The 72,089-nt window shown below is 32.3% G+C and overlaps 4 protein-coding genes and 1 long non-coding RNA gene across 10 annotated transcripts; 1 reads left to right on the top strand and 4 right to left on the bottom strand.

Annotated features, from left to right (window-relative positions):
- Window positions 1-24,874: 24,874 nt before the first annotated feature.
- On the bottom strand, window positions 24,875-25,525 carry LOC107914496 (signaling peptide TAXIMIN 1). The gene is made up of 2 exons (XM_016843428.2): window positions 25,266-25,525; window positions 24,875-25,148 (listed from the first exon to the last, which is right to left on the bottom strand). The coding sequence occupies exons 1-2, from the start codon at window positions 25,370-25,372 to the stop codon at window positions 25,025-25,027; spliced, it is 231 nt and encodes a 76-aa protein (XP_016698917.2). The 5' UTR covers window positions 25,373-25,525; the 3' UTR covers window positions 24,875-25,024.
- Window positions 25,526-33,443: 7,918 nt separating this feature from the next.
- LOC107914954 (protein LIGHT-DEPENDENT SHORT HYPOCOTYLS 10) lies at window positions 33,444-34,448 on the top strand. The gene has a single exon (XM_016844025.2). The coding sequence runs from the start codon at window positions 33,593-33,595 to the stop codon at window positions 34,205-34,207; it is 615 nt and encodes a 204-aa protein (XP_016699514.1). The 5' UTR covers window positions 33,444-33,592; the 3' UTR covers window positions 34,208-34,448.
- A 5,554-nt stretch (window positions 34,449-40,002) lies between these two features.
- Window positions 40,003-44,614, bottom strand: LOC107914495 (L10-interacting MYB domain-containing protein). Of its 6 annotated transcripts, none has more exons than XR_005919218.1 (5): window positions 44,153-44,513; window positions 42,509-42,847; window positions 42,325-42,418; window positions 40,987-41,532; window positions 40,682-40,901 (listed from the first exon to the last, which is right to left on the bottom strand). XR_005919218.1 is itself a non-coding variant. In XM_016843425.2 (4 exons), the coding sequence occupies exons 2-4, from the start codon at window positions 41,527-41,529 to the stop codon at window positions 40,529-40,531; spliced, it is 801 nt and encodes a 266-aa protein (XP_016698914.1). In that variant the 5' UTR covers window positions 41,530-41,532; window positions 44,153-44,614; the 3' UTR covers window positions 40,003-40,528. The 6 variants fall into 6 exon arrangements, 3 of the variants coding, with proteins under 3 accessions (XP_016698914.1, XP_016698915.1, XP_040958083.1); XR_005919220.1 differs by having other exon boundaries at window positions 41,355-41,532; window positions 44,153-44,474; XM_016843425.2 differs by lacking the exons at window positions 42,325-42,418; window positions 42,509-42,847 and adding an exon at window positions 40,003-40,567 and having other exon boundaries at window positions 40,683-40,901; window positions 44,153-44,614.
- Window positions 44,615-59,278: 14,664 nt separating this feature from the next.
- On the bottom strand, window positions 59,279-61,474 carry LOC107914494 (uncharacterized). Its single transcript, XR_005919217.1, has 2 exons — window positions 60,825-61,474; window positions 59,279-60,685 (listed from the first exon to the last, which is right to left on the bottom strand). It is a non-coding gene; the product is annotated as an uncharacterized lncRNA (long non-coding RNA).
- Window positions 61,475-62,171: 697 nt separating this feature from the next.
- LOC107914493 (phospholipase A1-IIdelta) lies at window positions 62,172-63,959 on the bottom strand. The gene has a single exon (XM_016843423.2). The coding sequence runs from the start codon at window positions 63,693-63,695 to the stop codon at window positions 62,439-62,441; it is 1,257 nt and encodes a 418-aa protein (XP_016698912.1). The 5' UTR covers window positions 63,696-63,959; the 3' UTR covers window positions 62,172-62,438.
- Window positions 63,960-72,089: the final 8,130 nt, after the last annotated feature.

The following is a 72,089-nucleotide window of genomic DNA, read 5'->3' as shown; positions in this document are numbered from 1 at the left end:
AGATTTTGACCATCTTTATCTTGAAATTATTAGCATTAGTCGCCGATTGTTCTATGCTTCCTTGTCCACATCTAATGTTAGTAGGGCGTACTAGTGCAACGTCCGTTGACCCGTTGGGACTTCTTCCCAATTATTACCTTGTTGTTCTTATAGAGCTTCAAATAACAAATTCCCTGTGGTAAATTAATTACCGTGGATAGATCAATCTTCATGGCTGGATGGTTACTTTTGAGTAGTTGCTCCGGACTTGGGTAAGGTTCAACTGGAGTACTAGAGCGTCAGGTCATACACGACCTAAAAAAATTAAAAATGAAAATAAAAAAAATTAAAAATTGTATCTCGCTTATCTCCTAACCTCACTTTCTCAATTAGGATAAATTAAGATTTACTCGATTTGACTTGTAACAGTCCATTTTTCAATGGTATTGGAAATAGTGGTTTCGAGACCACAAATCTGATGAGTAAGCCCGTATTGTTATTTAATATTTATGAGTCGATTACAATATTATATTGAATTCTGTTTTAATAAATTTTATAAATTGAACAATAAATAAGTATAAATGGTTCAGTCCGAAAATTCAAGTGGTTTTTGAAAATGAGGTATTGAGACCTCGTTTTCATAATTTAATACCGTAAATATTTTTATTAAATATTTACAGAGTCGTGTTATAGGTGAATTGGAGTTTGGTTCGATAATTTTGACGATTGATTGCTTAATTAAGGTAAAAAGATTAAATTGTAAAAGAGGTAAAAGTTAATCGCTATAGATTTAAAATACTAAAGGAACCAAAATGGTGATTAAACTGTGGTCGAAAAGTCCATGCGGTGGTGGATATGATTAATCCTCTAGCTTTTGGGTTATTTCCTTTTTAAGTTTGTTTAATTGTGTAATTGGAATAACCCAAATTAAACAAACTTTATTTCAATTATATTAAACTCAAATTAAACAAACTTTATTTCAATTGTGTAATTGGACTTTCCTTAAATGACCAAACAGTAAGAATGATGGAGAATTCTCTAGTTTTGTGGTTAAATGCTATTAGATCCTTATTAATTAGTAATTAAATAAAAAGAGCTAAATTGTAAAAATTGTAAAGTCAATCACCATTAGTGTAAAAAAGGTTAATAAAGGGGGTTTAAAGGGCAATTAGCCCATTGTGCTTTATGTGGGACAGTTGATGCCATTAATTTAGTAAATTATTAATGTATATTAAAGGTTAAAGTAGTAAATTGCTAAATTAAGTTAATAAATAAAAACAATAAAAAAAATAAAAGATATCATCTTCATGAATTTTCTTTCAAAAGCCGAAACACCATAGCTAAGGGGAGAGCAAGCTTCGGCCTAGCTAGGATCTCATATATGGTATGTGTTTGATGCCAATTTTTAGTAATTCTTATGTTTTTGAGTTCGTTTTAGCTTGATCTAGTTAACCTGGGGACTAATTTTTAAAACTTTCAAATGTTGTGGATTATGCCATTGATGATTTTTGGATATTCTTGAAGTTTCAAATGAGGCATAGAGAAGTTTGAAAACAGACTTAACTGTTGGAATTAGTTAATTGAATTAAATTATTATTTTACATCAAGAATGGGTTGAAAATTGAGGCATAGAGAAGTTTCTGAATAGTCCCTGTACCTTTGTCATTGCTGCAGTTTAGTTTGGTAAGTTCGTTCGGTTCGATTTTAATACATTTTAAATGTATATTATATGAACTTAATTGTATAATTATGGATAATACTAATGCATGTATTTGGGAATGGAAATAATTAATAGATATGGTATTGATCATTGATTGGAATATTCTGAGCCGATGAACGTAGGATAGAGTACGATTGGCATGCCAGTATGTTGTTTTGTGTATGGTACGGAATTGGTATGAGATGTGATGATGATTCCTGTATATCTTCTACTCACTGAATATACTGAGGTCTTACATATGTTTGTGGACTATCGTGTTATATTACAGTGTTTTTTTGGTGTGTTACGGGGACGGATGATAGCCTACGGGCTAGGCACTTAGTGCCGAGGTGTGTTATCGGTTGGATTAGCTCATACGAGCATCTGGTGTGTTCTAGATGGTTAACCATGTACTCATATCCATATATCATTCATCTGGCAATGTTTTATTGATCGTTGAATGTTATTGAAATGTGAGAAATTGATTTGTACTATTGTTTGAGCATTACTCACTTGTTATGAGTTGTGATTGATAGGAATTGTGAAATTGATTTGTACTATTTTTTGAGCATTACTCACCTGTTATGAGCTTTGATTGACAAGAACTGTGAAATTGATTTGTACTATTGTTTGAGCATTACTCACCTATTGTAAGCTGTGGTTGACAGGAACTGTGAAATTGGTTTGTATTATTGTTTGAGCATTACTCACCTGTTGTGAGCTGTAATTGACAGGAACTCTATTAGTAACATTGTTATTTGAATTATTATTTTAATTCGGCAAGCTTTATTATTTAATCGATGAGCTTACTAAGCTTTATGTAAGCTTACTCGTGTCATTGTATTTTTCTTTGTAGATTACATTTTTGTGGAAATCGAGAGATCAGATCAACTCGAAGAATCACACTATCGGAGAATCTTTTGGTAGACTTTGACTATAACGTTGGATCATGTGGAAGGTAATAGGCTAATAGTGGATGTTTTGTGATGGTCTTAAGCACATATGTGGTAGCTTGATGTACTTGTATTTTTTTTCTGTCAAGCAACTATTTGAGGCATGTATGCTTGATTCTAGTGAAGACATGAATGGTTGATGCTAATCCAGGATGAATTCGTAAGTTTTTTTATTTGAGGTGGTGTAACACCCCTAACCCGTACCCATCGCTGGAATAGGGTTACAGAGCATTACCGTAAATGCTTAACTCAAATCTTTCATTTCTAACACTTCATAATCATTGCAAACTCCAACCAAACACCTGCATAACGTCCCTAATTCAAGCCCTCGAGTCCTAAGAAACACTTTAGAAAAATGATTCAGGACTAAATTGAAAACATTTAAAAACTTCATGGAAAAAGATAGAAAAATTCACATTGCAGGGGGTCATACGGCCGTGTGGCCAGGCCGTGTTACTCACACGGCTGAGACACATGTCCATGTCTTAGACCATGTGGACATTCGAAGTAAGGACACACGACCTCGTTCTAGCCCGTGTAACACTCTTGGGTCACACGGCCAAGCCACACACCTTTGTGCCAAGCTGTGTAACCTTCGAAAATAAACCATTAAAACCTACAGGGGACAACGATCATGTCACGTGGTTGTGTGTCACACACGGCTGAGACACAGGCCCGTGTCTTAGGTCGTGTTGATAAGAAATAGGCCAATTTGAAGCCATTCCATTTACCCATTTCAAGCTCACATCTACAAGACATTTGCACATACAATCTAGCTTTCAAAAATTCCTAATATATGCATAAGAAGGCTAATTCAATATGGCATCTATCCATACAACCAATATGCCAAAAGACACATCAATCACAACAATCAAACATACCTAAATTTGTATACATTTATCATTTATCAACTAATTTGTTTCCATGCCAAAACATAACACAATTGATACATATCAACCATAGCATTTCCAAATGGTACCAAACAACCGACATTTATATACCATATTTACAACATGCACCTCTAGGCAAAAACTTTCTAAAGCATACTATAACTTGACCATGATGAGGTCAATTCATCACCTAACATACTTAACTAAATTCCATATCAAAACATGCTCTAAATGATCACTTTGCAAACATGCCAACACTTACCACTTTGGCCATAAAACCATGCATCAATTTGATCACATAAACACCAACCATTAACCAGCAAAGTGCCGAAAGCACACCAACCATCAAGGCATCAAAATAATATAAGTTTCACAAATTCAAAGCAACATTACATGCAAAAATCAATAACTTAACAATAGACATAAGTCCACCTATACATGTCATTATAACCACGACCAAAGTATCAAAATCTACCAATAAAATTGATGGATAGTGTGATGGATCTCTGACTAGCTTCCAACCCGATCGAGCTTCCGATAATCTGTAAAGTAGAGGAAAATAACTACGTAGGCAATATATGCTTAGTAAGCTCGTATAAAATTTAAGCATAAAATTCCATTTCAATAATAAACTATATACAATAAACATAAACCTAGATTCATAAATCTATATGATCACCAACTCACGAATGAGTAAGTTCATTAATGTCGCATATATTTATCATTTATAACATGATAGGATTTTATGGGACGTAATATATAATCATCAACCTTTCTATAAGATTATACACCTTTCAATTTACTTACTTTCCATTCCGTTCCCAATGCTTATCATAAGCCTAAACGACATTATCAATTCTTGACTTAGTGTATTTATCCATGATATATGTATATTCATCCATGGCGTACGTAAATTTCTCACATACAAGTACATCTTTCAAACTCATTATTCCCTTTTCATCAAATTTCATTTCAACTATAAATTTATCATTTCATTATCTTTCCTCACCCGTTTCATATGCATAACACACAAGATATACGCATAATTTCAACCACGACTACAAGATAGTGCATTTAAACATAGCTATTTTAGAATCAATTACATGATAAACCATTTCATAAGAAATTACATACTTTGATTATACCACCTTTTCATGAACATAAGCACGTTACCAATTAAACACTTACCATTTCAATATATTTCATTAAGATTAAGCATGATATAATCCAATCATAAACTTGGCATAAGCCTAAGAACCACCAACAACACATGTTAGCATACTTGAACATAAATCATGTGAACTTAACATAGATAACCGTTATACTTGAGCATGGTCCAACTAGATTTATCATCATTCATAACATATCATGTCTTGGTTCTTATTGAACACTTACCATTTCATTTGCATAATACATAAGACATAAACATAACATTAACTATAGCCACAAGTTAGTGATTGAACATATAACTTAGAAATATCATCACATGGTAAGATTGGTACATAGACATAGCATCACTTAAATCATACTTTTTATAATCATGAATGTTCATACTTTGATCATCGATACATCATACATTTCCATAATATCATAGTGAAATCAATCGGAACCCTTACCAGCTCATCCCTTTTCATGCCCGTTGAACCACTTAGAGTAATATCGGATACGCGGGAAAGCTCACACAAAGTGTAATAAACAATGGTTGAAACCATTCCTTTTCCTTTTCCTCTTTCTTTCCATAGACGTTCACACGAGCCATAAATAAGTCTGCTCACACAAGCTGTCGGTCGAAACGTAGCTACACAGTGCTGCTCACACAAATGCCAAAACTCAGCCACCGGTAGGACATTCAAGACCAACACCCAAAACATGGTAACCCTCATGACATGTTATTTATATCATATATATTCCTAAGGTTCAAACGGGGCTCAATAATCGTTGCACGTCGTTGAATTTCCATAAATTCTTTGCATGATAAATTTCATAATAACACATATATATTGATTCATTATCAATGGAACCATACATTAACATTCAGTTATATCAACCATTAAATGATAGTAGTTCATACGAACTTACCTAGCTAAATTTCAGAAATAACAAAGTACATGGGCTTTTTGGTAATTTTCTATTCTCCTCGATTTTCCACTCGATCTTGATCTGGTTTTGTCAAATCCTCAGGATAGTCTGGTATCAGAGCCAATGAGGAACAAGTATTTCTAATTTTTGAAAATATTAAATTTTTTTTCAATATTTCTGAGTTTTGGTTTAACTGTCTAAATTAATGTATTATTATTTTGTTGAGAATTGATACAGTGTCCAGTTAGCCATGGGTTAGGCATGTCAAGGACAAAGTATCCTTGTAGGCAACTTTAATAATCCAGAAATCTAGATAGTAGAACCCCTTGTAGGAAATAAGAAAACAAATAAAGTTTCCTTTCCTCAGAAGAACCAATTATTCTGCAAGCTTTGTTTCCAATTAATCCCAAGAATCCGACCAGACCTCAAACAACATTGTTAATAAACAAGAAGAAAATTATGAAAATATTCCCCAAAGATTTGATAATTAGACTCTTTCAAGAGTCCCAACAAACCAAGTCTACAAGAAAATAACTTTTGAAAATTTAAATGTTTTTTGCAGTTACGTTATAAAAACAAAAGAAAGGAGTTTACCTATTCAAAAAGAATATGAAACAATCTAATTATTAGATAGATTCGTCATTAATAAACTCAAAGAACAAAGATACAAATATGTCCATTTTGGACTAGTCCAGGTTGGTGTCAAACCTCTTAGTGTTGAAGCTACTAAAAATACCTCAATTTTAGTTGTCTTAAGAGACCAAAGACACATCATGTTTAATGACTCATTATTAGAAACTATAGAAACAAGCCTATGTACAAGCCCGATACATTTTAATTGTTATCCAAATTTTATGGTTTCTTTGACTGACAAAAATATTTTACACTCTTTGACCCTCCAAATACATACCCATAACTACAAAATGCTTCCTGGTACGGAAGTATTAACATTAGTCTATAGACTCCATTTCAAAGCTTGTTAATACCAAGGTTTTACTCCAAAGCCCACAAGGAGAAACCCTCTTCATAGAGACAGATACCACAAGATCTCATACGACAATTCCAAGAACAATACAATGGCATGAGAAAAACCTTCTTGATAAGTGGAAACTTGAGGGTGCTACAGACCCTGTGGCACCAACTCCCATAAGAAACACTTCATTAAGTGAAATTTCTCAGCACCAAGATGGCACAGTTGAATTAAAATTCAACATGCCACAAAGAATGCCTCCAAGATATTCCTTCGAAATAGGAAGTACTAGTACAACTTTTAGGAGGTCAAATTTAGAAGAAGAGTCAAATCCAGAAAAACAAATATTAAATTTTAAGACAGCCAGAGCCTCTGTCTCTTCTATCCCAACAACATTTAGAACCAATTTATAAGGAATATATAATTCCTTAAATATAACTCAACCTATCTATGCTAGACAGGAAGAGAGTCCCCAAAATTTACCTAATATGTCACCAACATATTCATCAATGACTAATAATGCAAGACAAGGAGAAAATTCAAAAAAATTTGTTTTAGAAAAAAACTTTTGAGATAAACAAAGAATGGTGCAGAAAGCAGCACTTCTATTCAAACAAAAATAAGCAAAAAAGAGAAGATTATTGTAAAAATTATAATGATAAAAAAGAAAGCATTCTTTAAGAATATTATGAATTTATGAATACCCATAAAATGCATATAAAGTTCTTTGAATGGTTTGAAGAATATTATTCGGAATCTGTTAATACAATAAAACATAATACTAGATGGCAGACTAATAAAGGAGAAGTTGAATCTCGACATCCCCCTTTAATGGAGGTTCAATATCTTCACAAAAATACTGGAATAAAAGCAAATCCTTTAAGAATGAGAGCTCTTGATGCAGGAGAAAAAATCTCATCAAAAGATATTAAAATGATAGTAGAACAAAACAATTATACAAATATCAATCTCCATACAATAGGAAAACAATTAGATTATATTGAGAATTTGGTAGAAAGTTAACCGGTCAGGAAAGAACCAGTAAAAAAGATAACGAAAAAGTTCTAAATAACCAATATTCACACCTTATGAGATTCCAAAATTTTTCCAAAAATCCAAAATAGACTTGATGCTTTGGAAAGTTACAAGTCTGAATTAATTGCCCCTGATACCCCAATACAAGCCCAACTTTCGGTAAATACATTACACAATTCCTCCCAATCTGACTCTGACCAGTCAGATGAACAACAAATTAACAAGATGGCTTGAAAAGAACCAAAAAGATTATATTATCCAAAAACCACTGCAGCTGATCTTAACATAGAAGAAAAACTTGTTTTCCAGAATAAATACAATGCTAATACAATTTATGAATGGAATATAGATGGAATGTCTGAATACAATATTCTTAGTTTATTACAACAAATTACAATGGTTTCAAATGTTTATAAAACCCAAAATCAAAATGGATTAATCAGTGATCATGCTATAGCTAATCTTTTAGTTGCTGGATTTACTGGCCAATTAAAAGGATGGTGGGATCATGCACTCACTAAAACCCAATAGGAAGAAATTTTAAAAGCAATAAAAAAGGATGACCAAGGAAGAATTATTTTAGATGAACAAGGAAGAGAAATCCAAGATGCAGTAGCAACTTTAATTTTCTCAATCTCTAAACAGTTTATAGGAGATCCTTCTCATCTTAAAGATAGAAATTCAGAACTATTATCAAATTTAAAATGCAAAAAATTAACCGCTTTTAAATGGTATAAAGATGTCTTTATGACTAGAGTTATGCAAAGATCTGATAACCAACTACCATTTTGGAAAGAAAAGTTTCTAGCAGGACTTCCCATTTTATTAGGAGAAAAAGTTAGAAATCAAATAAGAGAAAATTACAGAGGTATTATTCCATATGAAAAGCTTACATATGGTGAACTAATTAGTTTCACCCAAAAAGTACGATTAAAAATTTGTCAAGATTTAAAATTACAAAAACAACTTAAGAAAGAATGATATCAATGTAGAAAGGAATTAGGATCATTCTGCCACCAATTTGACATTAGGAATGAACCTTATTCTTCAAAAACATGTTGCCTTGTAAAACCGAAAAATAGGAAAAATAATATTTCAGAATATTATAAAAAAACCCAAATATAGAAAATACAGAAAAGGAAAGAAACAACAAAAAATAGAAAACAAAATTGATAAACCAATAAAATGTTATAGATGTGGAAAACCATGACATATCTCAAAATATTGTAAAATTAAAAGAAAAATCAATAATTTAAATCTAGATGAAGAAATAGAACAAAAGTTAAATGAGATTCTATTAGAAACAACTTTTTCTGAAAATAATACATCTACCGAAACAGATGAATTACAAATAGACGAATTACATACAGCATCCCAGTCTTCTGGTGATGAAAATGAACCCTTAATTAATATGTTAACCAAAGATCAAGAATTTATGATTGAAGTTATTGATAAAATTCAAGACCCAGAACTTAAAAGAGAATACATTTTGAAATTAAAATCCTCATTAAAAGATAAACCAGAAAAAGAAAAAGAAATTATTTCTAGTCAATCACAAATGTATAATATACAAGATATAATATTTAATAAATATGAAAAAATAAAACCAAGACAAATTACAAATTCTGAATTACAGTTGGAAATAAAACAAATTAAATTATAACTTTCTCAGCTTAAAATAGAACAACAAGAAATGAAAGAACAGATGCAGACCTTAAAACAGGAAACCTCAGAAAAAAGTTCATCAGAAATTGAACGTAAACCTGAAGAAAATACACAAGAATATATGATCGCTCTAATTGAAGTATCTATTCAAAGATATTTAATAAAAATAAATGTTTTCATACACAATGAATTTTAATTAGAAACAATAGCCCTTTTGATACAAGAGCGGACCAAAACTGCATTAGAGAAGGGATAATTCCAACAAAATATTATAACAAAACACCAGAATCTTTTAAAGCTGTAAATGGTAAAAAACTAAAAATTACTTACAAAATTCCCAATGCAGAAATATCTAACAAATGTATAAAATATCAAACATGTTTTTTAATGGTAAAAGATATTACCCAAGATGTCATATTAGGAACCCCGTTCATATCCTTACTCAAACCTTATAAAGTAACAAATAATTCTATCTCCACCAAAGTTTTAAACACTGAAGTAGAATTTCCTTTTGTAGAATAACCAAAAATAAGAAATTTCAACTTATTAAAATCTTTATCCATCCATAATGGGCAAATTAATAATTTAATTAATCATAAATAGAAGCAAATCTCTTTTCTAAAAGAAGAAATATGTTTTAAAAAATTGACTGAACAATTAGGAAAAAGAGAAGTACAAAAAATGATAAATCAAATCAAAGAAGAAATAGAATCATCAATTTGTTCTGACATTCCGAATGCCTTTTGGAATAGGAAAAAACACGAAGTAACATTACCATATGAAAACAATTTTGATGAAAGACAAATACCCACAAAAGCAAGACCCATACAAATGAACAAAGAAATGGAAGAATTTTGTAAAAAGGAAATACAAGACCTTCTTAATAAAAATTTAATTAGGAAAAATAGTTCTCTTAGAGTTGTTCAGCATTCTATCTAATAAAAAATGCATAACTCGAAAGAGGAACGCCAAGATTTGTAATTAATTACAAACCTCTCAATCAAGCCTTAAAATGGATTAGATACCCAATACCAAATAAGAAAGATTTGCTACAGAAGCTTTGTAATGCAAATATTTTCTCAAAATTTGTCATGAAATCTGGATTTTGGCAAATCCAAATAAAAGAAGAAGAAAGATATAAAGCGACATTTACTATACCATTTGGACAATATGAATGTAATGTAATGCCCTTTGGGTTAAAAAATGCTCCATCTGAGTTTCAAAGAATAACGAATGATATTTTTTACCAATATTCTCAATTCACAATAGTACTTTAAACATTTATCGATCTTTATAAAAGTCATAAAAAATAATGGTTTAGTAGTTTCTAAATCCAAGGTAAGTTTGTTCCAAACCTTAGGTCATTACATTACCCAAGGAACCATTACCCCAATAGAACGGTCTATAGAGTTTGCTAGCGAATTCCCAGACTAAATCCTTGATAAAGTCCAATTACTAAGATTCTTAGAAAGCCTCAATTATGTCATAGAATTTTATCCAGGTCTTAGCAAATTATGTAAACCGTTATATGATAGGCTCAAAAAGAATCCACAACCTTGGACAAATAACCACACCGATATTATCACCCAAATCAAAAAATAAATCACTAAGCTTCCTTGTTTATATTTAGTCAATCCAAATGCCCCCAAGATTGTAGAAACAGATGCTTCTGAAATAAGATACGGTGAGATCCTAAAACAGGTTAAAGGAGGAAAATAGCAAATAGTCCAGTTTACTTCTAGACACTGGAATCCTACTTAGCAAAATTATAGTACTATTAAAAAAGAAATTTTATCAATTGTTTTGTATTAAATCAAAAATTTCTTTTACGAATCGATTGCAAATCAGCAAAAGAAGTTTTACAAAAAGATGTTCAAAATATTGCCTCACAATACATTTTTGCAATATGGCAGGCAATTTTGAGCATATTTGATTTTGATATTGAATACATTAAAGGAGAAACTAATTCTTTGTCTGATTTTCTCACCAGAGAGTTTCTTCAAAAATGCCACCCAAACTTCGAGACAAAGGAAAAGGGAAAATAGGAGAGTCATGGTATGAAATTTGCCATGAAGAAGAAAATGAGAAATCATCATCATCATCAAAATCCTCTAAAAATACAATAATTCAAGATGCGCAAGATCCAAATGAAATTGGTTCTCAAATTAAAAAATGGATTGAGTCCCTCTCTCAATCCCCAAAAGTAGCATTGGCCTTTTCATAAATGAAAGAGGAAACTCCTCTCAAACAAATTGCTGTTGAAGCAGCAAAGATTTAAAAAAATAAAGAGATTGTTTTACACAAACCAAAATCTCTCAAAAATGTTTTAAAATAGGCTTCTCTCCAAGATGTTTTTCCAAAAGAGATAGCAGTGTCTTCACAGACTGTTACATGAAATTCTTCATAATATTTTACAAACAAATATTTTGAAAAAACTCTTGTTATGGAGGAAGAATTTTCAGAAAAACCTCCACATGTACTTGCAAAAGAACTTTTAAATGGATGGCATTTCAAACCATTGGATTCTCAAAAACCCCAACAATATTATGAAAACATACTGGTTCAAATTGGATCAGTATTGTTCAAACATTACACAGGCCCAAAGATCCAAATTTTATTACCTATTCAACAGCCCAAATACTAAAAATTCTTCGACCAAGAGATTGGAGTGAAAACCCAAATTCTCCAAAGAAATTTCGAGCTAAATTTACCACCAAAATAGACCACTACCCATATTTTACATATTGGGATTACCAAAAGGCATGGTACAATGCCTTCTTAATGAACAACCAACACATGAGACACTCTTGGCTCATATATTTCAAATACGGCACCCAATTCAAATTCCCAAACTGGTTCCAAGAATGGTGGCATCCTTTGAGATATTATCAGAAAAAATTCAAAACTTATGGCCCAAATTCTTTGACAAATTTCAGCCTGAACCAGACCAAAAACACATTTACAGGACAATCCATTTTTTTTCAAAACTGTGCATTTCTTGGATTGTTTCATGGAATTATTTTTATGAGGAAGATCAATATACTGGAATTCCATTACTAGTTCGGAACTACAAGACTAAATGGTGGGAAAAATTTAATGATGAAAAATATGATTCAAAATATTTGGATAATTTTTCAACAAGATTCCAAGATTATGTAAGTCCACAGCCCCGGATCAAACCACATCAAAATTCCTTCAAGCAAAGTCGACAGTTAGTGCGATGTTAGCTCAAGCCAAGACCAAAAAGGAATACAAAAAACTCATGGTTGAAATGCTCAGCTCATTGGATTCCGAATCCGAAGATGAGAAATCTTCAGCATCCTCAATCAAGACGGTGGATCTTGCAGATGATACCACTTCAGTGACCATCACTAGGATCAAGAAAAAATGATGCAAGAAAAGACAAGTGAACAGGAAATATTCTTTGACGAAATATTCCCTGCAAGAAAAGATAAGTGAACAGGAAATATTCTCTAAAAATAGTAAATATTCCTTACAAGAAAAGACGAGTGAACAGGAAATATTCTCTGATGAAAATAGTAAAAATTCCCTGCAAGAAAAAACGAGTGAACAGGAAATCTTCTCTGTAATTTGTATTTTTGTAATCAGAGAATATATTTTTTGAAAAGTTTTAATCAAAGTCTAAAATGTTATGATGAAAGGGAAAATTTCTCGGTTCAAATGATGTAAAAAGATAATAGCCCTCTATAACAGGCTATCAGATTCAAAATGAAAGGCAGGACTGGAAATACCCATTTTAGAAATCAAAACTCGTTTCTCTAAAGTTTCAAAGTTTCTCCAAATTTTTAAGTTTTCAAAATTTAAGTTTTAAAATTTATATTGCAAATTTCAAATTACGATTACCTCATTCCAAACCCGATGAAATTATTAATTTAGATAGTAAAAAAATTTATTTTATGCAATTTAGTCATTTTGACATTTTTACAAAATTGCCCCTAACATTTTACATTTATTCAATTTAGTCTCTGAGCTTAAAACATGAAAATTAACCATTTTTATTACAATTTACCACTAGCCGAATATTCATAGCCTCCATTCCAGCCCATTTTTGCAATAATTAACATCAAATCATTGTACTTTTATTATTTTAATAATTTAGTCCCTAATCGATAAATTCATCAAAAATCACTTAACAAAATACTTTTAAATAACAACTAATATCTCAAAATCATCATTTAACATAAAAAAATCACTAGATTCATCAATGGCAACATTCAAAATCTTTAACAGTTTTAGAATCGAAGGTACGAGCTTGCTGGACCTAGTTGTAACGATATCAAAAACATCAAAATTACTAAAAACGGGCAAGAATTACTTACCATGCATGAGGAAACCACCATGGCCGAACCTAGCTTAAACCTTCCATGGACATTCAATTGAAAAAAAAAAAGAGAAAAGAAGATGACAACCATTCATCTTTTACTTATGTTTTTGTTTAATTTAATTAATTTATCAAATTACCATTTTAACTTTTGTTAAGAACTAATTAAAACATCAAATCGATGTCCATATTAGTCCACTAACTCATTAAATGGTTTAATTACCATTTAAGTCCTTTTTCCTTTATTCAGTAAACCATTTAATCACTCAAATCAAATAGTGATCAAATTTTACATCTTTTATGATGTAGTCCTTTTTGCTAAATTAACTATCGAAACATCAAAATTTCTTAATGAAACTTTAATACAACCTTAATGACACTCTTTAAATATTTATTAAAATATTTACGACTTGGTTTATAGAAACGAGGTCTCGATACCTCATTTTCTAAAACCACTTGACTTAGGGTCTTATCACTTGAACTTAGTAAATCGTTTATAAGACATAAATTACTTAATCAAAAACCTTTTTAAAACTATAATTGACTCGTAAATATTAAATAATAACATTTATGAGCTTACTCGTCAAATTTGTGGCCCCAAAACCACTGTTTTTGACACCACTGGAAAACAGGCTATTACAGGTGGTATGCATGGATGGCTTGAAAGTTTAGCTTGATAATGGTTTTTTATGTGATTGAAATGTGGTGTCAATGGTGGCACATTGGTTAGGCACATCGGATGGTTGATTAACTTAATTTGAGTGGTTTAAAATGCATTCCAAAGTCTTGTGATCATGTGTGTAAGTGTATAATTAGTTACCTAAGCATTCGGATGCGAAATGAGCATATTTTGGAATATTTTTGGGTACACATGGGCTGTTACATGGTCGTGTGTCACTCGCGGGAACCCTACACGAGCGTGTGCCTTAGATGTGTTAGGTGCAGGTCTTACACGGGATGGCAAACAGCTTGTGACATGGTCGTGTGGCCCAAGTCAATGAGTTACTCGGGTAAACACAAGGGCTGGGACACAACCATTTGAGCCAAGTCAGTGAGCTCCACGACCTAAGCACACGGGCGTGTGATGTGGCACACGAGTGTGTGATGTAGCACACGGGCGTGAGGGATAGCCACACGACCATGTTTGGAGCCACACGGTCTAGGCTCTGTCAATGACTTGGACTCACGGCTGTGTGACCCTAAATTTGAAAATTTTTACATTTGCCCCAAATCTTCTATTTTATCTTGAATTGGTCCCTGATTGTTCCTAAACTATTTTAAATGCCTTGTAGGCTCGATTTGAGGCCCATAAGTGTAGGTTCTACTTAGATCTGAATTATTTATGAAATTTCGTTAATTAATTTGGTAACTTGATGCTATCTATTATGGATTATTATGAATTGTCTGGTAATACTCCGTAACCCTAATCTGACGACAAAAATGGGTTATGAGTGTTTCATGACTTATCTCTCGACCTCTTCTAGCCTATTATCGACTTCCTAAGGCTGTCAATCCTAGTGGTTTAAGCACATGTAATTCATACCAACTAATCCCTCTCAAGAAACCTTAAATCCTCCATTAATCACATTCCTATGCACTCGTTAATCTTCCCTAAGGGATTTAGCTACTCATGTTATTCATCATCTCGATCTCAATTGAATAAATTATGTGAAGAACACGATCGATTTAGAAGAGAAAAGAAATTTGAATAATGGATTGAATATCAAATGGGAACGAAATAGCAAATCGATTAATTGGAATAAAGAAATAAATCAAATGCAAGAACAAGTAAACTAAAATAATTCAAATAAATAAATAAACTCTTGGATCAAAACTGATTCCAAGAGGAAAAACAAAAGAGTTATTAAAAATCTGAAAGAAAATTATCTATTCCTACTCCTAAACTACTAAGGTTTTTTGAAGGCGTTTAAGATGATTTAAATAAACCCCTAATTTCATATTTATAGAAGTGTTGGCAACCAAAATTAGAACCGCTAATGTCATATTTATTAAAACACTGTTAATGAAGTTACGAAATAAAACCATGGCAATTTGGCTATTTATTTACCAAATACGAATAAATTATGAAGTTATACTATTTGATTATTAAATTTCTCTAGCATGTTTCTATGTTCAATCAACTTAAAATTTTCATAAGCAGACATCATAAAAGGATTATGCAAGGTAACAGTATTGTTTAAAATTATTACTAATTTAATCATTATATGATCAAACATGGACCATCCAAATATTATGTTAATTAATTACAATTTTTTGGATTAAATAATTAATTCAATCGCTACCCTACATTCATAATGTATAAATAGCATGTTCATATTTTTATTTGAATGCATAAACAACCAAAACAAATAACATCATTAACAACATGATAACAATCTAATCTAAGAGAATGCAAACAATCTAACAGTAGCAAAATTAAGTCATTTTAATTAAATTAAAAGTAGAAAAATACTTAGCAACCATGTTCATGAAATTAATACAAAATAAAAATATTTAAGGGAAAGAAACTAGAAGACAAATCTAGTGTTTCTCCGTATCTCAACTTGTGTTTCCTTTCCTCATCTGTATAATTTCTCTTTAAGGTGTTGAATTTTACTACTAAAAAACACTTCTAAAATGCTCCTCTCAAACTCTTGTGTTGCTCTCTCAAATGAGAAGTTAAAGAATGAAAAATGGGAGAAAAGATTATGAATGAGGGATGAGTGAAATAAATGAATAACTAGCCCTTATTTATACTTGTAGAGGCCGACTATTTTTAGCAAATGGGAGCCTTGGAATTCTCTTCATATGTGGCCGACCCTTGCCTTAAGGAAAGTGAGTGGATGGCTTTGAAAGTTCCCTTGATTCATGCTTGATCCGTGGGAGAGAAAGCTTGAAATGAGGAAGGGAGGTGGATGGCCACATGTGTGGATTTTTTAAGCTAATTTTCAATGTTTACCAAGTCTTGGATGGATGATTTGGGCACCTCTTTGGATGGTTGGGCCTTCTCCTCCTTAGAGGATGAATTGGGCTTCTATCTCCTTAGTAGGCTGTCCATTTTTACTAGCCCAATTCTTGAGTTAGGCCATCAATGTTGCCAAAGTCCAACAACCCTTATTTGGGCATCAAAAGGTGACCATATACCAACCCTTTTCTACATGGCTTAAAGGCTGATTTCAGTTTTCTTCTTGTATGAACGGGGAAAAGAAAACGTCATAAGATAAAGTATTGTGTTTGGTTACTGATCTATTCCCAACTTTTTTTTTGTTTGTGCAAGATCATGTTGGAAAAATCTAGTTTAATAAAGCGGCTTTCTGTCACATAGAAAACAAGCTCCACTTTTCAACCTACACTCACCCCCATGATTTCTTTCACAATGTCCGTAGACTAGTCTATCCCCATTATGAACACTTTTAATACTAGCTACCGACGTAGTTTGGGTCGTAGAATACTCGATCTCGGTCCATTTCTCTTAAAAATCCCTGACGGAGTAGAGAAATGACTTTGAACATCTTTCAAAATTTTAGATTTAGGAGTCCAGAAAGATCTAGTTATACTCTATTTTTTGGAATCTCGAATCTTAGATTTGGCTTGCTTTTTCTCATTATGCATATCCTCCATTTTCTAAGCCCTCTCAGATAGAACAACAAACTCTTTTAATTCTAGAGTTCCCACCGACATACGTATATCCTAGTTCAGTCCCCACTCAACATGAGTACACATTTTAGCTTTCGTAGATACAAGCTCTCTAGCATATTTACTGAGGAAGATAAATTCTCATTAATATTCAGCTACTGGCATATCTCTTTATTTTAGTTCCATAAAATCATTCTTTTTCTTCTCAAGATATAACCAGTTGACATATTTCTTTTTAAATTCAATTTGGAAGAACTCCCTATTTATTCGATCTTTTAGAAAAATAGACATCAAATTTGTCCACCACTGATAGGCTTCCTCTTTTAGCAGAAATACTGAATATCTTAAGCAGACTTCCGCTGTACACATCAATTCATCAAAGACTCGAAATGTATGTTCTAGTCAATACTCGGCTTTCGTAGGGTTGTCGTCTTTCTTTTCTTTGGATTCCTCTACCCTAAATTTGTAGATTTTATCAATCAGAGGACAATTAATGGTTATCGAATTAGGACCTTGAGGAAGAAGGGGTGCCAAAGGAGGCATAAAAGAGGGAGGAGGGTGCATTTGAGGTTGTAGAGCTTAAGAGGTAGCTCCTATAAATTGAGTGAACCATCGGTTCATCATCTGTAAGAAGGCATCTTTTACCTTACTCCCTAGCCCTTACTGAATGGGCAAACTATGGGCAGCTCCTTATTTGGAAGTAAGAACATGACTTTCTACTTCATCAGATATGGTTTGATTGGATTCGGTCGACATTGTTTATCTATATGAAAGACAGAGACAATTCAAATCAGAAGACATCATACTATCATAGTTTATTGTGGCATGGATTTCTAGACTGAAAACACACTACATTTCAGTCCTAGAATCGACTAAACCGCAGCTTTGATACCACTAAATGTAACACCCTTTGCCCGACCTGATTGTCGGGTTCGAGCTACATTATGCTACTTTTGTTTCCATAGTAACTACAGTCAATTTATAGCAAATATTCATACGCACATGTAATTTAATGTCAAATACATTTATTTAGGGTTAAAAAATCAAAACTAAGTCTTAATCGAGTTTACAAAAGCTCTTTTAAGAATCCGAGCATGAAATACAACCAAATTGTAAAGTTTTAAAATTTTAGGGTCAACATCGTGGCGTCACCTTCTCCATGTCGTAACATCGCCAAATACTTTGTCACATCTTGACCTCAGGCCACTCCATGTCATGATGTGACTTGCTATTGGTTGACATTGTGACGAGGTAGGTTGCTCTTCAGGATATGGACTCTATTTTTAGTAAAAATGAATCATTTGGTACCTACTTCAAAGCTTTCAAACATACCTATCAATAAGTTCAAAAATTACCAATTTAAATTGAATCAAAACACAATTGAAACATACCAAAACACCTAACATTTCATACCAAAACAAGTCATATAACTATTTTCATTCAAGCAAATTAACATAGGTTCAACCTATTACCAACTATTCATTTCAATACATTCCATCAAATTTCATTCCAAATAAACCAACCAACCATTCAATTATCAATATTTACCTAAACCAATTTATATAGAACCATGCCATTTCATTTCCATTTCAAGAACTTAAGCATATATGTACATCTTTTCGTTCAACTTACCATTTCTTCAATACTGAACTCTTAGCATATCTAATGTCATATTCAAGTTTACAATCATCAACTAAACCACATCAAGCATTAGCTAATTCATATACCATGTAGTACATACCAACTTTTCAACAACTCAATATTTGCCACAATTATCAAACATACCAAGTGATCAAGATAGTGACCATTTTCTTAACATCTTAGAAACACTAAAATATAGACTTTTTTAGCACATTTTGAGCACTAATTCATGCAATTTCTAAGTAATTGCTATCAAATTTTATACTCTTTTTTTCATCTAATTAATTTTAGCTTAATTTATAAAATATTTTTAACTTTAGTTATTTTTTATAATATTTTTTATAATTTGGGTTATTTTTGGCAGTTTTGTACAAAAGGTGAAAAATCAGTTCGACAATCAGCTTGAAAGAATTAATTGATGAGGCAACTTGAGGGCTCAAGATGATGAATTGACAACCATGGAGGAATTAAATTTATGCTCTTAGACTTCCTCGAATTAGATGGCCCAATTAAATTTTTATCTAAGAAAAACAGACAGCTTGAAGTAGAGAAAAGGGCCTGAATTTAGCAAATAAAGAGGGAGGATGGACAAGACCAAGAGAGTAGCCCAAACTGTCCAATCTAGCTGATCCGATCAGCAAATTTTGGCTGATTTTAACACTTACAAATCAACCCTTGGATTCTTCCTAAATGTCGTTCAAATCCCTTATCTTTATGTGCGTTTATTTTCTAGCCACAAGCTAAAAATAACAAAACCAATTCAACCTCTCATTCCACCTAGCATGGTCGGCCATAAGAAGGGGGATTTGGTGCTATTTTTAGCTAATGCATGTTGTCGTCTCCCACTATAAACACCTCTCCTCACCTTTTCATTTATCATCAGCTCACACACCTCTCATTATTCAATCATCTCTTATTTCATTTCGCTCTTTCATTCATGTTTCTCTTCCCATTTTTTCTTCTTTCCCTTGCCTATTTCTCCTCTTGAAAAAGAGCTAGCACACCCTTTGGAGCAACAACAATCAAGTATTCGTGAAGGACTTGGATCGACAGAACGAGCAGAGAAGAGGAGAAGCGCACTAGTCTGGCTTCAAAACATCACCGAGATTTGTTTTCTTGTTACCTTCTCTTAATCTTTTTTTAGTTTATGTTGTGATCATGTCTATAAATACTTGTTGTGTTGATGTTCTTAAATTAATTAAAATGACTTAAATTTTATTCATGTTAGATTAATTGCATTCTATCCACTTAATTTGTTAAAATCATGTTTGTGTTGTTATAGGCATTCGTAGTTTGTTTAGTTAAATAAAATCATGTCTATGTTATGCTTACATTTTAATTGTAAGGTAACGAAAAAATTAATTATTAATCAAATTGAAATTATAATTAATTGATACAGTATTTAATTTGTACATGTTTAATCTTCTAAGGTAGTTGAGGGTTAAATTAGTGATGGTATTAAACAATACTTTAGCCCTGCATAACTTGTAAGATTATTGTGATTAAATTGTTTCAATATAGGAATATATTGTTACCTCACTTTATCTTATACTTGCTTATGAAAATTGATTAATTGTTTGAATTGGCATAAAAATTTCTTTAAGAGATTAATTGATTTAGTAAGTATGTATATGCATTAGTTAACAAAAGAACAAGTTGCCATGAAATTATTCATAACAACATAAAGATAGTTTTGATAATTCTAAGTCAAAGAATGAAATTGATCTAACACATTTATGTGATATTGATTAAAACCATTTTTTAGAAATCGCGCATTCGGAACTTTATTTTTTTAGTTAATTTTTAGTTTTTATATATCACCAATTTCAAATCAATATATTTTTCCCCCACCAAATTGTTTAATTTTACATTTCATAAATATTTCCTTATACAGTCCTTATGGGTACAATAAATCGACATGCTTGTCACTTTATTACTTGATACAATTGTGTACGCTTGCACATTTCCATCATTCCACATCTAATCCCTATATACATGCCATAATCCAAAAACTAAAAATAATCACAAGGTTACCAAATTCGATGATAGGATAGTGTGAGCTTTGAAACAATTCGACTTGACGTGTTTCGCAAGGTGACAATCTACAAGGAAAAGGAAAATTAAATGAGTAAACATATAAAATGCTTAGTAAGCTCATATGGAAACTAAAAATTACCTTGATCATTTAAGGATAAACAAGTATTCTATTAGATACCAAATTAACTTTCTTTGGCACTTGAATACTTATCTATACATACAACATCACCACAAATTGAATACGTTAGTTACGTTCTCGAACTGTATACCGTCACCACTTAAACATAATCACATAACAATCAATATGTCAAGTATCATCAATTCCATTTCATTTTCAATTCACGATTTAAATTACATTTTCAATCAATTGAACATTTCCTAATGGAACTATAGTAAAACAGACTTGAATACATGGGAATGAAATGCTCACACAAGCTGACAATATTCAGGATTGCTCACACAAGCTGACAGTATTTTAAGATTGCTCACACAAGCTGACATTTTAACAGAATTGCTCATATAAAGTTACATCATATCGAGGTTACTTGTCTGGGCTAAACTAATGATACATATAATTCGAGAATTTGTAAAAAAATGTTAGATCTCGTAACATCATGTAAATCCCTGTTTGATCGCGCGTATAACCCTAATGGCATGTCATACGTATCCTAACCTTTTACTAAGTTCACTCGGACATCATTTTCGTATAAATGACAATTTCAAGTCCTATCCACAATTTCATTTCTCATATGAAACATATATTCAGTCAATAATCTCATTTACATCATGTTCTATTTCCATATAACCAATATTCCCATAAATTTACAATTCAGTTCATTTCAAACCATTAGTGCCAAAATCACCAATTCATTTCAATCTAATACGTAAATAAAATGGAACACAATCAACATAACATAAAACAAAGTAGTAATACCTGGTCAAGATAGCAAAAAAAGAAAAAAGAGTTGAATCCTCAAAGACTAATCGATAATTTTGACTTTTCATTGATTATCTCCGGTTTAATCCAATTCTTGACCTAAACAACTATTTTAGATCATTTATCAATACCAAACATTTTCATGTTATTCCATGATATGTATGAACATATAAAATTTCATTTTACGAATTCCCCTTAAGTTTTTCATTTGATTCAATTTAGTTCCTAAAATAGAAATAACTATATCTTGCAATTTTGAGCCTCAGTTTTAAAAACCGATCTCATTTACATACTTTAGGGATCCTCTACCATCTATTATTACCAAAATTTCACATAATTTTACATTTTATTCACTTTAGTCCTTATGAACAAAACTAACAACCAAACATTACAATTTAGTCCTTTTTTATTATCTAAGCTTAAAATCTATCAATTTAACATCAATTTCTTCAAGAAATCATCAATGACAACTTTCAAACCTTTAACAATTTTACAAATTGGTACATGGGCTAGCTAAATTAAGCTCCAATAACTTTAAAAATATAAAATTACAAGAAAATGATTTAGAAATCTCACCAATTGAAGGATTGAAAACTTGAAGCTAAAAAGGGGTTTTTCTTTCTTAAACATACAAGATGGGGGAGAAGAGTGGAGAAGATGAATGAAAAACTACTAACTTAAGCCATTTATATCTTAATTAAATCCTTAGTCACTTAACTAATTTAATTAAACTTTAATTAATTAACATTAATCAAAATTAGAACATTCTCCACTATTTGATGAAACAAAATGGTTTATTTACCATTTGGAACCTTTAGCTATTTAAAAATATTTAGCGATAAGATTTTTACAATATAGACCCTGTACATTAATTAAACAACTAATAGACAAAATTAAAGTACTAAACTTTAATGTTCTTTTATACCAACTCCGTAAATATCTATATTAAATATTTATAGACCTGGTTTACGAAAATAGTGCCTTTTTCTACACCATAGAAAATCAAGTTGTTACAACTAAAATCTTCACCTTGATGATCACAAACACTATCATTATCGGGTCCTTCCTCACCATCAACATCGATACCAATCACCAATGGATTTATTAGTTAAACGGGGACCCGAATTAGGGTTGTTATACGCAATCGGAGCATTGTGTGGATTACCTTCCTATGTCGATGCCGCTCCATAATCTCATAGTTCTACCCACCCAACATTCATACCAAAGTCAAACTTGTGTATAGAAGATCGCCTATCGACAGAGGCTTTCGGAACCTCTATGTACAGGTCATCAACTCCATATTGTTGATTTAATGGAGTGACATTTTGAACGGGCTCAACATCTGCTAACTTAATGAACAACTCAACTGGTTCAACGTTCCCAAACAAGCAATACAGCGCGATCATAGTCTCAACATCATCATCCTTTACAAGTTCCATCTCCTTATATTTTCACGAATTTGACAAAATTGAGAATTTGTAGAATAGTTTGGGCATCCTCCTCCCATACTGTCGAGCAATTTCGCACTAATCTTTTGTTTCATCTCATCGAACTTTACACTCATGTTAAACCTTATTCCTATTTGATGGCGCGACTCAAGTATAAAATCAACTACTGTTTGCAAAATTACCCCATCGAAATGGAAGTATACGAAGAATTGATTATTCATCCTTGATACTAAACCTGTAAAATAAATAAAAAATAAAAAAAATATTAGATCATATTAAAACAATTCATACCATTTTAAGGCAACAAAATTTTTTTTATCAAACAATAGAACTTGCATCTCATATATTGTCACATAATCATACATAATAGTAAAATAAATTAAAAAACCATAAAAATAATTACACACTAACCTAATCAATCTAAATTTGATTTATGAGGTAAAAAAGAAAACCTTGAATTCTCAAATGAAAAACAAATAATGTTGATTTTAAATTTTAATTTCTAACAGCCCTTTTTCCTCTCTCGTTTTATTTGTTTGAAACCATAAATAATTGAAATTTTAAATTTTTTGTCAATGACTGGTTTAAATAGGATATTGGTGCTGCCACACTAACACACGACACCCATTAAAAAACAATTTCTTTTTTTTTTCTTGTCAACCACTTTTTTAATTAAAAAAAACTCATCGGTGCCACCAATGTGTCAGGCGGCACCCATTAAAAAATAATTTTTTTCTCAAAACGATCACTTTCTTTTTGAATTAAAACCGGTGCCGCTTGACCACTTGGCCACATCACCTTACATTTTTTTTTGTCAGCCACCTTTTAAAAAAACAAAAGAAATTTAACACCGGTGATGCCAACGTATCAAGGTACGCCACATTGAAAAAATATTTTTTCCTCATATATCATTTGTGCTGTGTAAGCAAGAAAATACAGCTATTTTTGAAAATTTATACCAGTGTTGCTTGACACTTGAAAATTATTTTTTTCCCACAACATGATTATGTGATTGGTGGTAGAGATTGGATGGTGCCGGCGATTGTAGATTTCGACCCATTTTTATAAGTAATTTTTTTGTAATTAATTATTTTTATAAAAGACCTTTATTGTTGTAAAGTAATTATCTTTTTCTTTAATCATTTAATATATGGAATTAACATTGAGGATTGATTTCTTCAAATTGTTTATCTTCAACAAAGAGGATTAAAAAATTATCAGATTAGTCTAAATCCATTGACCGATAAGTGGAACAGAGAAGTGAGCACTAACATTCGTCTGGATTTGTCTTTGTTATTATCACTCTTGTCCTGAATGCAGCGCATTAAAACAAGTAACTTAACTGGAAACACCAAATTCGCAGAAAACAGTGTTTCTTTACCATTCAACCCTTTGTGTTTTATTTTTTGCAAGAATCAACAGCGAATAAGTAATAAAAGGTTCTACAGAATTCCCCCTGGTGGTCTGGTTAAGGATTTGAATTGCAACGAATGCGCTTTTGATCAGCATATAGTGGACATCACTTATTTTATCATAACCAATGACAATGAATAATATCAACAATTAACAAAATCCAAACCACAAAAACATAAATTGGGAATCCTCATAAATCCCATGTCTACATCAAGAACATATAATCAAGAGATCCAGAAAAACCAATAAATTGTACCCCCAAAAGAAAAAAAAAACCAGAACAAAGCAGTGAGTGTGGAATTAACAAGGGATTTGTTCAGTGAACCATTCCATGACATGAATTGGAGCTTTGACCAACTCCAGCGCCATCTCTACTAGCACCGTCACGCACAAACAACAAGGACAGATCAGTGTCAACAACAACCTGCAAGCAAAAACCCCAAGTGCTGATAAGTTGATTGAGGTAGAAAATTAGAAGAAATTAAGACCCAGATCCCAATTCGCAAACAGTAGAAGAAAGTGGAGAAACGGAAAGGACTACCCCACGATCCAAACAACAACGCCAACAATGGAGATGATGAGGGAAAGAAAAGCAAAGGGAAGGCCAAGGAGGAAGCCCAGTGGCCTGCAATCTCCATCACAACACATGATTTTAATTTTTTTTTGTTTTGCAAAATGTTTTACTTTTTGGCCCGGTGTGTAAGTAAAGGCGACACAGAAAATGGTATAAGATGAAATCGGTGTTTGTGTGTGATATTGACTTTGCTTTTTTGGATTGAAATATTACTGGCGATACAGTAGTTAACACGTTATGCATAGATCTTATCTCTTAAATTATTCATATATATGACAGGTGGACAAAAACTTTCAAATCATAGCACCCAACTTCCATCTATCCGGAAACATCCGGAAATGGGTATTCCATTACCCAAACATACATCCCAGCCCATCATCGTCTTCCTTAATTGCCCTACCCCTTCTCCAGTTCTGACCTTTTTTGTTCATAAAAATGAAAAGCATACACATCTTCCATAAGGAGAATTACAGAGCAAGTCAGGCCCAAACCCAATCCAGATCCAACAAGAAATTTTGATTCATGTCGAAACAAGAACTAACTGGTAAAAACAGTAAAATTCATAGGTTAGGGACTAAACTCTAAAACTATAATATTTAGATTTCAATGATTAAATTGCATAAATTGTAAGATTCTAAATTCAGGGACTAAAATATAAAAACTGTAAAATTTGAACATTAGGGATTGATTGTAAAAACTGCAGAATTTAAAGCTGTTTTGTAAAAATTGGGAAATGAGTATAGAAATGGTGTATAATATAGACATACAAATTTTGAAGTATGGCTGGATAAATTAAGTATACATATTAAATTAGAAATAAGTTAATGATTAAAAAAATTTAAGTAACTTCTTTCATTAACACAAATGGTTAGTTTATTGGTTTAACTATTAATTATATTGATGTGGTTAACAAAACTAATTAGAAGTGCCATGTCAACAACAATTAAAAAATAAAATTAAAATTTTTTTTATTAAAAACATAATAAAACGTACACATGAAATGAATCTGGATAAAAAATTGTTCAAATTCATTTTGAACGAGTGTAAAATAAAAAAATATTAATAATTATAAAAAATTTTAAAAATATATGTGAAAATTTGTAAATGTGTAAAAACTCAAAAACCAATTTATATTTATTCCGGTGTCTATATAATTACTTTTAATTTAATTTTATGTAGCCAATAAGTACTATTAATCGCATTGACGTGGCTGACAAAAACAATCGAATGTCATTTCAACAAAAAATTAAAAAAGTTATTTTATTAATAAAATGTATTCATTTTAGATAGTACAAAACTAGAAACAAAATTAAAATTATAAAAATTATTAAAAATTGTAAATATATATATAAATTAAAACTCAAAAGAAATTATTATGTATTCTAGGTGTTTATATAATTACTTTTAATTTAATTTTATATAATCCATAATTACTATTAATCATATTGACGGACAAAAGCAACCAAAGTATTATGTCAACAACAATTCAAAAAATAAAAATAACAATTATTAAAAATAAAATAAAATATGCATATGTAGTGAATTTGGACAAACAATTGTAAAATTAAAAAAATCAAGATTATAAAAAATATTAAAAATCATAAAAATATATATGAAAATTTTCCAATATTTAAAAACTTAAAAAATAATTTATTATTTATTCTCAGTGTTTATATAATTACTTTTAATTCAATTTTATATAGTCAATAATTATATATATTTAAATAAGAAATTGAGAATTTTAAGTTTAAGTATTTGAGATAAAATTATAAAACTTTGAAAGATAATAACAAACAATTTTAGGCTAAATCATAAAAATTTAAAAAAAATTCAACAATGCATCCGAATTTGGACATAAAAGTTTTATAATTATAAAAATTCAAATAATTTTTAATAACATTAATATTTTTTGAGTTTTTTTTTCACATTTTAGATTTTATATAATTTATAAAAAAAATTATAGTTATGAACTCATCCAAAATGAATCTAGACAACTATTTATCTAGATGCAATTTGGACAATCATTTGTCTAGATAATTTCTATAAACATTTTGAATGCACATTTTTGTTGGTTTTTTTTTATAATTTTTAAATTCTTTTTAAATTTTACCATATATTTTTCTATAATTTCTATAATTTCATATATATATATTAATTTTGCACTCATCTATAATAAATTTGGACAAGTGGTTGTATTCATTTTATATGCAAATTATTATTATTTTTTAATTTCTATTTTTTGATGTGAATGTCAGCATACTACCACGTGGTAGTTTATAGTGGCTTTTGTTAGCTATGCTTCACAGTTAATAGTTAAACCAGTCAACTGATGTTTTCCGTAAATGAAAGGGGCCAATTGAATTTTTTGTTGGGTCACTGAGAGTTTTATTGAGTGCACTTTTTAATAAAGAATTCAATTGATTTTCTTGAAGTTTTTTTTAACCCTTTAGCTTAATTAAATAATGTTAAAATAAGTTAAGAAAATAGGTGAGTATATTCTTATCCTAGCTGATTAGTAAAGCAAAATACAAAAAAAGAGTGCTTATTTTAAGTAAGGAAAATAAAGTTTAGAAATAAGAGAAGGAAGAAAATGATTGATTAAATGAATTATATGTTATGAAGAATTGAATTGATATTTTAATGTTCAATAATGGTTAAATATGTTATAATATAAAATAAAAGAGGGTTGGAATGATTTAAAAGTGTGTAGGAATATAATGGGCTTGTTTTGGTATTTTATGAAAATAAATTTTAATTAATGATGATGATGAAATAAATATTTATGATTTATTAATTCAAGATGATTACGAGAATTTAAAAGCTCATATTTTTGTTTAAAAGATAAATGGTAAATTAGTGATTTAAAGAATAATATAAATGAATAAGAATCATGAAAGTGATAAAAAAGGGAATAAAGAAATTAAAGATAATTAAATTGTAATAACAAGTGTATGATGATAAAAAAGTAATTGAAGTGGTATATATATAATTTATAAATTATGAAATTAAAGTGACTAAAGTATGAATATAGTGAGTAATAAAATATTGGGGCAAATGAATAATAATAAAGATACAAAAGATAAAATAAGGAAATTTATAGGAGAAAAATAAATGAAAATGTGGAAAGATGCTTCCAATATTTCTTGTCTAGAATTGATAACGATCCCAGAAAGGGGTGTTACATCATTTTTGTCATGGCATCCTCAATCTCTGTACCTCTAGAAGCTTTCCTTTGTTTGTAAGCGTGGGTATGAAGTTTTTGTATAAATGATTAACACGTCTTGTGCTAACAACTAGACCAGTACTTTAACAAGCCATTGTTTATAAGAGATGAATAATCGTTAGCAAGGGGAATAGGATAGTTAAATTTATTAGAAAAAGAATTTAAAAGGTAACAATAATACATTTTTGTCTATTATTTATAAATGAAAAAGGATGTGAGCTTTTAATCTCCTTTATCCCAATCATTCCAAGCCTGGTTCTCACTTTCATCAGATGTATATGCTGTAGGATAAATGCAATCACTTGCATGAATGGCAAAAACAACCGGTAAGTGGCCTTCATTGTAACTCTTCAAGAAACAACCATCAAGGTTGATAATGGGATTACATCTGGCTTTGAACCCTTCCTTACATTCCTCTAGATAAATATGCATCCTCTTAAACAATTTATTGTCCTTGTAACAAGATTGGCGTGCTACAGCTCCCTCAGGCACTCATAAATCTTACAATATCGTTAACCATGGTTTCCAACAACAAACTCAATTGTCATATTCTTAGCCCCTCCCACATTTGCAAATAGAAACATGAACTAGAAAACCCTTTTTGCATCTTGTTGTAGTGAGATAATGAAAATGTTAGATTTTGTTTAAAACTTCTGTGTATTACTTTGCCAACCACTTACCAAATATGTTCTTATTTTTTTATGAATTTAGACAACTATGTTAGACGTTTAATATTCTTATCTACCATGTATGATCCATTGGATCTCTGCATTCGACTTTGATGCCCAAAAAACCATGAACACCCTTCCCTACATACGATTAGAAGAGCATCCTTAAAGGATCTAATTGATGTAAAAAGAATGGATCAAGGTAATAGAAATTTGAAATAATGCTTAAAGCATATAGAACACTATCTTTAAGATTAATTCACCCATACTGTATCTCTCAAAATTTGACAAACTCCTCTATTTCGAAAATGAATAGAAACAGGATCAAAGGGAAGTTTGGGGGCTGGATAGATTCGAGCAGGTTTGATTTCGTGTAGTTTTTGGTTTTTCTTTCATCGTTCGGTGATATTTTCTCTGTGGTGAGTGTTGGAGAGACGTCTTTATTACGAGGATTATGTCTTGGAACATCAAGGGTATGGCTTCGGATGTTAAAAATTCTAAGCTATTTTTAGGGCCTCGAGGGCTCGATTTAGTGATAGTATGCATGTATACGAATGTTTATGATGTGATTTAAATTATTGAATGATAAAATGTTTGAATGTTTTTGATTGTACGGTCATGCTCTGTAACCTTAATTCGATAACGAAGATAAGTTAGGAGTGTTACACTTATGGCCAAATTGAGATAGAGATTTGCTACGAAAAAAAAGTGCTCTGTGGAGGAAATTCATCCATTCTAAGTATGACTCTCTTCCTCAACAATGGAGATTCAAAGCTTCTAATCCAAAAGAGATGTCGGTAGTGTGGCATGGCATTGGAATAACTCAAAATTCGCGGACGTTTCAAAATGAGTTGGGAATGAATCCTTTCGTTGGGTGGTTGGAACGGTAAATCGGTGCTTTTTTAATAAGATATTTGGATGAAATATCCAAAAGGCTAGAAAGTGAAAAGGTATAGGTTGAAATACTTAACTAGCAAAACTCATGGATAAGAAAATGGGTCTATGATCAAATTTAAGTTGAGGAAGATGGAAATCTATTTCCAATTGCTCGACCAAGTCTTTCAAAAATTGCCCCTCTTCTCCAAGTCAATTAGGGACCTTTGAAGCCAATATCCTTCAAGCCATTACTATGGGCAAAATTATGAAAAAACTTATGTTTAGAAAACATTGTGCGACCCCTTTCTTTTCATCCCGGGAAAGCACCGAATTGAAATCTCCCAACAAACCCTAAGGCTCGTTAATGAAATGAGTAACTTGATCCAAACAATCCCATAAGGCCTTACGTTTCTGTTTATCCAAATAACCATAAACAAAAGTTACTAGAAAATTTATCGATCCCAGCTTCTTCCCCAAATGACAATGAATAAACTGTGGATCATTTAGGAGAATTTGGACCTGAACATTATTTTTCCAACAAACCCATAAACTCCTTGCAAAACCCCGAGCTTTGATTCTATGGGAACAATCCAAAACAATTCTTGCTATAATTCTGTTCGCCTTTAAACCACTAACTCGAGTCTCAAGGAAAGCCGCAACATCAACCTCAAAATAACAGAGTAATCTTTTAACCATTCGGACAAGCTTAGGAAACGCACACCCTTGACAATTCCAAACAAAAAGGCTTGGTAACATTATATAAAAAATGAAGATAAAAGAAGCATTCAACAAACCCACCTTAAACATCCAAGTTGGTCGCTTCGCTAGAACCCGACGGAGTCCCCTGTAAACAATTTAAATCCGTAACTAGGCTATCAGACCCGATTCTGTCTACAATTGTTGTCATCGCTTCAGCTATAGACTCACGAGCAGAGGCCTTCACCTTAAATTTGCTCCCTTTACCACGTAGGGTGTGGGAACCTCTCCTCAAAAATTTAGAATCCCCAATTTTCAAGGAAGCCAAAATATTAAAATGTTCGTCATACGCTGGTAAAGGATCAACAGAAATCATATCTCTCATGGGAATATTAAGATTCTGTTTTTTAACAAAATTAATGATTGAATGATAATCCAGGTTTAAAAATCATCGCACCTGTCTTTTCCACAAGCTCATCATGGGTTGGCCTTGCATCAATGGAACAATTTCCCTGCCTGAGTTCTCATTCGACAGTTGATTTAAAATGTCCCTAGAATTAATAACATTCACATTAGCTAAAGGGGAGATGGAATTTGGTTCGGAATTATTGAAGCTAGCAGCCATGAGATGCCTATTTAACTTAATAGACCTAGAGCCCGTCTTAGGTGACCCACCAACCGCCTGATTCTGGTTCCATTGAGATTCAATTCTAACGCTTGGACCAGCCAAGCCCAAGTCCTTAGCAATCTGTTTCTTCTCTCGCCCTAACATAAAGACAGAAAGTTTGTGCGTTATTCTCCTTATGTGTTGACCCTTCTTCACCTAAAGGATTGTTATATATGGCAACCCCTTTTCCCTTCAGTCTAGCTGGATCAACGGGATCAGAATCCCTAACATTAATTTGACTTTCATCCCATAAATCATGGAAAGCCTTAAAGCGGGATCCCTACGAAACCGACTCTTTCCTTCCTTCCCGGCGAGCCACTAGTTTTCGTCTAGGTCTACTATTCTAGCGATCGACTACGATCTGAGGCCCAAACATGTCCAACTCTTTCTTATTTTTGGCCATAACCAGAGCTTCTTGGTTCCTTTGGTCTGCCATTTGTACAGTCCTCTTTATACTTCGTCCATCATGGCTAGGGACAAAAGAACAAGATTCTCTCAAGTGTTCAAAATGCCAACAAGAAAAACAAATATTAGGGATAGACTCATATTCTACACGCTGAAGTTGACCATCCACCTTAATTTTAGAAACCAAAGGCTTGTTAAGATCGAGAAGGATCGCCATATGAACGAATCGACTCCGATGCGTACTGCCCGTATTATCATCAAGTTTAATGACATGACCAATCGTCTCCCCCAATGCTCGTTAAGATACTCTTCCGATACAAAAAAACCGGGGATGCCCAGAAGGCGAATCGAAGCTACCACCACATTCGACGGATGAGGTTGACTAGTTGAGAAGAATTCAGACTAGGGTTGAACCGTTAAATGTTGCCCAAAAACAATCCACGGTCCTTTTGTGAGAGCCTGAATATAATCCATTTCCACTTGGAATTTCACCATGAAATAATCATTTTCCAAATCCAAAAATTTAACTGGAGTGGAAGGCTTCCAAAGGTGATAAATCTTATTAGAAAGAGCCTGGAAACCTATTTACCTTCCCAAAAGCTTAACCACAATCGTGCGAGATATACTCTGATATAAAATCTGATGAACCATTTCAGAAAATCGAATCGAAGGTAGTTCGTCTTCTATTCCAGTAGTCACATCTCCATTGAGTAACTGTAGATCATCATTATCTTGATCGTGCAAACTTTGTTTCGCATCCCTTGAAACCCCAAGCAACATGTCTTTGAAAGATAACCGTGAGTTAGATAGCTTATCAAATCCATTGGGATTTCCTTCCTCATCCACGACCAGAAAATGATCATCCTCCCCAGACCATTATTACGTATACAAACTTTCTTGGTAACTTTGTCCTCCAATGAAGTCAACTACAAAATTTTTTTTAATCAAATGATCTGATGACAAATCAATGGCGGCGGCGTAACTGCAAATCTACTGATTTTAGAGCTTATACTTAGTTCTCTATATATATTGTTTATAACCTTTTAATGGTTTAGTTCTTAAAAAAAAATTGTACTATCTAAAAGTTAATCAATGTAAATGATACTAATTCCTACTACCCTTATTTAAGTAATCAGCCAAGAAATTTGTTTTCTAAAATTAAACGTAACTTTATCGATTTGCCATAAATACCGAAAACTTTGAATTTACTTACAATTATATATTTGTTTTAGCTTATTACTTATAATTTTTTTATTAAATTTGTGCTTTTAAATATGTAACATTTAAATATAAAAAAAACTCTACAACATACATAATATCTCAAAATTTTATTATTTTATTTTTTGGCTTTTAAAATATTGTTTTGATACGTAATTTCGGCCCCCCACCCCCAAGAGGAGTTGCATGTTTCTAGTCTTAATTTGTGGCGTTTGATTTAGAAAAGTTATCATGTACATGCTGTCAACGAGGTTATCATTTTAAGATATATTGATTTATTACTTTTTCATTGGTATACCAAAAAAGAAATCATAGAGGGCAATAGGGGTTAAAGGTAGTTCAAAAGTAACATGATAAGAGCTTAATGTATTGACAAATAACATCAATTATTGCATTGGATTAATAGGGAAAATACATAGCTAATTTTATAGTATAATTATAGAGGAGAATGTACAGAAATGAAAGATGATGAAAAAGAGGGAGAGAAAGCAACGTCTTATGGCCCCATGGCGTGTCTTGGTTGCCCCATGATGTGAACTTCATGTTCCTCCTCTCCCTTACCTTGCTTCCCGGCCCCCCTATTTCTACTTGCCTGCCTTCCTTACCAACAAACATACACATCCATCTCAACGATATGTCCAGTGAGAGAGGGAAGGATATAGCCGAAGGATCATCCTTGATTGCCGATCACCACCAACCCCCAACACCTAGCCGATATGAGTCCCAGAAGAGAAGGGACTGGAATACTTTCGGTCAGTACTTGAAGAACCAGCGGCCTCCGGTTCCTCTTTCACAGTGCAATTCCAACCATGTCTTAGACTTCCTGCGATATCTGGATCAGTTCGGGAAGACCAAGGTTCACCTCCAAGGTTGCATGTTCTACGGACAGCCTGAACCACCTGCTCCTTGCACTTGCCCCCTTAGGCAAGCTTGGGGCAGCCTTGATGCTCTTATTGGGAGGCTTCGAGCTGCTTATGAAGAAAATGGAGGGTCACCTGAGTCCAACCCTTTTGCCACCGGTGCTATTCGAGTTTATCTAAGAGAGGTGAGGGAAAGTCAAGCAAAGGCAAGGGGGATCCCTTACAAGAAGCAAAAGAAAAAGCCCAAGCAAGACAAACCAAGCGATGAATCCAGCTCGACCCTCTTCTTCTCTTGATTCTTTTTCTTTCTTTTCGAATTTAGGGTTTAGAGTCTTATCCCTCACTCACTGCTCGCAGTGTTTCAATATATACATGGTATTTTTATTTTTGCTTCTCTATTTCCTTTAAGTACTAGTTTCACTTTGAATTAATGTTAGATCCAGCACTGCTATTGTTTTATTTAGTTATTTTCACTGCTATATTTTTCAATTTCATTAGATGAATCACTGCATGTAATTTCTGGAGTGAATGAACTGCTTTCTAAGATTATATATATATTTCATTACTTTGCAAGAAGACATCCTGAAGCCCACCGACTTCAAGAGACAAATCAAATAATTTGTTACCTATTTGGTGGTATACCAACTGCAATATTAATTAATCCTCAATACTATAAACAACCCAGATTCCCCACTCCAAATTTATACCTAATTTCAACCATCATAATATTAGTGACGTGAATCGGCATTTACAAAGACTCATTGAATTACTTTTTTCATTTTAAATCTTTTTTATCAATCATACTTCATTTAAATATCATATTAATCAACCATGAACCGCCCTTATTAACATTTTCCGTAGCTTATTTTTATTCATATTTCTTTTTAATAAGTATATATTTTTTGAATCCATGTCCTTTTCATTATTATAATAATATGTTAATTTAGTTAGGAATCAATCGAGTTACATTTTAAATAAACAGATGATAAATTATAAAATTTTTTACTTCAATAATATAAAATAAATAAATACCAGAATGGGATAATGACACTAATATTCTCGAATCTAGGCAAACTTTGCAGTAAATAACTGGTGTTGCCTGACCAATCGGCGGCACCCCTTTCCTCTTTAAAATAATTTATTTTTTTTGGGTGCAGCCTAACCAATCGATGGCACTTGTATTTCAAACTCAAAATACGTGTTTTTTTTTACATGTATAAGCATAAAAAGGAAAAAAAATATTTTTTATTAGTGCCGCCAACCTGTCACGCGATACCCTATTATTTTTAATAAAATATAATTTCTTTTAAGCTGAAAAATAGATCTAATAATTTTCAGGTATTGGAACCCGGGCCCGTGACCAACAAGTCACATCCGCGATAGGCCGTCAGGACAGCTTTGTAGGAGACCTCGTCATTCCATATGTGGAGGGACTAACATCAATCGACCACCATATAACTAGGGCAACCCATTCCACACATGCCACTACTGGTAGCCCCTCGATGGAGTGAAATTAGGAAAAACATGATTCCAAATAAGGCCTTCTCTCCAACCGGGCGTTCCACAACACAATATATGGTTGATGCTCTAATGCCCAATTCTTTGCATGTTTCCCTTTCTTGTAAATTTTGTGGACATATTTTCCCAATTGTATAGGAACGTCAAGAATATGTTGACGACACCCGAATTGACGAAGCACCTGATCCCTGGCATACCACTCCACCATTTGAATATTGATAATGGGAGCATTAATACACCACAAGATTGCATATGCTCTAGTCGGCGGAGGAATGACGAAAGCAACATCCGGCGTGATATACGACATCCACACGAACTACACAATTAAACACATGATTAAAATAATAATTACAGTGTAATTTAATAAATAAACTAATTACATAACATTAATATAATTTAATTATTTGAAAATAAATTACCCTATCCTTGATGTATGCCTCGATCATCTGTCGGTATACAATGAGTGCTTTCGACTTTTCGATGTTCAGACAAGTATACCATCTAAAAATATAAACCAAACTCGTTAGAAAATATTTTCATGAAAAAAATCTTGATCCAAATTAAAAAATTTTTTTACCTATTCATAAGTGGGAACACATGTACTTGGTGACCCACTGATACCAGAAATGGCATCATGTATAGCACCCAAGATTGTAGCAGTATCAAGCAGCCACCTATATCGACAGTTTTGTGTTTTGTCCCCCGACAAAGCTCACGATATAGCGTCGCTAGTATTGCCGAACCCCAGCTGTAGGAATGAGCACCTTGCAAATCACTAAGTAAAGACAGATACATCAAGTAGACTTTATTATTATTGGAATCCTACATAAGTACCCCTATAAGTTGTAGTATATAGGCTCAAGCAGCCTGTATCTTCTCCATCTCAGTTGCATAATCTGATAATGTTTCAAAATTTGCCTTCAGTCACGAAAATTTTAAACCCGTAAATTTATCGGTACCATCACTGGGAGAGCGTCCAAGCAAGTCATAGTAGAGTGCCGCAAGATTTGCTATGCCGCTTGAACCAATTACCACATCATCGTCCACGGGGAGCCCTACTTGCATTGCGACATCCTTTAGTGTGATGGTACATTCCCCATACTGTAAATAAAAGGTGTGCGTCTCTGGGCACCACCACTTAACTAGTGTCGATATTAAGTCGCCCCCTCAGCTTGAGCACACGGATTAATGCTACTGATCCAAATCTCGCGACATTTAAGTAGGGCATAATCCATGCGTCTGGCTGGTAGCTCGGACCATGGTCACGCGGTACGGACCCTAATCATATTAAAAAATTGGTTAATATCTCACAGTTAAATAACAAATTACGTGCAACTATGCCAAAAAAATACATACAACATTAGAACATTCTCTTACCGATAAATGGACCATCCTAACTACGTGATCTTCTGCGGTAATTAAAGAACTTATATACATATATGCAAAAACAAATAAAATTTTAATATTCAACTTAACAAATAAATAATATAAAAATCACGCTTAGTACTAATACTTAAACTATTAATTTTATCTCAATTTACCTTAGAAAATAATATCAACCAATAAAAATGTGAAATATAGAATAACTACATATAGTTCAATGGATATAGTCCAAAGGCTAGTATACTTATAAAGCTGAAAACAAAGCCTTGAATACCTGAAAAAATTCAAACTTTTAACACAATTCTAAACTATTAATAATAATTATAATAATAGCAATAAATAAATAAATACCTGGTTTGTTTTGGGAGATTTTGACTGTGGAGAAGGAAGGAGGGACCATTCAAGTGTTTATAATATATATAAAAAAAAATCAAAGATACAAATTAATTAGTACAAGCATCTACTAATTATACTAAAAAATTAAAACATATTTTTATTTTGATTTTCAGGAATAATAAGTACTAACTTCTTAACGAAATAACATACTTTAAAATTATTAAACTACTATTAAAATAATTAATTACACTAAAAAAACAAAAGAAGGGAAAACTTAGAACTTACCTTCGGTGGTGAGGGAGGGGGACCTTCAACAGGTGAAAAAATTGGTGTGGAGGTTGGGGGACCAAACCAACCCCCTTTTATAATAATAAAAAATAATATTTATATTAATTTTTTTAAGTTGAAAAAATTGTTATAACAATTTTTGAGTATTGGAACTTGGGCCCGTGCCCGATGGCACCGGCCTGACATCCTGTTGCGGATGTGACCCGTCGGTCACGGTCTTGGGTTTCAATAGCTGAAAATTATTATATCAGTTTTTTTTAATTTTAAAAAATATATTTTATTAAAAATAATAAGGTGTTGTCTGATACGTCGGCAACACCAATAAATAATTTTTTTCATTTTTATGTTTATAAATATAAAAAAAGCATGTATTTTGGGTTTGAAATACGAGTATCATCGATTGGTCAGGTTGCACCCAAAAAATATTTTTTTAAGAGGAAAGGGGTGTCGCCGATTGGTCAGGCGGCACTAGTTATTTACTATAGAATTGTATAGATTCATGAATATTAATATTGTTATCCTATTCTGGTATTTATTTTATATATTTTGAAGTAAAAAACCCTAAATTATAAAATTTCAAAATAAGAATTACATTGTATAAATAATAGTTATACACTAGCATTATTTTTTTATTTCATAAATAACTTTAAAAAATTAGCATGTATATTTTTTTAAATATTTAATTTTTAATATTTTACTATACCTTATAATAACTGAACGACTAACTTTTCATGAATTAACCTTTTTAAGATTGTGCAGATTTTTTGTCCCCGTGAATGGGTGAAATGAGATATCATAAGCAAACGACTATAAAATCAGCTTACTCAATATTTTAGTGTTTTTCCATTTTTTTTTTCTTATGTGTGGCTTTTGCTCAAATTCAATTAACATAATCAATGAAGCATATTCACGAAGCCCAAAAAAGGAATCGTATTTCCTGTAATGTGTAATATAGTCGTTTGAAAATTAAAAGATATTTTATTTAATATGAAACTAATGCATTCATCTACTTTTTCTTTTCTTTTTGCCTTTAAAGGAAAATGGGAGGGGATATTACTCGTTTTGTGCAACGTTAACAGATAACAATAATCACAATTTGATTAAGTTTATTTATTTTGTTAATTGAATCTTAGGGTCTGTTTGGTTGAAGGAATTAATTTTCCGAAAAATTATTTCCAACTTTTTCAGCGTTTGATTGGCGAAAAATATTTTCCATTTGAAAGATGAACTTCAAAACAAGAGAAAATGGGTTACATTTTAGGGAAAATGTCTTACCCTTTCAATTTCCGTAAGACATTTTCCGTGCTTTCTATCGCCTCCTTCATTCATTCCTTCATTTCCGGTAGAAAATTGCTTCTGTTTATCGATTTTCCAGTAACTTGTTCTTTTAATTATTCAATACTTGTTTTTTTAACACAATTACAAATAATTTATTTGATATTAATTTTTTTCAATTTATAAAGATTAATATTGTAGCTTAATAATTGAGTATTATTATAAATAAATCATTGCAATATATGTAAAAATAATTTAAAATATAAAAATTTATTAATACATATCAATATATGTAAGAACAATTTTTTCGAAAAATATTTCCAGGAAATCTGCCAAACAGCCGAAAATATTTTACACAGATTCAATCAAACACCAGAAAATATTTTCCAGTAAATCATTTTACAGAAAAGTAAAACATTTTCCCGAAATCATTTTACGGAAAATATTTTACTGGCAATCAAACAGACCCTTAATTTGATTGACATCGATATCATTGTCAGTGTAACAAAACATGAGTTTAAATTTATTAAAATACATTATCTTCTATTTAAAAATTAGAGATATATTATAAATAGTTTTAAACATTATATTAAAAATCTATAATGCTAACCCCACTTATTTTGATTTTGTGAAGATTTTTTTGGCAAGGCTAGTTTTGAGATTTTGCATGTGCATTACTTAATTAATTGTTAGCTATCCTTGTACCTTCAATAGATTGCACGTTGTTCAATATCAGAGATTGTGGGACAGTAACACTGAGGGCCAGTTATTTATTGCTTTTGAAAAAGTGTTTTTTAGAAATGTTTTTGAAAATTTTGAGTGTTTGGTATTGCTGTTAAAAAGTACTTTTGAAGAATAAAATATCCATTTTAGACATGATATTATAAAGTAACAAATATGTATTTAAATAATATTCAAATTAGTTAATATTATGATATTTTAGCAAAAATATAAAAAATAATTTATTATAACTTATTGTTAATATTTTAATATATAATATTAGTTTTAAATATTTCTAAGTAATTAATATTAATTATTTATTAAATTTAATTAGAATATATAAACTATATTTAAATATTTAAATATAATAATTAAATATTTGTAATTAGATATTGACACAATTGTATTATTATAAAAATTATTTTTTATTTTTTATTAATGCTTTTAACGCATTTGTATTATTTTATTTTAAAATGTATTTGAATATATAACTCATATTGGATATTAACATAACATAGAAAATATAAACCTAACAAATTAAAATATTACATATATTTGGATTGAAGTTTTAAAAAGGGGATAATATTTATATATTAGATATAAATACTAAAAATTTTACAATAGCATTTACAATTTAAAGTGAATTCATTAAACTAGAAGCTATAGCATCTCTTGTTAATTCCATTTCAAAACCACTAAAATTGTTTGATTCACCGTCATCATCACTATCATCGTCGTCGTCATCATCATCATCACTTTCTCGACCGTGCGCATTTTCTGAATCAATATTATTCTCATATGCCCAGTTAATATCTTCGTATTCCATAAAATCTGCATCATTTCGACCGACATGTTTTCGAATAAAATTGTGTATCGTCATTGTAGCAACAACGATCATCATTTGCTTTTCAAAACTATAACTTGGCATATCCCTTAAAATGACCCATTTTTTTTCAAAACACCAAAAGTTCGTTCAATCACACTACGTAATGATGAATGTGAATGATTGAATATCTCTTCTTTACCAGATATCGGTCTACCTCTACGAAAGTCAGGTAAATGATATCGCTGACCTCTATATGGTCCAAGATAACCTTTCATTTGAGAATAACTAGAATCAACAAGATAATATTTTCCTACAAGTCATAAAGTAACAAACACTTAATTCAAGAATTTTTTTTTATAAAAATTATCAATTAAAGAACTTATACTTTATTATTTAAAAAATCACATTTAAATAAAATATCTAACCATTTGGTGGGTGCGGAAATTTGTATTTTGGATCTCGAATTGCATCAAGAAATATTCTAGTGTCATGTGCCGGTCCTTTCCATCCAGCCATGATAAATGTGAAACACATATTAAAATAACATTTCGAGTCGGGATACCTTTTCTTCCAATATAGAGAATTTGTTCATTTGGTGGGAGAATAGCCGCAATGTGAGTACCATCAATTGCACCTATGCAATCCTGAACAAATAATCATATTACTCTCGTGCATATTTTTAGTTGACCAAATATATCAAACTATAATAATATAAAATTAAATTTTAACCTTAAAATGCGGCATATATCTAGAATCTTTACGTATTTGTTCGGGTATTGAGCTAAAAAAAGGATCTTCAGGTGCAATTAGATCAGTGGCCATCCTTGAAACTTTCTCAAGCACAATTGCAAAGTGTCGACTTATTGTTGATCCAGACCTTTGAAATCTTTCTCGACATTGGGAAACTTTTGCTCCGATGCCCAAGATGTATAAAAAAATTCCCAACATTTCACTAGAAGATATGTTTCTTGAAGTTTGTAAGTTGTATCTTGTCTCCAAAACTCTCAACAGACTTGTGAATACCATTTTAGACATCCTAAAATTAATTATACAACGTGATTCATGACCATCAAGGATCTCTCGGATCCATGTCTCACCTGACTGTTTTGAATCCATGCATGGTTGCCTCAATATATACTTCTCGTAATATAATTGCACGGAAGAAGAAGCAACAACAAATAATCGGTTAAAACATTCTATGCATTGTAAAATCTCTTTCTTTTCTCTTTCTTCATCACTTTCATCACCGCTGTAATCGTCAACTATACTCATCACCTGTGAATAAATTTACGTTGTAAAATCATATATAAACAACTATTGATAAAACTAATTTAATAAAAATAAGTAGAACATAAATTCAATATCTAAAGACCAAACATAAAAAACTATTAATAAAACTAGATTACACATAAATAAGTAGAACATAAATTCAATATCCAAAAACCAAACATAAATAACTATTGATAAAACTAGTTTAGCATTGTCAGCTAGTCACGTAATAGATATCTTTGAACCCTAGAAGATCAAAAAAATTTCAACTATCCTCCATTTTTGTCTTAAGCCACAAAGCTCTAATCTTGGGATTAATTGATAAAAACATAATTCGCTTGTCCTTATTGAGCAGTAATTTAAGTGCGAAAAAGTAAAGCGGACTAGCTTCTGGAACTTCTTCCGACATGCTGTCAAGCACTTTGACTGCTTATGGAATACCATATGGATCCATAACAGGAGTCAAACTAGATGTGGCTTGACTCATATTGTCAGCTGCACTGCATAATTTTTCTATTTGACTAGATAATCTTGCAGCCCCTCCAATTTGCTTTGAGGATTTCTTTCTTCCAGTTTTAAAACGTGAACTTGATATCTCAATGTTTTTTCTTTTTTAACCGTTTCCGTCCATTTGAACATCATTTGAGATGTGAACATCATTTGAAATGTGAACATCATTTAAAATGTGAACATCATTTCTCATATTTTCTTCTTCATTCTCTTCAGGTATTTCATTGTTAACATCCTCAAAAAAATCACTACGGAGTGTACCAGAAGAAGGTGCCCATGCTTTATCACCTGTTGCAACTATCCCCATGAACATTTGGTCCAACTTCGCTTCGAATTCAGGATCAATGCCCGATGTTCTAAATTTTTTAGCTTCAGGCACAACCTACATATAAAATGATAGTTTAATAACAGTAATTATCAATAACCTCATAAATAAGGAAAAAATAAAAAATATTCAGAATTATTAATGTACCTGGAGCCTACTCTCCCACCAATCATCCGATGCATCAACAGTTCTTTTTATAGGATTCCACCCTAGACCAGTATCTTCGCCTTTAAGTTTCTTCCAAACTTTCCATTCTTTTTTTAGGGCATCCCACCTATTTTTAAGTTGTCTTTGTGAAAAACCCTTGCCCGTTTCTTTCTCAAATGTGGTCATTATTTTCAACCATCCATCTTTTGTGAAATGAGTACCAGGCCTATTGCCTTTTAATATCTCTTTAATACAAATATCACAAAATATTTCAATCAATCTCTTATCCCATATTGCTTTCACTTTTTCATCACTAACTTCAACCGCCGAAGTACTCATCTATTGTGTATACGAACAGATTTGTTTCGGCCAGTAAAGCAATCGAGAAAATCAAATGTCACATAAGTATATTTGTTTACATATGTATCAAAATTTTAGCTATATGCATGAACAAATAACAGTAAAAGATATGTATGTCCTTATTCTAAGGGAAACATCTATTTTTTGTATCAATTAACTATTTAAAAAAATATTATGGGTGACTCCATTTTGATACACTCTCCCACCATTAATTAATAATAATAGCATAATATACACATTAGTGTTATATATAGATATAATATTAAAATAACCAATAGAACCGACAATGCTACTCAACAAAGAAAGAGAAAGATAAAAGAAGTAACTTTTGCTTAAGTAAATGGAGTTTTTCGTATAAATATTTTGGGTAAAACTTCTTGCTCAAAAACATAGAAAAACTGTCCATTGCATAGTAAATGGAGTTTTTTCGTATAAATATTTTGGGTAAAACTTCTTGCTCAAAAACATAGAAAAACTGTCCATTGCATAGTAAATGGAGTTTTTTCGTATAAATATTTTACTAGAGGATTAATATAATTTTTCGTAATAGATTTATTATCATTAATAGAGTTTTAATAAATATAATATATAATCCTTGTCGGTTCATCATATTTTCTTAAATTCCATCAAATAGGCATCAAAGCTTATGTTAGAAATTGTTTTTAAAGCTATGATTGGATGCCTAGTGTTCAAGATGAGGTGCAGACTGAAGAATTGTTGTAGATAATACAAGCTTTGTGACAACAAAATGACGTGGATATTCAAATGGGCACGAATAGAGGTTCCACTTACAACCCTTGTCTTCATAGATTTTGCAAGAGATGAATTGGAAGAGCCCTAGAATTGAGTGGTCGATGAGTGAAGATCAAAAGTGGATAATTTTCATGGGAAGGTACACGTTGAAGAATATTAGGATTAGAAGTCATGGTAGAAGTTTATTTTAAGTGAAAACCTATGGTTGAACCTAGAAAGGTTCTATTTTTGAAGCTGCAATTCAATGGTGGAACAGAGTTGAGGAGCAACAATCACGTCAATGAAAGCAGAAATTCAGTAGTCTAGAACCAAAGAGTACTCAAACTGAATCAAATTATTAATAAATCAATTTAGAATAATATAAAAATCAATTGGTTTCTCTCTTTTATTCCTTAAATGTTTATATTTTTCTCAATAACCTCATAAATAAGGAAAAAATAAAAAGTATTCAGAATTTCCAAAGACATCACCAGCAGTAAAAGAAATGTGAAAAAAATGGAGTTACCCAGACGAAAAAAAAGATAAACTCACCGGTGGTGGGGAGAAGAGGAACAAAGAACCAGAGGCTTTTAAAAAGTGGAGAAGAGGAACAAAGAACAAGCACCAGCAGAGGAACAAAGAACCAACAAGCAGAGGAACACCAGTACCAGCAGAGAACCAGCAGAGAACAAAATTTGGAGGAAAAAGGGCAGCCGTCGGGAACACCAGCACCAGCAGAGAAGAACCAGCATAGAAGAACCAGTAGAGAAGAACAAATGTGTGGTGTGGCTAAAAATGTAAAAGAACAACCCAAAAGTTCTTTTTAGCTGGAAAAGCTAAATTTTTCTACTTTTCATCTGCTGAAAAGCACTTGCATTAAGTTAAAATTTTAGTTCCAAATAAAATGGGTTCTTTATTGCTTTTGATGGAAAAATGCTTTTTAATATAAAAGCCCATCACTTAAGCATAGGACAACGGGGCCTGAGTTTACTTCATATGTAAATACTGTTGATCAAAGTAAAATTATTGTATTTTCTTAGAATATAAAAACATATAGAAGGAAGAAAAAAAAAGATAAGGTAGTAACAGACAAAAAGGAAATTTACATACCAATTAGCAGATGCAGGTGGCCAGTTACTAGTTTCCCTTACTATCTAATCTCATGCAACTTCATTGGTAACTTTGACAACTGTAACCAAGGTGTATATCTTCTATGCCAATGTATGCTTTTTCCTCAGAAAAACTCATGTCACTTCCATTTAATCTCAGTAGTAAGATTCCAACAATGAAAAATGAATTCTGATAAGGAAATTTGATGAGGATCAGTGGTCTTAAGGACCAATAGAGCTGCCAAACCAAACAGCATCGTGAGAAAGGATAGTGTAAAAATAGAATATCAAGATCATCATTGTTGTTTCACAATATTGGTTGAGTAAAGAACTTATTGAAGCATAGAAAAAAATATGAATGAAGGGATGATATAATTGATTAGCAAAGCAACCCTTATATACAAGGCTCAAGTAACAACCTCAACAAAAAATTCAAATCGCTACTCCTACTAACAAGTTAACAACTCCTACTTCTACTAACAAAACAAATCTCCTTAGGACTTAGTCTTATTTTAAAAAAAAAATAGTTGCAACCTTGAAACACTAACATTCTCCTCCTGACTCAAGTGCTGCAGACACCAAGTCTGTTCCTAAGAAACTCAAATCCACTAACATGGAAAGACTTAGTAAAAATATCTGCCACCTAGTCCTCTGATCTGCAACAACCCAACTTTACTTGACCTGTCTTTTGTACTACCCTCAGCATATAATACTTGACTTTAAAATGTTTTGTTCTTCCATGAAATACAAGATTAAGTGAAATAGATAGAGTAGCTTGATCATCCACAAACACTTCTATACTCCCCTCTTGCTTCAAATGCAGATCATCTATTAGCTTTTTTAGCCACAAGGCTTGGTTCAGAGTAGTTGTAGCTGCAATGAATTCAGCTTCCGCAGGTGATTGAGCCACCAACTCTTACATTCTTGAAAACCAAAAGAAACAACTTGAGCCAGCCCAATCACTATCAGAATAACCCTGTAGCTTGAACTTCTCAACTTTGCTAAAATTTATTCCATATGTAAGTGTCCCCTTCAAATATCTTAACACCCTCTTTGCAGCAATCATATGAATTTCACTTGCACAATGGAGAAATCTAGACAAAACACTTACAGTGTACATGATGTTTGGTCTAGTGGATGTGAGGCACATAAGACACCTAACAATACTCCTATACACCTTCTCATCTGCAGGATCTGCCCCATCCATCTTTTGAAGTTTTCCTTTCTGATTCTTTGGAGTGATCACACTATTGTACTATTCTATATGGAACCTCTTCAGAATCTCCTTCATGTACTTCTTCTGGCAAAGAAACACCTTATTTTGACTTTGCTTGATCTCCATTCCCAGAAAGTAATGTATGTCACCAAGATAAGTCATTTCAAATACCTCCAACATATCCTTCTTGAATACTTCAATTTGAGTTGCATCATTTCCTGTCATCAACATGTCATCTACATAAAGAGATATAATGATTAGATTTGTACTTGACTTCTTTACATAGAGAGTGGATTCACTTAGGCTCTTTACAAAGCCTAAGTTTAGTAAATGTTCATTTATCTTATTGTACCATGCTCTTATACCATGCTCTGGGAGCTTGTTTCAACCCATAAAGAGTTTTTCATAATAGGCAAACCTTCCCTTCTTGACCTAGTGTGATGAAGCCCTGTGGTTACTTAACACATATTTCTTCCTCTAATACCCCATTCAGGAATGTTGACTTCACATCCAACTGAAACACCCTCCAACCTTGTTGAGCTGACATAGCCAAAAGCATCCTAATTGTGTCCATTATTACCACAGGAGCAAAAGTTTAAAAAAAATCAACTCCTCAAACTTGTGCATATCCATTCACCACCAACCTAGCCTTGTACTTGTTTATTGAGCCATCAGGATTAAGTTTGGTCTTGAAAACCCACTTTAATTACCTTTCTGTTTGCAGGCCTCTCAACTAGTTCCCATGTTTGGTTTTTCTCTATCATATCCAACTATTTCTTTATTGCCTCCATCCACTCCTTATCATCTTTGGCTTCCTCATACCCTGCAAGTTCAAGAATAGCCACACTACACCTTTGATAAACTTCACTCAATGATCTTGTACCTCTAATTGGTATATCATCCACCAGTTCATTAGGATTAAGAGAGAACTCTTGTTTTCTTTCTTCTGCATCACTTGTCCAATCCTATTGCTCATCTTTTAGGAACTAAACATCTCTACTCATAATCATCTTCCCTGTCTGAAGTTGATAGATTCTATAGGCTTTTGACACCAAACTATAGCCAACATATATTCCATGCTCAGATTTTTCTTCCAAGTTGTCCTTTTTAACCTGTGGAACATGATAGAAACATAAATAATAAAATAGCTTCAAATTCTTCAAAGTTGGCTTCATTTCAAACCAAGCTTCATAGGGTTTTTTTTCTCCAATACCCTTATAGGCAATTTATTTAGCAAAAATACAACTGTGTTAGCTGCCTCCTCCCAGAACTCCTTAGGTAGGGACTTCTTATGCAGTATGCACCTAGTCATTTCCATAATGGTCTTGTTTTTCCTCTCACTAACTCCGTTCTGTTGTGGAGAGTAGGGAGCAGTGAGTTGATGCTCTATCCCAGCCTCCTCATAAAAAGTATTGAACCTTTGTGTGGTATATTCTGTCCCATTATCAAATCGACAACCTGAATCTTACAACCACTTTGATTCTCAACCCATCTTTTATACTTAAAAAACACATCAGCAACATCAGATTTTTGCTTCATAAAATAAATCCAGCACATTCTAGTAAAATCATCAATAAATATAATGAAATACTTGCTACCATTTAATGAAGGAGTTGCTTGTGGACCGCACAGATTGGTGTGAATCAACTACAACTTCTCTTTGACTCTCCAAGTTGAGTTTTTGAAAGGCAATCTTGTTTGTTTGCCAGTCAAGCAAACTTTTTATCTCGAATTTAACTCCTCCAAAATTGGTAGCCCAATTGCTATATCATTTTTCTGCATGAATTGCAAAATTTTGTGATGAAAGTGTCCTAACGTCTTATGCCATAATTCAGAGTCACTGACTTGACACTTAAATGCCACTTACTCCTCCTCGAGTCGATTCAATGAGAAACTCTTCTTTTGCATTTTGATCCTAAATAATACATTGCCACAAAAGTCAAGGATTAGACACATTCCTTCTTCAAATATTACCTTGAATCCCTTTTCTACCAATTACCCCACACTTAACAAGTTTTGATCATTCTCCGGTACGAACAAAACATCTAAAATCAACTTAGTTCTGGCACAGCTCTCTATTGTTACTATGCCTTTTCATTTCACTTCTAGGTATTCTCCATTTCTTATCCTTACTCTCGAATTCAATGACCTATCAAGATCTTTAAATAACTTCTTATCATAAGTAATGTGATTGGTGCAACCACTATCAACTAACCAATTTTCACATGGAGTACTTAATGAGAAGCAAGAGACATGTGCTACACTTTGCTGCTAATTTTTTTATTCTTTACAGAACCTTTCAGTGTGCCCCTATCAAGTTACACCTTCTACACTTTACATCTGGCCTTCTCCAATACCTGAAATGAGGATGATTTTGTTTTTCACAAAACTTACATGAAGAATACTTGTGATAATTTCCAATACCATTACCTTTTGCAGTAGTTTCTGAACCACTACTGCCACTACACTTCTTCCCATTCCACTTTTGGTCATTTCTTCTCACTCTGCTACATCTTAGCCTTCAAATTTCCTTTTATGCTTTCTTCATGCCTCATTAATCTCCCCTACTTTTGAACCTGTAAAGCACTGATCAACTACACTACTCTCAACTGAGTCAAATCCTTGGTGTTCTCCAAAGAGGCAATTGTCACTTCATATTTCTCAGGCACAGAGACAAGTATTTTTTGCACCAGTCTAGAATCAAAGAGATCAGTCCTAAGAACTCTTACCTTATTGGAAATATCTATCAGCTTGTCCGAGTATTCTTTGATTGAGTTAGAGTCCTTCATTTGTTGCCTCTCAAATTCTCTGATCAAGTTCAACAACTTTATGCTCTTGATCCTCTCATCTCCTTGATACTCAGCCTTGAGGTAGTCCCATATCTCCTTTGCTAATCCAAAAGCCATAATTCTGTTGAATATGGCTGGTGAAACTGTAACATAAAGACAAGCCTTTGCCTTAGCCTTCCTGGTGGTTCTCTCCTTGTGCATTTTGATCTGGTTCATAGTTGGATTGTTAGGAAGTGGAGTCACCTATGGTCTTCCTCGACATTTTCCTAATAATCACAACTTTCCATGTATGCTTGCATTCTCACAACCCATGCTTGATAATTCTCTCCATTAAACACTAGTGGGGCTAAGACAGACAGGTTACTTGATCCTGAATCCATTTTCCTCAAAACCTCACAAGTGTATCTCTCAATTTTCTATCAAAACTCTCACAGAACTTTTCTCATAGTTCCCTCAAGAAAAAATAGCTCTCGATACCACTGTTGGTTTAACAAAGAACTAATTGAAGCATAGAAAAAAAAATATGAATGAAGGGATGATATAATTTTATTAACAAAGTTGCCCTTATATACAAGTCCCAAGTAACAACCTCAACAAAAAATTCAAATTTCTACTCTTACTAATAAGCTAACAACTTCTACTCTTACTAACAAGCTAACAAATCTCCCTAGGACTTTGTCTTATTTAAAAAAAAATAGTTGCAGCCTTAAAACACTAACACACAAAAAAGGCAAAAGTAGTCTTGAATGGAATTCCTCTTTGCTACCTCCACCTTGCAAGGTAAGCAATTACTGCAGACTTTCCAAAGAAAGATGATGATCTTAAAGGGAATTTTGAGTGACCAAATGAGAGGCCAAAAACTCCTTGGCTAATGAGAATTTAAGGAATGAGGGAATGCATCAAGGTTATTTAATAGACAACAGATTGTAACCTGATTTCACTCTATAGTTATCTGAAGAGCTATGTTTCCATATAAGCTTATCATCAAACTCATGCAAATGCATCCCTTTCATAAACAAAGTTTTCAATGAATCTTTGGAAAGAAAGTTCATTAAATTACTAGTATTCTATTGCAATCTAAAAGGATTCATTACTTATTTACACCCCTAAGCATTAAGGTCCTTCTCTCTTACTTACAAGATAATAAGTCTTCATGAATTACATCATCATCAAATGTAAAAAGATTTTCCCCATTACCAATTTTCCAAGCAATTCCTTTCAAAAGCAAGTCCCTCGTTGTATGCTCTTCCAAGCTTAAGAATCCAAGGGCTTTTTCTTAATTAGAAGGAATCCAATATTTTTATAATACTTGGGGACTAATGTTTTATTAATCAAAAGAGTTTATTTTAGAATCCTCCAAGCCTTTGAATTCCTTTTTATTAATAAATTATCTGGATGCAAAATTTCACATTTACTGTTGAAGCAACTCAAATAGATATTTCAATAAACAATGCAGCTAAAAATAATAAAGTCGTGACAATCTTAATTAAATAATTTTGTGAGTGTTAAATGCACTTAAATGAAACCAATTGGGCCCATATATAAGAATCTAAGATTAAAAGTGGTCAAACACAGAACTGTGTTATGCATCTTGAGTCAAATTAACAAAATGTAGGGTTATATCTCGAGACATGCCTCTCTTGTTTTAGAATTTTAGTTTCGAAGTTTGAGGTCTTGAGACAATGAAACCATGTTTTGAGACATTAATTCCTATGTCTCGAGACAATGAGCCATGACTCTCTCGAGACACTAGATAGAATTTTTCTTAATTTAGCTTTCATGCTTTATGTCTTGAGACAAGATCATCATGTCTCGAGACTTACCCCCTTACATCTTAAGACAATCCAATCATGTCTCGATAAATGTGCCCCAAAATGTATGAAATACATAAAAATATTCTTATGGTCTCGAGACATGTTGTTGATGTCTCAAGACATCGATACATAAATGTAGAAAAATAACATTCCAAGTCATGCAATTAATCCCCTAAATGCACTTAAACAAGTTTCACTATGTAACTAAAATATTTCATACATAAGTGTCATACCATAAACGATTCTAAAATATACATTTATATGGCATGTAACACATTAAATCTAAATTTAAATAGGCAAGTAATTTGTAACATATAAACCATACATGAGCCATGTAAAATCATTCTCAAAATCCAACTTAAAGGTAATTAAGAGTCCAATATGGTATCAACATAAACTAAATACCAAAAACATCCAAAAATACCAAAGTTCAACATTAAAAGACATAAAAGTCACCTAGAGACCTAGGTACAAGCCACTTATTATAAAAGACATTAAAGAAACATTAAAAACTCAATAGAAAGATGAAAATTGAGTCTTTGGATGTTGAGGACATCACCAATCAAACTCGAAAGCATTTCAACACGTATGCACAGAAACAAAAAAATGCAACTGAGCATTGGGAAGCTCAGTGGTCCTAATATAACCAAGTATACGATATAACAAGATCAGGCAATAAAGCATGCTAATTTGCGATAAAAATATATTAATCGTGCCACAAATCATCAAAATATCATTTTTTAACATCATCCAATCAATTTCTTTAACAACAATTCAAGTGACCAAATTGAGCAAACATTTCAATTACTTCATCAAATCATATAATATAATTAAGTCAAATTAGCATAAATCGTAAATCATCAACCTTCAATGACTTTTTCCTTTCCCTTGGCCTTTGGGGACTCAACCACCTCCTTTGCTACAATCATTAATCAAAACAATAAAACATAGTTAGAGAGACACAATTGAATAGAAAATCATCTAGAACTAAGCATGTGATGCAATTAAATGAAGCGAGAAATTTTCTTCTTCTATCAAAACTTAAGAGAACACTAATCTAACATATACAAATCTTAAATATAACTTTAAAATAATCATTAAAAACTCCTAAAAAATTAAAAATTATTAGCCACACTAGATCACCACCTCTCTCTCTAAAGCACCTTAAGCTATTCAATAATGGCAACTCAAGAGAACTTTAACCAAAATTTTTTCTAACTTAATTCTAAACTATCCCACTCCATCCTAAACTTAACTCACAAGATTCAAGTTTAAAAACAACAAGAAATGAAAGAATCAAAGCTTTCTCACTCTAACTTGAAAAATATTTAGAAATGAAAGAAAATTAAAGATAAAATCAAAAATCAATTCTCAAGGTTTTAAAATCATAAATAATGGTTTGGAACTCATTACCTTGCAAGAAAAAAAACTCAAATATTAACCAAAGAATCAAGAGTAAACCACTTTCCATCTTCCACCAAAGTTCACATGAACTAGAAAAATAAATGAAATGTTGAATTTGGTCTTTTAAAATTTGTTTAAACGAAATATTTTAATGAAAAATCAACTTAAAAATTTGAAACCTTGAAAAAAATAAAATTTGAAGAAAAAGTTGAGAGAAAACTTGAGAAGACTGTAACGTCATGATTTTCAACGGTATTGAAAAATTCAGTTTCGAGATCAGATTCGTTAAATTGAGTTAGTTTGGAAATTGTAATCGAGTTGTTACGAGGCATACACGAAATTGTTGGATCAAATTATTAAGTAATTAATTAGATTAATAATTAAGCATAGTATAAAGACTAGATTGTAAGGGGATTATATTAGAGAAACTAGATTAAGGGTTTTGCAAGTCATTAATAGAATATTAAACCAATGTCTTAATAGCAAATAAACCATAAATAATATATAGTTAGTGGCTAAACATGATCAAAGCCACTAAATTCCACTAAGTGTTTTAGGATAAAATCATGGCCATTGGTTAATATTATTTAGTTTAATTAAGCTTAAATAAATGGATGATAAAAGAATAAATAAATAAAATTAGTGCTTTGTGTCTTCTCCTCCAACGACAAAACAAGAAAAAGAAAGAGCGAAAGCTTGCATGTGTTGTTCACCATTTTCGTGAGCCTTTTATAAGAATTATTAAGCTTTCTTGTTTAATTTTTGTTAAATTTTTAATTTATCATGGTAGATGAATATAATCCAATCCTTAAAAGTTAAAATTACTAAGGTGTTGCTAAGTAATTTATTGATGGTTGTTATGAATTTACAGAGAGAAATGTTGAAAACTTTAGAGAAAAAATTTATGTTTATTGATAGTTTGAGGTCCCTAGAGTATAATTGAAAAATCATATTTATGTTCGAACGAGAGAGTTGTGAGATATAGGAATTTCAGATATTAGGGTTCTAAAGAACCTAATTGAAGAATGTTTAATGTTTTTCTTTGATAATGTTTATGTTTGAGTATGTGAAACTAATACTATTTTTGTAATTGAATTATCATACGTAGCTAAAGATGACACCAAAAAGTCAAAATAAAAATAAAAGGCAAAGACTATCGATGAGAAACAATTTTGATTTGTGCTTTCATAATTCTATTTCACTACATAAATTATTGAACAGCTACATTTATAAAATTATTGATGATGAATAAAACATGTAAGATATGCTGTACTTAGTCATATTGAAATGTTTGGTATATGTTCAAGGCATATGTGTTGGTGTATGTGTGATGGTGGTAGTATGATGTTAATTATGTTAGAATAAGATTCAATGATAATTGGTAATGAAAAATGCCCTGTTAATAGTGTCAAATAGAGTTTAGGTATAATTTTCATGCAATAAGGTTTGTTATGTCGGGGGAAGCTTTAGCGTTGATCGCATATTGTTATTTAATAGTTCTCAATACTCCAGGGTCAAGAACGTATTACTAGCTGAAATACCCTGGGGGTACGAGCATATATTGGTGTGGTTCGTTGTACTGGTGCATTTATGCTCGATTATCACTTATGTGCGTATTCTGGTGTATTGGTGAATGGATCCATGTATCCATCCTTGAGCTTGAAATTGATTAAGAGGGGCTAAAAAATGATGGCGTTTTCCATTATGAAATGAAATGAATTATGGATATAATGTGGATAACATATTATGGTTTATTTGGTATACATAAATGAGATGCAAATACCCAAAGGGTGCATTGGTACTATGATATATGTTTGATGAAAATAAGGTATGACATATACCTGAAAGGTTATGGTAAATGTTGCTTAAATACGGTGAAAGTGGATTGATGAAATGATATATGGTTATATGATCATTATTGTTTGATATGGAATTGGATAATGATATGTTAGAAAGTCATTCTCGTATTAATGATATGATTAATGTTAAACTTATTTAATGATATTTTTATTAACATGTTTATTTAATTAGTGTTTTAAGTTTCGAATTCAAATTATGTTAGCACCATTGAGCTTTCAATGCTCTATGGTGCCCCACACCCGACCAAGACAGTCTGACCCGAATCTAGAACGTCACATTAACCACTTGCGTGACTCTCCTTATCGACCACCAAACACGCCATAAGAACCACCAATCATGCCATGCAATACATGCATATTATTCAATTAGCCATTAAAACTAGGCATAATTATTGGATATACCCTCAAAGTTTATGGGTTTTTAGGTTTTAGCCCTTAACCTTTTTTTTTGGATTGACACCCTCAACGTTACAATTTTTTAAAAATCAATCTAATTTTGACGGTAAATGTAAATTGACCGTTAATGAAATCGCAGGTCAACGAAGTAGACTATGTGGCATGCCACATAAGCACAACGTCATAGATGATATCATTTATAAAAAAATTGTTTAACAACATCCTTTTTTTTGTTTTCTCTTCTCCTCTTTCTCTCTTCCTCTTTAGCTGTTATCTCTATTGTGTCCAACCCCTACCATCATCGCCTTCCCTCTCACTCTTTACCGTCTCAACCCCCACCATCACTCCCTTCCCTTTCACTCTAAACGGTTGACCAAGGAGAGGGTGTGGCTGGGAATACAAATGGTATTGAAGAGTATAACTGCTTTGAATTGGATTGTTGTGTTTGCAATTTTCTATCAAAGGATTTGGAGTCAAATGATTCTGATAGGGGATGGTTTTCGGAAGCAAACCAAAAGATTGTTACCTTTCTCAAGGTTGTCTTTATGTATCTTATTTCAGAGATGTTGTCGATATTATTTTTTGTGATTCATTGGGTTAGGAATTGGATCGAAGGCTTGGATTAGATGGTGGTCTCTTGGTTGACATGGTGGAAGTGAATGTGATACCAATGTTAACGAACAAGAGAAACGTGGAAATAATTTATATTTGATTCCTCCAGTCTCCGTTCATTTCTTGGTTGTCAAATAACCCACGATCCTCAATCGTATCATCAACATCTCTCTCTCTGTTTTTTGCTCTTTTGCGTCCTCCTTTTTCTTCTTTTACAATTGATGATATTTTCTGCAGAAATTGCAATTCTTTGATCATGATTTTTTTCTTTTCTTATATTTAATTCTATTAAAAGTGAACTTCAAATTATTTGTTAGATGTTAGTATTTTGATGAGATTTCAAGGTTGTTCTATTTATTCTAGGAGAATAGAGTTGTTTTTATGTTGTTGTGGACACGTTTTGTTCTCATCTATTTTGTAGATTTGCAAATCTGGTATTTAGTTTTTTGGTCCTTTGTGGGTGCGATGAGTGAGTTTTTTTCTCATTAGGTGAAATCAAGAATATGAAGCAGCTTAGGCTTAAGTGTCAGTTCTTTGCAAGTGCAATGTAATTTAATCTCATGACTGAAGATCAGCTGCTGAGTCCCAAAGTAACACTGGTAAAGTAACTCTATGATGCAATTCATCGACTGAAGCTTAGATATAGTCTTGGCCAGATGTATAAGAAGAGGGAAGGGAGCAGTGCTGGGGGTTGGGATAGGGAAGAGTAAGAGGGAAGGCAGTGGTAGGGTGTTGGACACAACAGTGACAACAACTATAAGGGAAGAGAGAAAGAGAACAAACAAAATGAAAAAAAATGTTAAATAATTTTTTTACAGATGGCATCATCTATGATGCCGTGCTTATGTGGCATGCCACATAGGTTATTTCGTTGACCTACGGTTTGATTGACAGTCAACTCAGGTTTACTATTAAAATTGGGCTAATTTCTGAGAAAAGCGTAACGTTAAAGGTGTCAATTTAAAAAAAAGGGTTAAGGGTTCAAACCCAAAAACCCATAAATATTGAGGGTATTTTCAACAACTATGCCTTAAAACTAATCAACCAACCCTAATTCATGCTTAGTCTATCATCATTCAACAAAATAAGGGTAGGGGTAAGAATGTCATTTTATACGATGCATGCTAAATACTCATAAATCCCAAAATCAACCTGACAAGTGTTATGGGCATTTTATTTCAAACTATATGCGAAAATTTCAATTCAAATCGACAGTTAAAACTCACTCAATTACAAAACTAAGTTTAAGGACTAAAACATAAATTTTACAAAATATCCAGTAAAACTTTTTTATGTAATTGAAGATAACATTTTGGAATTCAATATATAAAACTTAGACATGTAATTTTTCAAAGCATTTTATGAAGTTTAAGGCCTTCAATTGCATTACTTAAAAATCATGACTTAATTGCAAAGTTAGCAAAACATTCCCTAAACACTCAGTTGGCCATTCGAGACAATGCAATTTTTCATGTCACAGCATCACCTAGAAGAGGATACTCGTCTCAACGATGCAATAAATAACGTCCCAATGATGGTGCCTCGTCACAACATCAGTTAAATATAAGTTAATGATGAATTGTTTTTATTTATTAGGTAATATGTAATAGAGAAAATGAAAGAAAAGTAAGAAAAAGATTAAAAGTAACTAAAAGGATTAAATTGTAAAAGATGACAAAGTTGATGGAATTGTAATAGACATAAGTAAATGAATATATGAAGTAAAATATGTGAATGGTTGATGTGTGGAACAATATAGTAATATTGTAAGTATATTTGATAAAGTATGAGAAAGAAAGGACTAAATTGTGAAATATGCAAAAGTGGCTTGTGAGAAGCTATGATAAATTTTATTATTAAATATGGAATTTTTATTAAGTAGTGAGATATGTTGTATGTATTAAAGAAAGTTGAAAATTATGTTTTTGAACTGTTATAATGTTGACTAAATTGAAATAAGTCTAGAGTATTTAAATTTTGTTCTAAAATAAGAAATATATCTAATTCTGATATATTTTCCCAAGTAGACGAGATAAGAACTAGTGGGATATAGATGACATCTCATTAATGAAATATCAGTGTGCTCTCTGTTTACCCGCTTCGACGGTGTCCCGTTCAATTCCGTATATCTTATGTGTCCTGTTAAGTCTATTGGGTCACTGTTAAAAGGTAAATGACTTCCTCAATTATAAGATAAAATATTACCTCTATTAAATGATTAAAATACTATATATGTTAAATGAAGAAATAAGATGATTAAAATATATTGGAACGAGATTAAATTGTAAATTGATAGACAATAACAATGAACAAAAAGAAATGGTTATGGTGTGGTAAGTTTGAAGTTGTCTAAATGTACAAGCCTAAAAGAAATTATGAAAATAATTATAAGACATATTAAATCTCCGTTTTAGATATTAGGTTAATTATACTTTAGTTGTACTTACTAAGCTTGTAAAAGCTTAATGCATGTTTTATACATGTAGGTAAAGAGTAGAAGTAAGGACTTTTGAAGACTAGAAGCATCTCATCTCATCACATCACATCAACAAATCAGTGGTTTTGTGGAAAAAAAGTAAAGTTTCTCTTCTGTTTTATTTTTAGTAAATGACATGTACCTAGGTATATTTAAAAGTTTTAGGGGCTAAAGTGTAAAACTTATACTTGTTCAAAACTATGGTATGGTTTACAAGTTTATGAATTACATGTTAAATTATGAGTAATTGAGTTTGAAATGTATAGATTATATGTGAATTGGATTGATTTAAATTGTTAATTGAAGGGCTCAATCAGGTAAAACACGAAAGACTAATTGGGCAAGTTAACCCTGGTTTAAAATAAAACATCGAATGTCATTTTTGTATCGATACCAAGCTCAAAGTACCGTTACTTTGAAGGAAGTATTAATGTATTGGACAAGGTATCTGTACTTAGCGTATTTTTCTTAAATTTTCAAACATTGAAGCTCAAAATGATACCGATACAACACATGGGTATTGATACCTAAGTCAAGGTACCAATAATTTAGTGCCAGTATTGAAACTTGGGCTCTATTATGAACAAAATATGATTTCGAAACTAATTTTTACTGAAATTCTTACCTGATTTTCTTTAGTACACTTGAAATATGATAATAACATGTAAATATGATCGGAAAATGAATCGATTAATAGAATTTAGCCAGGACTACTCTGGCACCAAATATGACATTCATATATCTGACTCGGTAGTCGGGTCGGGTATAGGGGTGTTACAACATTTGTAAATTTGAGGGTTAAGTTTTAAAAATTATTACTAAATAGATATAATATGTAAAATTTGAAGGTTAAATTTGTTATTATACTAATTTTTTAACTGACACGTCCATCTGTGATTTTAACGGAAGTGACCAAACCAAACTATGTAATCTTGCTACTTAAACTGCAAACTTTTCATTTTGGGTACCTAAAATAAAAAATTATGATAATTAGATGATTATCTATATACTTTACCCTTTTATTTACTCATCTTTTATTCCCATGCTACCAACTTTTTCTAATTCTTTTACATCACGTTTGGTTCACTAGACTGGAATAGGGCTGTAATGGAATAGAGCTGTAATCAATAATTCAATTGTTTGGTTCAATGTAATTGAATAGAACTGTAATAGTATTATTGTGTTTGGTTGAATGGAAAGATTTGTAATATTATAAGAAAAAAACTAAAATGACCAAAATACCCTTAACAGAATTTTTTTAGTAGATGAATATTGTTATTAAATTTTAATAGGATTATTATTAAATATAATTTAATAACATTCTTAATATAATTATTTTTAAATTAAATTATATTAAAAGATTTTTTTATTTTTATATTAAATTTTATTAAATTATTTAAAATATTTTATTTACTACATTTTAAAATAATACAGTATTATTTGAATCCATTGCTTCTCAAGTTATGTTCATTATAGTTGTCACACAACAAATACATGGTTAGAGTAGTGCATTTGCATGGTTTATTATGATCTTTAAGCCTTCAAATTACAACCACTTGCACTGTAACTGCTAGAATATAAGGTCAAGTTTATGGCATAAAATGTTGTTTCATTAGCAAAAAAATTCAAATTGAACATTCATTGTGGAATATGCATGATTTCCTTCTACTCTCACGTATGTTGAATACTTAAATATTGAGAAGTAGAGAGTTTGATATCATTCACTTCCTTACTAGTAAACAAAGGTAGAAAACTCCAGATTCAATTAGACAAGCATTTTTATGCCTATCGTCTTACAAAAAATAACGCAGTTAAGAGCACCAAAAGTGTGCCTGATCAAATACACCTCGTCTGAAAGGGTTGAGGTGCTTTTGTTTCCTAGCGCTAAGGCACAAGGCATAGGTGTGCCTAGGTGCAAAACTCGAGAACACCAATAAATCAAACTATGAACAAGGCTGAGTAATGCCAAGAAGTGTATTTTTTTTCTCATCAAGACATGATAATAACCTTAAGTACTTGAAATTGAATAAATAGCAATCAATGGTTTCAGATCACAAGTCATGGGAAAAAAAATACTCGCATCAGTTACTATATAAGGAGAGTAACATCTTTTTTGCTATTGTATTGACTTAATGCTGCTACCAATAACATAACTATTTGCAACAGGTAATATATGCGTAGCTCTATCTCCAACATCCGCTACCACCCCTGTACTACAGAAAGCTATAGGTCAAACTAAATGAAAATGATCAATATATAAGGATGATGATGGTTAGCAAGAAAGACAACACCCAAAATAGTCTAAAGCTAAATAGAAGCTAGAGCAGTTCTTTAAACACTACAAGCATGAAGTATTCAACATAACCCGCAGCTTACACCCACAAGATTAACAACAGCTATATGCCTCCATCATAGTTCTCTTTAATAATTAAAGAAAAATAAACAAATAAACAAATTTAGATGTATTGAAACAGTATAGGGTAGGCACCAGAGATTAATAGCTATTGCGATCACTACATGTTTACTACAATTGCAGATGTATCAGATGCTATCATGGTCATGAATTTTTCTCAAATTTGCACAGTTTCTTATAAAGCATAATTATTATATTTCTAAGCATACAATTTTATTTTTAATGGAGAATTTAACGCAATAGATTAAGCAAAAAGTTTAACCATTCTTAAGGAATAGTGATAGAATCTATATGCCAATTCTTTCTCAATCACTAAATGGATTTAAATCAATTGCTAGTAGTTTGATGAATACCTAACAATCCTAGAACAAACATCACACTCAAGATTCAACCTTAAAAGGTGTAGTTTATAAATATAAAAGATACAAAAAATCATGTACAATTAAGGACCCTAATTGATTCATCCAACATACTAGTAAACAACTAACATGAAGATATATAATACCAGAAAATAGAACACTAACCAGTCACAAACCTTAGATGTAGTGTACCCAACAGCTAAAGCAAGGACATAATTCACAGCAATATAAAGCCCTGGAACATTAAACGTCTCAAACATGATTTCACCTATATATTCTCAATTCTCAAGAGTAGAGTAAGTGGACTTTCAGTCAGCGAAATGTAATAATCCTTAAGATCACACCGTAAATAATTATAAATACATTGTTGCCAATATCATTCCATAGCATCCCAATTATCCACTTTGCCATGTTTAATGGGATGGATAATGTTATAGTTATTGCTTGATCGTGATCGCGTGAGTGCTTCATCTCCAATGAAGAAATCAAGATCTGTCATTACCCCAGCTGAATACTGAACTAACCAATTAGATTTAGAAGAAGCTTTAGATTTATTTAAAAGAGATTCGTTAACTGCTACTACTGTTGGTTGAATAAAACTCGGCTCTACATTACCCTCAAATCCCATCTTATTATATCTGCAAACAATTTTTTTTAAAAAGAACCAATTGAATAAAAAAAAATGAGGGTCTAAAATAACTGGGCAATTTCACCAAACAGGTTGAGCACGTAGTTTAGGGTAATATTCAGTTACAAAAACAAGAAGATAAATAGTACCTAGTGTCATTGTCGATGACGACAGCGGGGCGAGAAGTGGGATCCATCGAGAAGAGAAACAGAAGCTAGGAAATCGATTTTGATTGTGGTGGTGGATCTGCGAGTGAGACCCAAGAGAAGAAGCACAGATAAGTAGAAGCAGCGAACTCCACCGTTGCCGAGCAGGATGGTATTGATCAGATATCAACAACAGCAAACTTGGATCCCAACTGAAAGCAGTGAATCCTTGAAAGAAGAAAAAGAAGGAAGAAGGAAAAGAAAAGAAAAAGAAAAAGAAAGGATGATGGATGGGTGAGAAAGGCTATTGTTGAAGGTGGAGGGTAAAGATGAGGCAAAAATTGAAAAGCAAAAAAAAAAAAAAAAATTCCTATTCAATACATATTTAATAGTGATGGAAGGGAATGGTTATGCAGCCTCTTCTTTAAATAGGAACGGAGTCAATATAGGTCGTAATAGACATTACAGCCAACCAAACATTAGTTTGGTGATTGGTCCATTGAAGTGGACTGTAACCTATTTCTATTCCTCCCAATCAAACATGCCATTTTCTCATTACTTGAAACTAAATAGCAAAAGATATTTTCTTCTTTTATAATATTTTAATCATTTTCCGTTTGCAACCACTATTTTTAATTCTTTTAGATTTAGAGCAGTTGGTTTTTTTCTTTTACATTTTCTATTTCAACTTTTTTAATTTTTAATCAAACATCAAAGTTTGATAACACCACCGTGGTTATAAAATTTCAATTTTTTTCCCTAAAGGTTTTTCTAGTTTTTATTAATTTTTAGTTGTTGATTCCATTTTTTATTTTATTTTCTGCTTATGATTTTTTTATCAATTTAATTATCTCAACATTTTCAAATTTCAATTGTTTTACTTATGATTTTCTCAGCATGTTTTTTTTTATAATGTTTTAATCATTTTTATTTAATCCTGTTTTACTCCCTTGCAATTTTTTAAATTATTTTAATTTTTAGGATTCTATTTTTAGTTTTATTAATTTTAAGGGTTAATATTTGATATATTAACAATATACTCTTCTTATTCCATAAATAGTTTTAAGAAATTATTGCCGTGTGTTTCTTTTTTCAAATATTTCTTTTCTAATATTTTATTACCCATATAATACACTTGTCAACCAATCACTCTATTTGTTTGCAAAGTTTTTAAACCTAACACACTTAATATCAACTTTAAAAAAGTAAAAGCAAACTTAACCTCTTACCTATAACATAATACTCTTATCACTGGTCCAAGAAATTGTTGACAAAAATTAATCAAATAAAGATATTTTAATTGCATTACATAATTCACTTTCAATATATTAATTTATAGGATAACTTAAGTATCAAATATAAATTCTATTATTTTATACCCAAAAAAAAGCAGCAACTTATTTGACAGATTACTTAATTTAGCATCAGACAGATACATTTTACACTGGAAGATAGCACTTGATCTCATGCATTTGCAGCAGTCACCATCCCTAATCTCCTTCGAGGAGACCAAGACATTCAAGTAACATACAAAGGAAACAAAACAGAACATAACGAAAGGAAGAAAAATAGACCAAATAAAGGTATTAGTAGCCAAAGACGGTAATCCAAATGCATTTAAGCTTCAGGTGTAGGCAAGTCTTCATCGGTTGCTGGAACCATTACCCACTCCCCATCTTCATTTCTCACAAGCCCTTTGTTCTTCTCCACCCACCACGAACCCGGCACCAAGCACTCATCTTTTAGAAACGCACAAGACTTGTTCACCAAAGCCAAACTTCTCTTCACTTTCAGCTCAAACTCTCCTTCCTGTCCATTCCACCCTGCTACTATGTGCAACATTGCCTGTAAATTATGCCAATCACTGGGATTCTTTGAGTCCTTCAAGCTTGGAGACTTCCTGGTATCGATTACCAGTTCAGTCCCCGTATAAACGTACCCCAACAACAGGCTAGGGTAGTGAGGAATGACATCAATTATGTTCTTTGTATGCAGAACCGTAAGATTTGGATACCTTTTCATCCTGTCATTAAATGCCTTATTCCCCACTTGTGGACAACCGAAAGCAAAAGCTGCCACAGGAATATTGTCCACTAAACCATTCTCAACTACATCAAAAGCACTTAAAACCGCTAAACTAGCCCCCAAACTATGCCCAGTGAACACTATGCTTAGATTTTCATTTTTATATCTCTCTTTCAACTCTTTTATCTTACCCAAAAGTTGTTCCCTTGCACTTAATCTTGTAAAAGGCGATTTGGGATCATCAGAAATGTAAATCGTCAGCCAACCAAGCATCACTTTCGGCTTCTCATTTTCATTATCACTGTCACTGTCACTGTCACTGCTACTATCACCCATTTCCTTGTTGCTACTTCCGTCGACTCGCAAAAGGGGCTCTAAGGGCTCAAGCTTTGCGTCAAGAACATTAACCCACTCGTAGTCTCTGGTAGTTCCTCGCCACACTACGTAGATATCGCGGCGACCCAGAGCTTTCGATGTTTCATCGGACGTAGTGGCGATGTAGCCAATCCAGTTTGTTTCGCGGTCCCAGGACTCCCTTGACCTGGAGTGGAGCAAAAAGGCTTGAGGGAGAGTGACGTGAGCAGTGGCATAGAGAAACGATTCTACTTTGTAATCGGAGGCAGATTCCAGCATTACTTTGTCGAAGAAAGAGGACTTGCCATAGCGGCTTGAACCGCAGAACTTGGAATTTTGGTCGTTGTTGAAGGCGTCATATGTGGCCTGGCAGAAGTCACCGCAGCGGAGGATGAGTTTGCGAAGTGAGAGGTGAAGAGGATCCCGAAGCGAGTCCCAGTTTTTGCAACCAAGCAGTTCCTGCCATGACGGTTCTGCTTCTTGATTTGCGGCCATGAGCAGCAGACTGCCACCGATGGATAGGCGACCAAGAAAGGAATTCTGTGGCCCTAGTCGTTTTATCTTATGATCGGGAGGGGAAAGATAGGTACTATTTTATGAGATAGAAAAGCCAAATTCCGGATGACAATATGGCACTCCCATGACCCACAATTATAGCTGCCAAAACAGAGCAGGGCAAGTCAGACCTCGAAAGCACGTTTATTCCGTGCTCAACGATTGGAGCCCGATGTTTGAATTCTAGAATATAATTAAAAAAAATCTGAGCTCAAGCTTGAAAAAAAAAAATCTAAACTCGAGCTCAAAATTATTCCATCCCAAGGCCAATCTTAGCACGAACTCTTAACAATCTAAGCTTGATAACAATTCAAGTATGAGCCCAATATCAATTTTATCCAAAATTCAAAATGTTCAAAATTATAATTAAATATACATTAATAAATGATATTGTTGATATTGTGTACAACAAAGGAGGAGTTTAAAGGAGAGAGTGACTATTGAGGATGTTGGTTCACCCACTCGAAGTGGAGAGCTGAAGGTTATGAAGAGTGGTAATGAAAATAACATAAAGGTTTATGGTTGAAAGAGTGTTGATAGAGTGTAGACTTAGTATTTTTGAAGAGTTGATCATTTCTTCATTGTACTTGAAGGTATTTATGTTGGATCGCCGGTACGGCGCAATGGAAAAAAAATTCTGACGATCATCAGCCATGGATCCATATACAATGAATCAATTAGGTTGAAATAATGACCGAAATTATACCTTTTGAAATTGAAAAAGCGACTACTGACGTTGTTGATAGGATCCCTTTGAGCGATGTCGATCACAAGCTGCAACAATAACGTCTCGGCCTCTATGTAATCCACCCAGTCAAAGAACGAACAACAAAAACTCTCTTGAACATTTCAGAGAGAATTTTTAAGAACGGCTGCTAGACTTTTTGATTTGTTTTTTTTTTGTACCCCTAACATAGTAAGTGATTATATTCCTTTTATTTTCTTTGATATCACATATAAGAAAAAAAAAAAGGGATCATTCCCATATTATTAGAGAAACAAATGGAAATTCAAAAAAAATATTCTTTCTTAAAGAATATCAATTTTCATGTCTTTTATATTTTGACAAAAATTAATTATTATAAGTGTTTATATTAATAATTTTGGTAAACTATATACAATTAATATTTTGTGTGAATCAAATTCATATATTAATTTTATCTATATTCTCTATTGTGTACAATAAGTTTGTACATATAACATGTTCAATATTTAACTATCAAATTAATTTAATTCATGTGACAACTAAATACAATATCAAATGTATTTGGATTCTGTTCGTTTCAACTATAGGGTGTGACATTGTAGGCTTTTGTAACGCTAGTAGTAATACTAGAACGTTTCTAATATTACAAGCAATGAGTGGCACTAGCAATGCATTATTGCTACCCAAATTACAAGAAGTCGTAATTCGACATAACCTTTCTGTGATATTTTTTCATGTATTATATCCTTTTATCCTTAATATCGAGATTGGAAACAAGTCATGGAATAGACATACTTGTATAGTCTAATATCATATTTATTGATATTCTGAGTAGACTACAATAAACAAATAAGTGTGATATCTTATATCAACTTATTCGAGCCTGAACATGCATTTCTAATCTCACTCCATCAAGAGGCCTAAGATATTGCTTCCATTATGTAGGAGGAACAAATTCTATCTTGATCAAGCATATCCCACTACATAGATTGTGGTATACCTAATATTAGTTTTTATAGCATAACCTGTTATGGTAGACATTTGACTGTGTCAAAATATACGACTCAGGATGATGAGACAATTATGATCTCAAGTCTGAGGATTATATATATAGTTATCACTATGAGTATGTTGTGACTATTAAATAATAATCCAAGAAACATTATCATAGTGGGTCATTCTAGTATGTTGTTCTCTAACACATACTCATGTATCGATTTTGACATCATTATGTCAATGACAACACTTTGTCATTAATCAACTACACATTAGCCTCAATGTATTATCATTGTCCAAGCCCACATTAATACTTGACTAAGAACCTTTTAAGAATAATCATATTATTCACAAGACTTTATTATTAACCAGTTTATCTATACACACAGAAAAAGAAACTGAAATAACAATGGCAATGTCATATATTAACAAACAAGGTAAAACAAGTATGTGATTACAATCATCTTATGATTGGTCTTTGGGCATACTTTAAAAATTTAAAGGTAGGGGTCTCGTATAAGATGGTGCTAACGTGTTGGACTTTCATCTAACCTTCATTACGGAGTGCATGGGAGGGATGTCTTTGATAGGATGAGGATGTCTATAATAGGACAAATTTTATCGTTCATTCTGATTTTGGTAGGATAAAGCAGTTGGGCACACGTGATGTTTGGTGACCAATGACTTCATGTTCCTAATGACGATTAGGCCATCCATTGCTCGGGTAGTCATCCCGGAAGGATGAACTTGTAGGTAACCTTCCAACTTGCCACTAGTGGTAGGCTTACTGTTCAGACATCTTCTTGGCTTGCCACATGTCTTAACGTGGACCGGGGTATAACAAATATCCCCACTCAAAATCAAGAGGGTTATAAAGTGGCCTTTCTCGAGACACTTTGATATGGTAACTTCATCTTTTCCAAGTTGTTCCAGATGGTGACTTTATTCTATGATGAAACGTTATATCAAAACATTTGAGATTCTTCCATAAATGTACTTTGAGGATTGTGTTTTTGGGAAGTTGTGATAATGATGAACAACAATTTTTTGGCAGGTGGTGAATTGCTATTAGATGTCGTTTTTTCTTTGAAACGATACATTTTAAGAGATAGGTATATATATTCTCTGGGTTTTCTTCTACGGTATTACTTTGCGTCATTTTGTTTTTGAAATTTCTTCAATTATTATTTCACTAGTCTTTTTCTGAATGATTTATGCATTTTTGGAGTTCTTTCGTTTTGATTCGCTTTGCGATTCTTGTTTTTATTGTTATTAAAGTTATTTTCACCATTTTGCCAAAAAATTGCTACCAAATGGCTAGGGGAGAAAAGTGATCTAGCAAAACTTGGGAAGAGGTAGTGGTCGTACTGGTTGTGCTCCCCTAAGAGACGTAGCAAAGAGTCAGAATATGATGTTGACAAAGTTTGACTAATCTACTACCAGGAGGTTCGAGGGGATGAGTGACGAACCTACTGTTAGCCTTAGTTATCCATGTTCTACGACCCATCAGGAGATGAAGAACTTAACATTATGTCACGGTTTACTCGTGAAGTACCATAAGTACGAATTTAGTATCCTGGAAGGGTCGCATCACATTAGCAAAGTGTTTGGACCAGACGCTATTAGTAGGAGGCCAAGATTTACCTTCTATTGTTTGTTCTAGAAACAGGTTTTATGCTTCTTCTTGTAGATTTTATTTGAGACGTATTGTATGACTTCACCATACCACTAGGGTAGCTGACAGGCCTTTCTTGATGGCTATTTGTTGGATTTTTCATAATGTTTCACAAGAGGCATATATCATTTCGATTAGATGTTATTGTATATTATTTTCTATGGGAATTAAATGAAGATAGGCTTCCTAGGTTATTTGAATTTTCCCCTCGAATAGAACCTATTTAATGATGAGACAATGACCATGAATATTGACTATCGAAAATACATCTTATAGAGTTGAAATTTGGTAGGAGATTTAACTACACAGCCTTTAACTAGGAAATTCTAATACCGCCTACATTTACATGACATTCGTGGAGATTCTTGCCAATTCAATATGATAAACCAAAAGGGGATATTGGTGGTCCCTCTTGAAATTACTTTTAAGGGTGTCTTAAAATATTGTCTTGGGGAAAGAGGTGTTAGCAGGAATACAACTCAAAACATAGTGGACGACTTCGAGAATGATGGGACTGTACCCCCAGCATCATATGCATTTCCTTTTCACATCAAATTGAGGTAGCCAAGTGCTTGCGGAGGGTGGCATTGAAACCCATTTACTATATTATTAAAATTTTCCATTTACCCGATCGCAACTGGGCATTACCTTTGGATACTAATCAAATTATTCCTCAAATTTATGATGGTCGTCATTTAAGTGTCCTGGAATTTATCAGTGCTTGTGGTGGTGAATCTAGTAACAACTTTTCAGATAATTCTCCCTGCCATCATTGTGTGTTTTTTGAGGTTAACCTTTTTATTGATGGTATTGTGTAGGTAATGCTATTTTGGCTGGCTCAGAAAGGCCTAAAGAAGATTCTAGAGACTTTTAGAGAAAACTATTGAAAAGCATGTCATCTCAGAAGAAACTTCTTGGGAGGTCTGAAGGAATAACTATCCATGACTTCACGAGTCTTGGCCATCCTTTCTTGCATTCGAATGCTTTCAGTGAGGCTTTGCTTGAGGCTACTCCCATCAGATCCTTATTGTAGGCTTCAACACAGACAATGGGATCTGTCATTAGTACTCTTGCTAGTGTAGGTCACACACCTTTAGGAGACATGTCTCAAAGCAAGAGGGAACAATGGTAGAGAGAGAAGGAAGATTTTGTTGCACGAATTCATGAGTTAGACAGGAGGATTCGTCAGCTGGAGACACACATTAATGTTGTCAATGGAAGGTTAGAGAGGCAGACTCTATCCTTGAAGTTTCATAAAGTTGCTCCAAAGAAGAGAAAGTTGAGGAAAGCTCTGCATGGGATATTGATTATGAGGTTGGAGTCTAAAATGATGAGAATATAATGAACTAGTATGCTTCTTAATCTTTTTGTACTCGTAGATTTGATAAAAAGAGAAGTTGGGGTTTCTGTAAAATTTGAAAAATTTTCTGTAAGTTTTTAAATTTCAGATTTGAAAGCGTGAATGCCTTTTAGTTAATGAGTCTATTTGGTTGTCATGCTTAGCTAACTAAGATGGAGGAGACTCTAGTATTTGGAAAAGCTAAGCTGGCAAGAAGGAAGGACGATAAGTGAGTTTCTATACTCCACCTTTGGGTGTTTATTGGTTGCCATGTTGTTTGCATACTTTGTACTGAGTCTGGTCTAAGTCTATGGTTGTTTATGATCATTGTTGTTTGGAAAGTTAATGTATGTAAATGGCTATGCAATAATATTAATGTGCAAGTATGTTCTTTCAATGTATGATATGGTTGTATCGATGAATTGGTATGTGGCATATTCTATGATATAGTATGAATAAACAGTATTGGTTGTAATGATATCCATGATATGCATGTTTATAAAATTCGAAATACGAAGGGGCGGATTACTTGAAGATAGGAAAATTGGCGTAATGGAGGAACATACAGATTGAAAGGGGAATTGAGGAGGTTTGATTGGATAAGTGGTCTATTGGCTCTACGGAGCAACATTAAGGAAATGGTATACTGCCTCTACTGAGTGACATCATGAAAATGATTTACAGGCTCTACGGAGTGATACCATTAAAAGGTTTATTGACTCTCCGGAGTCGAAAGCCCACGACTAGTCATGGCATGATCCAGTAAAGGGCGGGTTCACCCTTATTACAAAATGAAGTTCACCAAGACAATAACCAGGGAAGCCCATCAGGGAATATACATGAGAACCACTATATGATTCGAGTGATGAAAGGCCAATCATAACAGTTATAATGCATGCGGAAACACTAGCACACGTGCTGATAAGAGGTCTAGCCAAGTTGTGAAGGTAAGAGGAATATATGAAAGCTCCTTATGTGTGGATATGCATGGAAAATGGGTATTTCCTTTAGAGTATATAAAAATATGTATCCACCATTAAGAGTCCGCCAGAGGTCGCAAACAAGCCAACATGGGTTATAAGAAAATGAGAAGGCTCTCTAAATCCTATTTCTAAAGTGTTTATTGGCAATGAGGGCGCCAGAAAAGGGAAGTCCGCCAAGGACTATCTTATACGAAAAGCCCGTCGAGGAATGTCTTATGCGGAAAGTTTGCCAAGGACTATCTATTTTGTAAAATCTGCCAAGGACTATAGAATGAGGGAGATGTCTACGAGGACTATATGCTCTGAGAAAATCCATCAATGGGTATTTTTTTGGGAAGTCCGCTAAGGATTATTTGATGAAGGAGAAGTCTGCTAAGGGCTATCTTGAAGACAGGAATATCCACAAGGACTACTTTGTTGCAGGGAGGTTCATTGGGACTATCTTACATGGTTTTGGAAGAAATGGGCTATTTCTTACTTTTATTTTCCAAATAATGGATTTAGAAGCCTCCTATTGAGGTTAAGTACGTAAAGATTTTCCTTCTGGATAAGTATCAGAGGTAGTTGTGTTATATAAAACGAGGCACTCCAAATGATATTGTCTATTTACCAGAAAGTTTCAGAAAAAGAAGAGTAATAGAATCCACCATTATGATGACGCATGTACTAATCCACCAGAGTTAACCAATGATACGAGGCAAGATATCTAACTAGTTCACTAGGAGAGTTTTAGCATAATTAATCAAACCAAAATTGTCAAGAGGGGGTGAATTGGCTTTTAAAAATTTTGTGAAAGCTAGAGAAAAAAAATAGAAAATTCAACACAAGAATTTAGAGAGCTTCAACCCTAATTTCCTACCCCGCTACCTTAGCTTTCCATAACTAAGGATTTTCTCAAATTCACTAATTTGGTAACCTTTAAGGACAAGGTTTAACCTTAAAAACTCCCTTCAGGGTTCTACCCAAACCTTAAGATACAAACCCTCTCAAAGAGATACAAAGAAGCAAACAATGAAAAAATCCTTACAAGATCAAAGTGTTTGCAAATTAATCTCAATTACAATGAAAAATACTTGAGCAAATAGAATGAAATAAAGCTAACAAGTGCATGAAAGAAAAGTATGGAAATATTTAGCACAAAGGTTGTTTGATTGATCTTTTTGCTTGAATATGTTTTCATGTTGTTGTAGGACCTTTAGAAGCTGGTTTTTATACCCTCTGATTCATTTCCAATCGTTCTGGTTGTTGAGAAAATAAATAGAGTCGTTAGGGATGAAAATACCAGATCGTTGAATTCACTTGCAGTAAAAAGTATCGATACTTTTTCTACGATTATCGCTACTAATAGCATTTAATACTTGATTCAGTGATCATTAAAGTTAGTTTACAACAATACCAAATATGATTTATCGATACCTGGTAAAAGGTATCGACGGATTTTTAATGGGTATCGATACATTTTTTCATTGTTTGAAAGATCATAAAAACATAATGCAAAAATGGTATCGATATAAAAAGATGGTTTCAATAAAAATCAATAGGTATCGGTATATTTTGAAAGGTATCGACACTTATTGTTTTTGTTTACTTTTTTATTCAAGTCAGTGAGTAATATTGGTATCGATAAAAATCATATTGGTATCAATACTTTTAGGAAATTATCGATACTTCTTGTAGGGAACAATTTTTCAATTGATTTAAGATTGTTTCAATCAAGTTCAAGAGTTTAAAATCGTTGTTGAACTTTGTCCAAAATATTCTAAGTGTTCAAAACATTTCTAAGATGTTTAGAAGTCTTGAAATTATTTTTATACTTTGAACTTTATAAATTCTTTGTTCAAAAACAAATTTTTATTCAAAACTTTTTTTTTGTTATATCAAAATAATTTATTAAATAAAGCTAGTTTAACAATCTCCCCTTTTTTATATAACAAAATAGTTTGGTAAAATTGTTTTTGAATTTGTTACTCCCCTTTTTAAAGGTTAATTTGAACCAATGACTTGATTTTTATGAAATTTGAAAACAAAGATTTGGGAGTAAAAAAAATTGTTCACTTGATGTTGACATTAAAAGATTAGTTATAAAAATAAAAGTAATCAACCAAATACTAATAATTTACGTACCTCTTCTATTCTCTCCCTTTTTGTTATATTAAAAATCAACAAATAAAGCTTAAGAGAGACTTTGCTAGTCCAGTAAAAGAATTTGAAGAATTTGAAAAACAAAGAACTAGCATTAAGAATAAACATGATAATATCCTGAAGTAAAGTAAGACAATAGAAAAGTACATAAACAAATTAAAAGATACATGATACAAGTGTATGAATGATCTAAACTAATCATCCTTATGTGACGAAGGAGGATCCAATGGAGGAAAGTGAGAAATAAATACAGTCATTTGCTCCTCCAAAGTCCCTATCCTAGAGCCTAGAATACCAAAATTATTATTAACTTGTTCAAATGCATCATCTACTTGAGTGCGGAAACCTCTAAAATCCTCACTAAATGAAGTAATAACACCAATGATGGTTCTAGACATATCATCGAAGAGAGGTGGAGCAAATGGTTAAGCGAATAAAGGAGCCAGTGAAGGGTCTTGCTTAGTAGGAGGAATATCACCATGGTCTTCTTCAA

This window comes from Gossypium hirsutum, chromosome D10 (assembly GCF_007990345.1).
Source record: "Gossypium hirsutum isolate 1008001.06 chromosome D10, Gossypium_hirsutum_v2.1, whole genome shotgun sequence".
In the NCBI taxonomy this organism is placed as follows: domain Eukaryota; kingdom Viridiplantae; phylum Streptophyta; class Magnoliopsida; order Malvales; family Malvaceae; genus Gossypium; species Gossypium hirsutum.
This window is presented reverse-complemented; position numbering and strand designations above follow the sequence as displayed.

Coding starts and splice junctions, on each gene's coding strand:
- LOC107914496 (XM_016843428.2), bottom strand. CDS start 25,372: ATGTGTTGTGATGGAGATTGCAGGCCACTGGGCTTCCTCCTTGGCCTT. Junction 25,149..25,265: donor GTTGTTGTTTGGATCGTGGG/GTAGTCCTTTCC, acceptor TTTTGCTTGCAG/GTTGTTGTTGACACTGATCT.
- LOC107914954 (XM_016844025.2), top strand. CDS start 33,593: ATGTTCCTCCTCTCCCTTACCTTGCTTCCCGGCCCCCCTATTTCTACT.
- LOC107914495 (XM_016843425.2), bottom strand. CDS start 41,529: ATGAGTATAGTTGACGATTACAGCGGTGATGAAAGTGATGAAGAAAGA. Junction 40,902..40,986: donor GATATATGCCGCATTTTAAG/GTTAAAATTTAA, acceptor TTATTTGTTCAG/GATTGCATAGGTGCAATTGA. Junction 40,568..40,682: donor ATTTCCGCACCCACCAAATG/GTTAGATATTTT, acceptor TATGACTTGTAG/GAAAATATTATCTTGTTGAT.
- LOC107914493 (XM_016843423.2), bottom strand. CDS start 63,695: ATGGCCGCAAATCAAGAAGCAGAACCGTCATGGCAGGAACTGCTTGGT.